The sequence below is a fragment of the Theropithecus gelada genome, chromosome 1 (assembly GCF_003255815.1).
Source record: "Theropithecus gelada isolate Dixy chromosome 1, Tgel_1.0, whole genome shotgun sequence".
Lineage (NCBI taxonomy): Eukaryota > Metazoa > Chordata > Mammalia > Primates > Cercopithecidae > Theropithecus > Theropithecus gelada.
The window spans coordinates 40,862,426-40,932,066 of NC_037668.1; the positions used below are offsets into that span (position 1 = coordinate 40,862,426).

Here is a 69,641-nt window from a genome sequence, read left to right on the forward strand (position 1 = left end):
AATTAAGGGAAATAGAGGGGACCAAGAGCAAGTCCCCCTACCCTTGGGTATCATACGGTCCAGCAGTGTGAGAGCTGCATGCTGAGAAGAGCCCCTTGCCTATGGAGAAGCCACCAAACCAGGTTTGAACCCACTGTACCCTGTACTTGCTGGATAAGCACACCATAAAGCTTGCCCCCCACCCGGTGCAAGACAAAGTGTGTAAGTCATCTTTCCATAACCGCTAGTATCACAATTACTAAGAGAGGCGAGGGCCATGTAAGCGACTAATACCGGAGTGAGTGTTATGCTAACAGTCTGTAGACATACCATGTTATCCTGCCCAGCTTGGTGGGGTGTGGTCAAGGGCGGTTTCACAAAAGAGCGGGAGTGGGGCTGTGACTGGAAGGACAAGTAGGTGATCACCAAACAAACACAGAGGAAAAGGCACCCCAGGCAGAGGAACCTGCATGGACAAAGGCATGGAGGTGGGAACTCAGGGTTGCCCCGGATGCCCAGGGAGTTAGCGTGTGGAGCTGGGGTTCGTGGTGGGGCTCTTCCTGGTGGGCCAGCTGGGCCAGGACATGAAGGCCTCCAGCATCTTGTGGACGAGGCTGAAATCAGTTCTAAAGGCCATGGGGAGCCATGGGCTAGGTTACTTCTCAACCTTGGCATTCTGGATGTTTTGGGAGGGATGATTCTCTGTGATGAGGCTGTCCTGAGGGTTGTGGGATGTTCGGCAGAATCCTGGCCTCTACCTACGAGATGCCAGCAGCACCTTCCCCTGCCCCCTGCAGCTGTGACCACCCAAAATGTCTCCAGACATTGCCAAATGTACTGGGGTGGGAGAGGGGGTAAAATGACCTCGGGGTTGAGAAGCCCTGGGCTAGGAGAGTGGCATGAGTGGATTATGCTTTGCAGGGCTGGGTCTGACCACTCCATGGAGAGGCAGATTTAGGGACACAGCCTGAAGGCCAGAGCCTCATCGGGAAGCCCCGAGCACCATGGGTGGGAGATAGAGCCAGGGCTGGGCTGTGGGGCAGAAGGAGAGAGTCCAGGCCCTCCACACTGCCTCTGCTATCACTGAGTTTTACCAGATTCCCCAGTGGCAGGTACAATATGGTGAGTGTCAAGATCAATCCCCCCCCAGGAAGAGAAAGTCCCGGACCACGTATGCAGGTCATGTGGAGAGACAAACTGACTCAGCCAGAACTGGCCATCGTCACCCCCAGCCGAAACAAGATGTGGGGTTGGAGAAGCCAAGAGAGAAGATTTTGGGGAAGGAGTCGCCATGGTGCTGAGTGCCCCCTGCTGCCCTTTGGAGAGGAGAGGGCACTTCCTCTTATCCTGCGCCAAGCAGGAGGGGATGCAAGGGACCCAGCTGGGAGCTTCATATCCTAGGAGTTTAAGGACATAACACAGATGGGAGATTCTTGTTTATTTTGTCCACTGCTGAGTCCCCAACGCTCCAGGGCTGGCACACAGCAAGTGCTTAATAAAGGAGCCTGTGGCTGGAGGGGCCTGAGCTGGCATTGTTGGAGGGAGCCTGGGTACACGGAGAGTGAGCTGGGCTGCTATAGGTGCGCAGCAAAGGGCAAGGCAACCATGGACCCCAGCGAGGAGGCCAGTCTGGCCATCTCCATCCCACAGTGCTTCCTAGTAGGGGAGGCGGCCTCAGCAGGAGAAGCCAGGAGGACACTACCCTGTAGGAGCCGAAGGGGAGGTGGTGAATCGTGGCCAGCAGGAGGTGCAGGCATTTCTGGTGCTGGGGAGCTGTGGCCAGTGGAGTCAGTAAGAAGGTCTCCAAGAAACCTGCATAAGAACCCCAGAGAGAATGAGCTGGAAACTGTCCCCAAAGGCCCCAATGCCAGATGGGTAACAACTTTGGCTGCCATGGAACACTGTGCCCTTTCCTTCCCAAACCCTCACCCCTGGGCCTGAACCTGGGGGAGTCAAGAACTGCACTTGGCAGAGTCCAGAGAGAAGTCACCTGCTCTTAAGCAGCCTGGGTCGGCCTGGAGAAGGGGAGAAGCCTCATGTTGCATAGAGATTAGAACTTGAATTCGCTCTCAGGATGGGACCTAAGCCTGGGGGGATCCCTGCCTTCAGGAGGTGATGGTGCCATTCACTGGGATAGGGAAACTGGCAGGGGGAGCCAGTTGTTGGGTTGGGGGAGGGTGTGCGGAGAGTCTGTGGGACCCATTGGTCTTGAGGTGTGTGGGGGACAACTGGAGAGAACTATTGTCCCCTGCTTCCACTGGGTGACATCTCCCTCCTGCCTTCGGCTCTATTTTAGGGATCAGGGAGTCCTTGGAGCTGCTCCCAGGCAATTCTCTTAAGGGCCAGAAGAGCTCTGCATGCCTGTCCAGTGGCTGAGCCTCTCTGCAGAGTTAAGGCTGTGGGTCACACCAGCCACACCCTCAGCGTGGCCCATATCACAGAAACATGTGGAAACCAGGTGATTTCCCAGCCTCCTGGTTAGGAGGTGGGGTTTTCCATCCCCCAGGAGTCACTTCCCAGTTTTTCACTCAGCACCTAGAAGCACCATCCTTGCAGGCTCCGCTGTGGGGCTGGTGGCCCAGAGCAAGGGTCTCTGTATCTTTAGGCGGCCTGCAGTGAGGAAACTGGGAAGAGAATCACCTCCTGCCACCCAGTCCACCCCCAACCCTTAGAAATGCCCTATGTGCTGGGGGCTAGGATCCCCGTAATCCAGGGCTGGAGGAATGTGCTCTGGCCCTGCAGGGCTGGACTTGTATTAGGGCTGGCACGCAAAGTGGGGATCGGGGGACAGATCACAGCTGGAATGGGTGCTCAGTCATGATGTAAATCCTGGGGGAAGCCAGCTCTCCTGGGCCTGGCCTTAGCAGCCCCTCCGGGCCCCACAGCTTCCCAGGTGACATTCTCTCCCAGCCTCTGTTCATCTGCCCACTGCCTGGGCAGCAGACTTGAACAGGGAAGTGCAGAGTCTTCTCACTGTGAGAAGGGCTGGATGCATGTTTACGGATAAATGAACACATGAAGAGTAGTAACAACAGCCAAGATTTATAAATGCCTATTGTTATATATGTAGATACTTAAGTATATATAAAGTACAGACTGCATTATGCATATTACATATCTTTAAATTTTTAGAATAGTCCCATGAGGTGAGTTCAGAGATCCAGATCCAGGTGATCTGGCTCTAGAGTCTAAACAGGCCAGGTGCAGTGGCTTACACCTATAATCCCAGCACCTTGGGAGGCCACAGGTGGGAAGATCACTTGAGGGTGGGAAGAGCACTTGAGCTCAGGAGTTCGAGACCAGCCTGGGCAACATGGCGAAACTCCGTCTGTACAAAAAAATCAGCCCAGCATGGTGGCCCGAGCCTGTAGTCCCAGCTACTCTGGAGGCTGAGGTGGGAGGATCGCTTGAGCCCAGGAGTTGGAGGCTGCAGTGAGCTATGGGTGACAGAGTGAGACCTTGTCTCTAAAAAAACTAAAAAATAAGAATTAAATATACTTAAAATAGAGTCTAAATGAGCGAATGATCTAGAATTCTCTTGGTTCCCCTAAAGCAGGTGTCAGCTTTGGGGGATGTTGTTCCAAATTAGTGCCTCACCCTCACGGGACAGGGAAACCTGTGGGAGCTGGGAGGGCAGGTGGAGGCCGGGCAGGTGGAGATGGTGACTCGAAGAGGAGGGGACGATAGGAGGAGGTTGAAGGGTCACTGAGTGCTGGGAGTGACGCTGGAGGTATCGGCCTGGCGATGCTGGGGTGGTCGGATCGGAGGCCCAGCAGAGGCAGGGGAGGGGCGTGGAGGAGGCGTGTCCAAGGCCGGCTGGCCCCGCCCCACCCCGCCTCGCCCCGCCCCGCCGCTTGGCCTCTGGCCCGCTGCGGCGCGGGCTTTCGCTTTCAGTCGCCGCCGGCTGGCGAGCACAGCGGAGCCTGGGAAGAAGGCGCTGCGCTGCGAGGGCGCGAGGGCGCGAGGGCGCGAGGGCAGGGGGCAACCGGATCCCGCCCGCACCCATGGCGTCCGCCGCTGTCTGGGCCGCGCTGGCCGTCGGACTGGAGCTCTGGGCCGCGGGGCACGCTTTGCCCGCCCAGGTGGGTGACTCGCGCGGCCCACGGGGGACAGCCGCCCCGCATGCCCACCCGGCTGGTGCGCAGCCTTCGGGTGCCCGGGCCGCGCTCTCCCGGGGCGCTGTCACGGGCTGGGAGGCTGGAAGTCCGAGTCGCCGCCCCCCATCCGCGTCAGACACGCGCCGCACACCTCTAGGGACCCGCCGGGGACCCCGGGCCCGTACACGTGCGCTCGGGGGGCAACTCCGGCCCCCGAAACCCCTCTTACCCGCGTCGTGACAGGAGCGCACCCTGGTTCCTCCGCGAGCGCAGGCCGGGGCGTTTGGGGCTGAGCAGCGAGCCCTGGGCAGACCCTCGCTAGACCCGGGACCCCTTTTCCCTCACCCCGGTGACTGCCGCGACAGCCCTTCCCTCCCACGCGGTGGAGAAGGGGCTGTGCCGGGGCGCTGCCCCACTGCCCACGCCGGGCACCCTCTTCAGAAGACTTCCTCTTCCTCTGGGCGACGGTTTTCCGATTTCTTAGAAATACCAGGGTCCTGTGTCTGAAGAGCAGGGCCAGGTGTGTGTCAGGCCCTCTGAGGGCACAACTGGAGGGCGAGCTGCCTGTCTGCTTCCTCCCGAGGCGTCGGGGGCTACTGCAGAGTCTGCTTTCTGTGGCCTCTGGGGGCAGGGGAAGCGCGGGAGGTCTGGGTTGGTAATCGAGCAAGGCAAATGAAGTCTCCAGGGGCCGCAGGAAAATGGAAACAGCAGAAACCCTAGGGCTCCTATGAACATCACTCCCACAATAGCAACAGGCGTACAAGGGACTGTGTACCCTTTGCCTTTTTTTGGCTGTCTCCTGGTTTGGTAACATAGGATTATCCCATTTTTTTGACTGTCTCCGTGGTTTGGTAAGATAAGATAACCCATTTTTTACAGAAGGAAAACTGAGGCTCAGAGAACCTGTATTTCATGGAAGGGCCTGGGAGAACTCTTCCTCCAAAAGGGGTCTCTCCTGCCCTTGGCCCCTGTGCCCTGAGGCTGCAGGGAAGGTGGGCGTTCGTCCTTCTTCAGAGCCGCCCCTGATGGACACGTGGCCCATCTGCCCCCATCTGACATCTTGACCGAGGAGGAAGGTGGGAGGTGGCACTGGCTTCTGTGGTGACTTAAGGTGACTCGTTGATCTGAGGCCAAAGAGTCCAGTTCTTGTGGGTGGAAGATGGGGGCTGCCAGACTAGAACTGACTCACCCACAGTGGGTGTCAGGAGTGGGTCCTGGAGAACTGCCCCAGAGTAAGTCCTGGGTGGCCTTAGGGTCCGGAGAGTCCCCACTCTAGGGCCGAGTGTGAATGGGGATGACTGTGGTCCCCAGCTTGACTTTGGGGTCATGCCATAGACTCTGGCCTCAGAGGGGACGGTCTTCCTGCCACTGAGCTTGGGCTTGCCTGGGTGAACTCTGGGGTCATGCAAGCCCCTGGATGGGAGAGGGATGGCAGGCACAGGGCTCTTCAGGACACCAGGCTGCAGTCCTGGAGTAGCCGGAGCGGGTTCCCTCCCACTTCCTTCCCCTCCTGACCAGCTCCTGTAGCAGCTCAGATTCCCTCCTCCCTCATCCCTGTTCCCCACCACCCCACCCGGACTATTGCCACACCCTTGTAGCTGGTCTCCAGGCTCTGCCCCCTCTCCCGCTGATCCGTGGCAGAGAGACCCTTCTCAAGCATGAGGCACCTCTCCGTTTGCCTGGGGAGCCTCCTGTGGCTCCCAGTGGTCGAGGCAGAAACTCCCCTGGAGATCCCAGGCCAGAGTAAGGTACCTGAGCTCTTCTTCCACCTCCCTGCACATGTGTTCCCCAGCCTCTGTAGAACTGACGATGGTCATCGTGTGTGTCATTGTGCCAAAAGCATTGTCTGTGCCGTCCGCTCTCCAAGGGACACTCCTTACCCCTATCCTTCAAGGCCTTCTGCAAATGCCATTCTCTCCGGGAAAGCCTTTCCTCCTTCTCAGTTGGATTTGATCTTCTCTTCGAACTCCCAGGCCCTTCTGTTCCGTTTGAGGACAGATTGCATTCTGCTTTTTAATCTAGCGTTTTACCCCCTAAGTGGATGGAAGGTGTCTTGAGGGCTGGAACTGTGGGTTCCTCCTCCTTTGCATTAGTAGCATCACCATAGCTCCTGATTTCTGAACACCCACGAAGCACCAGGCACTGGGCTAGGTATTTTGTCACGAAATTTCACCTTACAGCAACTCCCAAGAGGTGGGTGGTGCCGTTTGTCTTTAGAGATGTGGAAACTGAGGCGTTTCCCAGGATCACAGAGCTGGGGGCTGGGGAGCTGGGGGTAGGATTTGAATGCAGGTCTGCCTGATTCCAAAGCTCCTTTCACAGCACCCTCCCAGTGCCCGTATCTGCACCCCTGCTCCCAGCCAAGCCCTCACACACAGTGGGTTCTCAGGATGGAAGTCAACTGAGCTGCAGAAGGAGCTCCAGGAGACCTGAGCTAGCCGTGGACGCAGCTGACTCACTGCCGCAGGGCTTTTGCCCCGTTTAAAAGTCTTATCTGCCAGCTGGTATGGAAAAGATCATTCATTCACTTAGTCATTTATTCATTTGACAAAGAGATCGCAGTAAAGCTGGCAGTAGGTGAGTGCTTGGTGCCTCTGATGGGGATGAGCAGGGCCTGGGCTGTCTGGGGAGAAGGATAAGGGGTCTCTGCCTGATGGGCCTGGCCCACCTCCCCCCTGGAAGTCTTGGTGCTGAGGTGCTGCTGTTTGCCTCCTCATCACCCAGGGCCTGGGGCCAGTTCAGGTTAGGGAGAGGTTGGGGGCTGCCAGGCTGGACATCAGAGAGGAGTTGGGTGATCTGGGGTACCTGCTGGCCCTGGGGGCTCTTCCCTCCTTCCACCACGTCTCTGTCTCTTTGTCCTCTGTCTGAAATCCCAGTGGGGAGCCTGTGTGTTGACTGAGGGTATAGTCTGTTGGTCAGGCACCTCTTTAGAGGGCAATGGGTAGGTGGTCAGGCACCCTGAGGTGGGGCCATTTATTTATTCATTCCTCAAAAATTCATGGACACACCTACTCCAAGCCCAGCCCAGTGCCTGGCTCTGGGGACCTCAAGATCCAGCTCCAACCCTCTAGGAGCTGCACTACCAACAGGTCACAGACCTCACAGGCCTGGGCTCTGTCCCAACTGCCCTTATGACCTTGGCTGAGCTAGTAAGCCTATGTTCTCATCTGTGGATGTGGAAAGTGTTCCCTGCCTGGCCCTTGTCACAGAGCCATGGGTGTGAAAGGCTGAGAGCCTGCCAGTCATTCTTATGTCAGAGGTGACCCTGTCATCCTGGCGCCTGGCACAGTGGCTCCCCGGAGCACTGTCCCTCCCCAGGGCTGGGTGATGCTTTATGGCCCTTACTATGCAATGTTGCCTGGAGGAGTAGCTGGGACAGTTGTGCATGGGAAGGGGAAGAGTTTTGCCAGAGCCATGGCGTGTATGTTACACCCGACTCTACACCAACCTGCTTTTTTTTTGAGATGGAGTCTTGCTCTGTTGCTCAGGCTGGATTGCAGTGGCGACATCTCAGCTCACTGCAGCTTCCATCTGCTTCTTGAGTTCAAGTGATTCTCCTGCCTCAGCCTCCAGAGTAGCTGGAACTACAGGAGTGCACCACCATGCCCAACTAATTTATTTGTATTTTTTGTATTTTGTATTTTTTTTTTTTTTTTTTTTTGAGACGGAGTCTCGCTCTGTCACCCAGGCTGGACTGCAGTGGCCGGATCTCAGCTCACTGCAAGCTCCGCCCCCCGGGTTCCCGCCATTCTCCTGCCTCAGCCTCCCGAGTAGCTGGGACTACAGGCGCCCGCCACCTCGCCCGGCTAGTTTTTTGTATTTCTTAATAGAGACGGGGTTTCACCGTGTTAGCCAGGATGGTCTCGATCTCCTGACCTCGTGATCCGCCCGTCTCGGCCTCCCAAAGTGCTGGGATTACAGGCTTGAGCCACCGCGCCCGGCCTATTTTTTGTATTTTTAGTAGAGTCGAGGTGTCACCATGTTGCCCAGGATGGTCTTGAACCCCTGACCTCAAGTGATCCTCCCACCTCAGCCTCCCAAAGTGCTGGGATTACAAGCACGTGCCACTGTGCCTGGCCCATTCTCACTTCTTCTTCTTCTTTTTATTTTTTTATTTTATTGAGACAGAGTCTTACTCTGTCGCCCAGACTGGAGTGCAGTGGCACAGTCTCTGCTCACTGCAACCTCCACCTCCTGGGTTCAAGCAATTTTCCCACCTCACCCATGTTCACACCCATGGCTCTGTGACAAGGGCCAGCCAGGGAACACCACATCCACAGATGAGAACATAGGCTTACTAGCTCAGCCAAGGTCATAAGGGCATCCCAGCCTCCCAAGTAGCTGGGATTATAGGTGTGTGCAACCACACCTGGCTAATTTTTTTTTTTTTTTTTTTTTTTAAGTAGAGACAGGATTTTGTCATGTTGGCCAGGCTGGTCTCGAACTCCTGAACTCAAGTGATCCACCTGCCTTGGCCTCCCAAAGTGGTGGGATTACAGGTGTGAGCCACCGTGCCTGGCCCCATTCTCGCTTTTGAGCCATGCTTTTCTGTCCTCAGATGTGCTGTGCACACACCTGCCCCAGGGCCTTTGCACTCGCTTCCCCACCTCACCTCCAATACTCCTCCTGCTGATGTCCCTTGGTCTCCTTCCCTCACTTCCTTCTGCTGAAGTAGACAATCCTGCCTGTAAATGCTCCCTGCCAGGTGCTCTCTCTCCCCGACCTGCTTTGTGTTCCTGTATAATGCTCTTGACCTATTCTATTTCTTTCACTTTTATTATGTCCTCCCACAAGATTGTAAGTACCGTGAGGGCAGGGACTCATTCACCACTGTAGACTCTAGCCTAGAATAGGGTTTTTCAATCTCAGCGTCCTCGACATTTAATTCTTTGTTGCGGGGCTGTCCTGTGAGCTGTAGGATATTTAGCAGCATCCCTGGCCTCTACTTACCGGATGGCAGTAGCGCCACCCTCCCTTGTGACAAAAATGTCTCCAGATATTGCTAAGTGTCCTTTGGGGTTGGGGGATTGCCCCTGATTGAGAACCACTGGCCTAGGACAGTGTCTGGCACATAGTAAGTGTTCAAAAAACATTCATCTGACTTTGACCTTAATAATGGCCCTGTTTTACAGATGAGGAGACAGGGGGTTTGAAAAGTCAGTGGTGGCAGGGTGGGGTTCTGTTTGCCTCCATCTCTTAGGATATTTTTCTGGGCTCCCCATCCCATTGAATGGGGTCTGCTGAGGTTAGGGGTCCTCTCCCCAAATTGCTCACCCCCTCGACATCCCTAGTGTAGTGAGGGATGGGGCCACTTACCGACGGTGACTCAGGACCCCAGAATGCGTGTGATTTACCCAGAAGTGGGCAAGGAGGGAAGCTGAGGTTTGAGGTGCCATGGGGTGAACAGGAACAAAGGAGAGGTGCTGTGGCTCCCAGTTCTGGACCCTCATCTGGGCACAGGGAAGCAGCACTGATGACTCTGGGAAAAGGCCCAGGCCTCTGAATCAGATAAACCTCAAGTCATTGCTCTGCTGTTTGACTGGCTGTGTGACCTTGACAAGTCTTTCTATCCCTTGGAGCCTCTGTGTTCTTATCTGTAAAATGGGAGTAATCCTAGCCTTATGGACTGACTGTCAGGATTAAAAGTGCTTTCTCATCCTGGCATTGGCAGCTATTTGAGCCATTGGTGGCTTTGCAGGTCTGACCTGACTCTCTGGGCCGTGGGGTGGTGCTTAGGCCTAGGTGGGGACCCCTGTGGAGTCAGACTCTCTGCTCTCAGCCCCGGGGCCCGGAAGCTTGGTTGGCAGCCCTGCAGTTGCCCAGAGTTCCTGTCTAAGTGGCTTTGCTGCCCATCACCTCAGAGAGCAACTTCTTTCCTCCCTGCCTTTTCCTGTCTGTGCTTCTGCCCCAGTGCCCCCTGACGGGGCCTCTCACACCCACTGCTTGGCAGCCTGGTCTTAGGACACCGTATTGTGGCAAAGGCGGCGGGGTCAGGATCTCACCTCCCCTCCCTTCACCACCCCTTTTAGTGAGTAACAGGGGTTGTGTGTTTTGGGGGTGAGTGAGGGGTACCTTTGGTGAAGCACAGAGACAGTGCACTAGGCTTCAGCTTGCAAGATGGGCACGGGAAGATTCCAGGCGCTCTCCAAAACCTCCTTCATCTCCAGCCTCTGTGCTGCTGAAGGTTCTGGTTACTTGTGACCCTGAGAAGGGGATGCCCTGTGGGGGCTCTTCTGAGGTCATGCTGTCCATTTTCTGCCTCCAGGTGACTTCTAAGGCAGCATGGCTCCGAGGAAGGAGCACTGACCCGGGTGTTGGGAGATCACAGTTCCCATCTGAGCACTGTCACTGGCTCGCTGTGCTACCTTGCTTGGGTTACTTAACCTCTCTGGGGCTAAGCATCCCTACCTGTGAAACCTAACAGCCCTGGTTCCAATGCTTTCGTAGAATATTGGGGAAGTGTCAGCTTTAAGTATACTTGACAAAGGCCACGGGTTGGGGGTGGGGTATCTAAAAGTCCCCAGGAGGGAGAGCCCAGGACTCCCCACTGTCAATATCTTGGTTCCCCAGATTCTCTTCTGCTTGCTGACCTCAATCTCACTTGCTTTGGGTGGAATGATTTCCTGACTCAGGCCCCAGGGCCATCGAGAATTCACGGCTGCCTGTCAGCCTTCATGAAGGACATGATGGAGCTCCTTAGGCAGAGCTGGGGTTTGCCTCTCTGCCCCTTGGTACCTAGGTGGCACCTTTTCAAGTTCAAGAGCTAGATCCTTTCCCCTTCCCCACACTATGGGAAAGTCCTCGCTGTAGGCAGGCACTGCAGAGCCTGCTGTCTGGGAACCCGCAGGTTCAAGGAAGCCTTGAGCAGGGAGGGCGTTTTCCTCGAAGAAGCTCTTTGTCACCGGTAATGGGTGCAGGTGCTCTGCCCTGGTTCTGAGTCCTGCCCCCTTCCCTTAGGGCTTTGAGCCTTGATCACCTCTGCTGAGCAGCTGACCGCGGGGCTGGGGCTCTGACGCTCAGGGCCCACCTCCCTGGGACCCACAGTCTTTTTCCACTGTGGCGTGTAGTGATGTCACAGGTGGCAGTGATGTCACTGTGGTTTGAGGTACTTGGCTGTGAGCCCTGGAGGAGGAAGTGTCTGTTTGCTGATGGGGGGGTTGGAAGAGATAATTTACTTCTGCTCCAAGCCTGAGCCCCAAGTGTGCAGGGGGAGTGCAAGGGGAGGGCTGTTGGCGGTGCATCCCAGGCCTCCGGCTCTGCCCTTGCATCTAGCCTCTTTCCTGTGGACTGTGACAAGCCACCCTGCATCTGAGACTCCATTTCTTCTTCTTTTTTTGAGACGGAGTCTCGCTCTGTCGCCCAGGCTGGAGTGCAGTGGTGCGAGTAGCTGGGACTACAGGCACCCACCACCATGCCTGGCTAATTTTTTTGTATTTTTAGTAGAGACAGGGTTTCACCGTGTTAGCCAGGATGGTCTTGATCTCCTGACCTCGTGATCCGCCTGTCTCGGCCTCTCAGAGTGCTGGGATTACAGGCGTGAGCCACTGCGCCCGACTTTTTTTTTTTTTTTTTTAGATGGAGTCTGGCTCTGTTGCCCAGGCTGGAGTGCAATGGCATGATCTCGGCTCGCTGCAGCCTTTGCCTCTCAGGTTCAAGCTATTCTCCAGCCTCAACCTCCCGAGTAACTGGGATTATAGGCGTGCGTCACCACACCCGGTTAGTTTCTGTATTTTCAGTAGAGATGGGGTTTCACCATGTTGGCCAGGCTGGTCACGAACTCCTGACCTCAAGTGATCTGCCCGCCTTGGCCTCCCAAAGTGCTGGAATTACAGGCATGAGCCACTGCACCCAGCCTCTATTTCTTCTTTGCAGGGGGAGGAGGGGTTGGAATTGTCACCCTGGAGGTTCATGGTTGCCAGATTATTGATTCTGTTGCTGGATTCAGGAGACCTGTTAGCTAGTTCACAGCAAGCGTTGGGTGTTTGGAGAGGGCTGCAGAGCCCCTTCTCAGGACCCAGGAGGGCCAGCTGCCCTCCCTCTCCCCTCTTTGGACACTAGTGGGCATGTGCTGTTGGGAAAACAGACAGTGTAACCTGACTTCGAGGGCCGCAGGGTGAATCTCTTTCAGGCGTACTGGCTCCTTGAGAGGCCTAGTAGATCTCTCCTCCGTGGGTCCCTTTTGGAGCTGGGGCTCGGGTTTGACCCAGCCACTCTGACTGGAGACAGTACAGAAATCCCCAGGGGGTTGGTTTGTTTTCCTTTGCTGTCCAGACAGTGGCCCACTGTCTGCTTCAGGCTGAGCGTGGCCCTGCACTAGTGAGATTGATGTGGCCACAGGTTCAGAGAATCAGTGTGCCTGAGTGGGAGAGCAGAGCGGGAGGGGATTTGGAGGCAGGCAGGCTGTGGACAGGGAGGAGCTGTCAGCGGGAGGCCTTCTTGAAGGCCTTTCAGGAGCAAGGCCAGAGGCCATGGGAATGGGTGGGGCCTGGGGCCGGGAGTCAGGGGTCTGAGGCCTCATCTTGGCCCAGCCTCTGCTTCCGGGAGAACTTGGCCAGTTCCCTTCTCCTTTCTGAACCTCGGCGGCCCCAACTGTCACTTGAGATTAGCAAGGACCTCCCTGGCCCCAGCTGGAGTAAGTGGCTTTGGGCAGGGGGTGGAGTGCAGATTGCACCACCACGTCACCCAGCTCAGAAGGCCCAGGTGTGGTCCGGCTGTGGCCCAGCTGTGGACTTGATTGTGAACCCCTGGGGAAGGGCTCTGGCCCTTTGCCTTAGTTAGCAGGACACCCACCAGTGCCCTGGGTGCCCCTGCTGGCCCCTCCTCCCGCTGACCCCAGCCCCAGTTTCTGGCTGCAGCTCACAGAGGCCCCAGGCTTCTGTGGCCCCATCGCCAGCAGCTCCTGCTGTCATTTCCTGAGCCTTGCAAGCCTCTAATCCTGCTCCTTCCTGTCCTGCCCCCTAGCTCCCTCAAGCCCCGCTCCTGCATCCCGTTCTCCCTAGACATCACCCCTCCACCCCTTGGCTCAGCGTCCTTCCTGTTGTGACTTGGTTCTTTGGTCATTGCCCTGGTCTTTTCTTGTCCCCTTCCTGATTCTGCCCTTCTCCAGGCCCACACAGGGGACCTCCTAACCGCTGAGCCCCGAAAGGTAGGCGGGTTTAGGATGAGTGGCTACAGGGAGAAGAATGGTGTGGGGAGGGAGGTATGGAGGAAAGAATATTAGGGTACAGGCCGGGCGAGGTGGCTCACGCCTGTAATCCCAGCACTTTGGGAGGCCACTTGAGGTCAGGAGTTTGAGACCACCCTGGCCAACATGGTGAAACCCTGTCTCTACTTTAAAAAAAAAAAAAAAAAATTAGCCAGGCGTGGTGGTGTGCACCTGTAGTCCCAGCTACTTGGGAGGCTGAGGTATAAGAATCACCTGAACCCCGGAGGCGGAGGTTGCAGTGAGCCAAGATTGCACCACTGCACTCGTCTGGGTGACAGAATGAGACCCTGTCTCAAACAAAACAAAACAAAACAAAAACCGAATATTAGAGGACAATGTTAGACTGTCCCAGCTGTCCTAGCTGGAGCCAAAGGTTTGTTGGGGACAGTGACAGCAGCACACAAGGCTGTAAGTTTAGGGCCAGTTTATGGAGGTAGTAATAGCAATTACATTGAGAAAACTGTAGCAACTATAATTTGGGAGGAATTTTCTAAACACTTTTACATGTGTTATTGAATCTTCCCATCAGCGCCAGGAGGTATGTGCATTTATCAGTCCCATTCTACAGATGAAAAGACTGAGGCCTACGAACTCCTTTATTTAAAAACGAAACAAAACACCTTCAAGGCTGCCTGCTAAGAGGGGAAGGAGTATGGATTCAAGCCAGCATCCTTATTCCAGTGTCCATGCTCTCAGCCACCACACACACTCCTCCTATCAGGAGTTGAGGCACTGGGGAGCCATTATAATTTTTGAGCAAGAGAGTGACAGGGCAGAGATCACTGTGGCCTCAGTGTGAAGCACAGATGAGATGGAGAGACTGGAGGCAGGGAGGCCCATGAGGAGGCTGTCACCATGGTTCAGGTGACAGCTCTGGGTTGGTGAAGAAGCAGAGAACAGGAAGGAAGGGGCGATAGACTTCAGGGAGGAGGAGGAAGCCTTTAGACTGGGCCATGGATGTAGGGTGGGGACATAGGAGGTGAGGAGCATGCTCTCTCCACCCGCTTTTTGCAACATGAGGCCCCTCTGGCCTTAGCTCTGCCTGGCCTGAGCCTGAGCCCAATGGACCAATTCTGTTTTTTTTTTGTTTTTTTTGTTTTTTTTGTTTTTTTAAAGTTGGAGTCTTGCTCTTGTTGCCTAGGTTGGAGTGCAGTGGCATGATCTCGGCTTCGGCTCACTGCAGCCTCTGCCTCCTGAGTTCAAGGGATTCTCCCACCTCAGCCTCCCAAGTAGCTGGGACTACAGACGTGCACCACCACACCTGGCTAATTTTTTGTATTTTTTTTTTTTAGTAGAGATGGTGTTTTGCCATGTTGGCCCTGCTGGTCTTGAACTCCTGACCTCAAGTGATCCACCCGCCTCGGACTCCCAAAGTGCTGGGATTACAGGCGTGAGCCACCGTGCCTGGCCCCAGTGGACTGATTCTGGTCAGTGTCAGCCCCATTTGTCCCTGGAGCTTTTGCAGTCAGTCACAGGGCCAGCCTGGTCCTAGCCACTGCTGGCTGGTTACCCCGGCTGGGTTGGGCAGGGGACTGGGCAGGGCTGGTTGCTCATCTCAGGTATGAAATGGGCTGCACCTCCACTGGTCTGGGGGTCAGGATTCCAGGGCCTGCCTGGCGCTGCTGCCCCTGTGCCCCCAGACCCCTCGAGCTCCTCCCTGACCTTTGGCTTCCTTGACTGTGAGGTGGAAACAAAAGGGCTGCTCTCTGTCACTTCCCTTAGGGGCGGGCAGTTGCTGGCAGGGCACAGAGCCCAGGGCTAAGAGCTGACATTTAGCTTGGCGCGGTGGCTCAGGCCTGTAATCCCAGCACTTTGGGAGGCTGAGGCAGGCGGATCACAAGGTCAGGAGTTCGAGACCAGCCTGGCCAACATGGTGAAACCCTGTCTCTACTAAAGATACAAAAATTAGCCGGGTGTGGTGGCGTGTCCCTGTAATCCCAGCTACTCAGGAGGCTGAGGCAGGAGAATTGCTTGAACCTGGGAGGCGGAGGTTGCAGCGAACCGAGATCGCACCATTGCACTCCAGCCTGGGTGACAGGGTGAGACTCTGTCTCAAAAGAAAAAAAGAAAAAAAAGAGCTGACATTTAGCAGGTGCTTCTTAGGTGCGAGGCAAGAGACCGATGCATTAAATGCACAGAGTGCCCTTCCCTGTCACAGCCACCTGGGGGCAGGGGAACATTATCCCCATTTTACAGAAGACGCCTTTGAGGCACAAAGGTTAAACGACGTACTTAAGGTTTTGCAGCTCACTAGAGACAGAGCCAAGACTCCACCCCAGGTGGCCAGGCTCCTGAGCGCTGTGCCTACATCACCCTCCAGTGAGGTGGTGGTGGAGGAGACCGTGAGTCGCTGTCATCTGAACATGGGCGCGCTCAGTCTGCTGCTCTGAGGACGCCGCCCCCTCTCTTTGTACGTCCATTTCCTGCCCGGTTCTCATGCTAGCTCCAGCTCATTTCAACTAATTGAAAATTAAAACTTTGCTTGTGTTGAGCAATTCGGCATCTATGAGAGGCCAGCTGTGGGCTGTGTGCTGGCTGTGTAGGGCGATGAGTAGCAGACACACGGGTGACACTGAGCTCTTTCCACTGCCAGGCACAGCGCCGAGCACGCCACGCATACTGACTTCATGAATCATAAAGCCCTGTGAAGGGGGCACTGTTTCTGTCGTCATTTGATAGATGACAAAGTGGAGGTGGGGGAATGGCAGACCTGGATCAAAGCCCACGTGTCTGGCTCAGCGCCCATACAAGGTTGTCAAGGTTGGGGGGAGGCACGAGGGAACCAATAATTAGCCAAAAACTGGTCGGATGTGGGCAGTATAGGGATGCACCCAGGTTGTCACAGGAGCCCCTAGGAGGGACCTCTGACCCCCCGATATGATGGCAGAGGGAACTCTTGAAAGAAGCTGAGAAGTCAGCCCTGCCAGGTGTGGGGTGGCGGGTGAGGACGTTTGGGCAGAGGCAGCAGCAGTACAGGTGTGGAGAAGGGGGCGGAGGAGCCAGGCGCCGCTTTGTGTTGTGATGGCAACAGGTGAGTGATGAATACAGGTGGGAGATGCTGGCAGGGGTTAAGGAGGTTGTGCAGGCGGTGGCAGCTGCTGGAAGCTTTTAAGGAGAGCCAGGCTTGATTGTAGGAAGGGGGCTTAGGTCCATCTGAAAGGGAAAGAAGGCTGGGAACCAAGACCAAGGAGCCTGTAGCTGGCAGGCGATGCTGAGGGTGGCGAGGAGGAGGGGTTGTGGGAGATGGAGCAGGCGACATCAGCAGGCCCCTTGGAGGGTGACAGTGGGAGAGGCTGGGACGTCTCTCACTAGACTCAGCGTTCCTTGCAGGCAGGGACCATGCCCAGCGTCTTTGTACCCTGGCATTTAGCACAAAGCCTGGCTCCAAGAACCGGATACCAGCCCAGTCTTCCTGTCTGCCCCCAGCTCATTTCTAAAGCAACATCACAGGCAGCGAGTCAGGAGTGGGATGTGTCACCCCCGGGCTGCCTGCCTGTGATGTGGTCGGTCCTTCCTAACGCGGGCGCCATTCCTCTCCGTGACGGCAGACGGGCCTCCGCTGTCACTGGCCCTGGCGTCGCTGTGACGACCTGGCCTGATGTAGCTGCACCCTGCAGTCCAGGGGGCTCCTGTGAACCCCCAAGGTCGAGACCCAAATGCCTCTGCTGCCTCCCACCACGCCCTAGGGGCCCCGCGACCCACCATGCAAATGATGTGGTTTCCGCATTGCTTGAAGAGGGTTTCCGCTGTGTGGGGGTCCCTGGGTCCTTGGGCAGATACCTCTGCCCCTCCCCACAGCTTTGGCACCTGCCCTAAGACCCTGGAGACCCTTTTGCTGGAGAGTCACTGAACCACCCTCCCCTGCTCACAGTGTGTTCATAGAAGAGTCACTCCCCTCTGTGGGCTTCTTGTCTGTAAAATGAGGGAGTGGGACAAGATCACAGGGTACAACACTGTCAGGGGGCACAGAGGCTGATGTCGCTGCCATCAGCTCCTGGGGTGCTGCCCACTGGCTGCATGACCTTGGACAATTTGCACGAAATCTCCCAAGCCTCAATTTCTGCATCTGTAAAATGGGGTCATCCTGACCTCATTGCGTTAGTGCTAGGATAAAATGAAGAGAAGGCATATTAATGTGTCTAGTACTGTGCCTGCACACAGTAGGTACTTTTCCTGGTACTTTCCTGAACAGTCTCTGTTCTTCCAGCTCTGTGTAAAGGGTTGGTCTCGACCCCTAAAGCCTGAAGCTTCTCCTTGTGGCCACCTCCCCACCGTATCATCTTCCGTTCTAAGTGGGTGGATCCCTGCCCGGGGGGGCTCCCTGGGGAAGGCTGGGAGCATGACCTCTTCCCAAGGGTACTGGCATCTAAAAGGGATCTCCGGAACATTGAAAAGCCATGAAGGCCGGGCACAGTGGCTCACGCCTGTAATCCTGGCACTTTGGGAGGCCGAGGGAGGAGGATCGCTTAAGGCCAGGAGTTCAAGACCAGTCTGGACAACACAGGAAGACCCGATCTCTTTCTGTAAATTACAAAATAACAATAAACCCATGCAGACCCCCAAAGAAGGCTGTGCTAAAGGCGGCCGGAAGAGCAGAGGGCACTGCAGATGTGGTGCTTTCAGCGTTTTCCTTCTCCCCCAGGCCTCCCTTCTTTCCTTCCTCTCTTGCTGTCTATTTATAAATAGGAGAAGGGACTGAGGGCCCCCACCTCGGGTACTCGCAGGGCCTTGGCCTGGGAACAGGACAAGCAGCAAGTCAGTTGGCCCAGGGTTGCTCAATTTCCCAACAGCTGACGCAGACTCCAGAATCAGACCTGCCTGGCCACCTGGCCCTGCCCCTTACCAGCTAACGGCTCCACCAGAGTCCTAGTCTTGAGCGAATCTTATACCTGCAGCCCTGTCCACCAGCTGTGCTTCTGGAGTCCTCCAGGGTGAGGGGGATGGGGTGAGAAGAGAGGGGACAGCGTGCAGGGAGGGTGGAACCTGCGGGGTCCTGTCTTCCTGGAGCTTGGCCCTCAGTAGCTCTCAGAGCCTCACTTTCTTGCAGGGTGTCACAGCCACATCGTCCTCTGGCCGGGCTGCTCACAGAACCCGGCCTCTGGGTTTTGGCCACTCACCCAGACTCATATCACCCTTCCAGTGTTCCTCTGAGCAAAGTCCCTTTGAGCCAGCCCAAGGTCCCTATCAAGGAGGACCACATCTGGCCTGTTGCACCCTTCTTCCTCTGCCCCACCGAGGCCTCGGTCACACCATCACAGCAGCGGCCCTGCCATGGTCTCCTGATGTAAGGCTTCCTGAGGAACGGGCCTGGTGCCAGCCTGGGGGTGAACTCCCAGCCCCAGGAGTCACAGGTCAGCTTCCCCACACTTGCCCTTGAGGCAGGTTGGAGGCCCCCTCCTTTGCAAGGCCCACACAGGCCACCTAGCACCCTACTAAAGCCGGGCAGTTCGCTGCCCTGGGGTGCATTCTTGCCTTGCCAGTTCTTGGCTAAAACCAAGGCAGGAAGAGCCCAGTTCTCATGTTCTGTAACATGGGTCTATGACCAGGGCCTTTGCATGCCCCCTGCAGCACCACCATGGAGCCCCTAGGAATCTGGGAGATCATGAACCCAAGTGAAGACCTCCTTGCCTTTGCTCCTCACAAGAACCCCTGGAGGAGACAGGGCAAGGAGTACGACTCCCATTTTACAGGTGACAGTGTGGAGGCTCAGAGAAAGTCCATGACACTCCCAGATCCCCCGGACCTGCTACCCTGACCTCCTGGCGGTGCACAGAGCATGCCAGGCACCTCTCCATAGGCACGTAGACCCTCTAACCTAAGTCAGCGCCCCTCCTACAAGGCTGGGTGTCCAGCACACCTGGGAAAGGGGACATTTCTGGCCCTTTCCTCTCAGAAGTCGCGTGCTCGGGCTGCCCTCCCTGGGGGAAAGGGGATGGGGGCAGAAGCTGAGCATGGAAGCCCCCCCGATCCACCCTCCGCCCTTCCCAGAGGCCCAGGACCAGCCCAACTCTGCCCCACATCCCAGCCCCCACCTCTCAGCTGGTGCTGTTTCTCCACCTCTCATGCGGATGAGCCACACACCATCCAGCACCCCTGAGGTCTCACGAGGGACTGAGCCTTTGACACCCATCCTTAAGAACCCAGAGCTGGTCCTTTTGCTTAGAGCATCAACCAGGCCCACACTGTCATTTTACAGGCAGAGAAACTGAGGCACAGAGAACCTGGTTACTGCCCACAGCAGAGGGGACACTTGAGTGAGGACACAGAGGATCTTTGGGGTAGGGGCAGGCCTGGGGGTTGAAACCCAGTCTTCCTGGCCAGGGAGAAGATGCAGGGCTGGAGGTGAGGAGGCCTCTTTGAGGCTGTTTCTTCATCTGTAACTTGGGAATAATAATAGGACTGGCCTCAGGGGGACCAGGGAAGGATTCAGAGAGGCCATGATGCTGGGACAGCCCTTCCGATGACTGTCATGAAGTAGGCTTCTAGTAGATGCTCTGCTGCTGCTTTCATCCTCACCCTCACCCACTCGCTCTGGGCCCACTGCCCTGACCTCCTGGCCATGCACTGAGTGTGCCAAGGGCATCTCCCCGTCGCCCCGGCCCCGCACCTCGTGTCACCCTTTTCCTTAGCTCTTATCACCACCTTGAATTCTCTATTGAATGTGCATGTGTCTCCCCAGCTAAGATGGCAGCTTCCCCAGGGGCAGGGATTTGATTTGTTCAATGCTACTGTTTACCCAGCACCTACAACCCTGGGTGCTCAGCACGTCTGTTGAATGAATGAATGAATGAATGAATCACTGCTTTCACCTTTGCCCCTGACTTTCTCCATGGACCATGGACAAGTGACTTGATCTCCCTGAGCTGTGAAATGGGCCCCTGCACACCTGCTTTTTAGGGTGGAACTGGGATTTTATATAGTGCCTGCCATCTGGCCTGGCACATAGTAGGTGCTTAACAAATATCCCGTTGTTTTCCTTCCTCCCCAGAGGGCCAAAGCCGAGACCTGGAGGAGCAACAGGGTGGGAGTCTAACCCCTGGGTGACAGAGACAGCTCCCATCTGGGATGGAGGCTGCATGGTGGGAGGAGCTGCTGAGGTTGGGCCGTTCAGCTCTGGGGCCCTTGGAGTCTTGGGTCTGTGTCTATGTTGAGGGGGAAGGGAAGCTCTCTGGGCCCCAAGAGAAGGGAGGCAGGACTGGGGGTGGCAAGGATTGCAGCTCTCCTGCCATAGCCTCGGGCACGCTGCTTTGTCTCCCTGAGCACCTGTGAATGTCAGTGAGAAGACCAGACAGTGGGTCTAACACGCAGAGTTGCCCGGAACCGATGAGCTACTGCTAACTGCAGGTTCTACCTGTCTTAGAGGAGGGAGCCCAATCTGGAGGAGGGGAAATGGGAGCTGTGGACCCAGATGGGAGATGGTTCAGAGCCTGTGGGTGGGCCCTGACAAGCTTCTTATCCATAGTCCTCTCTCCGCTTGCCACCATCCTGGCCCTGGCATGACCCAAAGTCTCTGGGAGACCAGGGGAGGTGGCTTTGCCTTTTTCCATCTCTGTTGTCTCATCTGTGCAATGGGCACAGTCAGACCTGCCTCACCAATTGGATGTTAGATTTAGGTGCAGTTTTCTTTTTTCCTTCCTTTTATCTATTCTCTCTCTCTCTCTCTGTCTCTGTCTGTCTCTCTCTCCTATTTATCTTGTATTTACTTTCTATTATCTCTATCATCTATCTAATCTATCTGTCTGTTTTATCTGTCTATCTTATCTGTCTATTTTATCTGTCTATTCTATCTCTTATCTATTTTATCTATCTACCTATCTCTTATCTGTCTATTTTATCTATCTGTCTACCTATCTCTTATCTGTCTATTTTATCTGTCTATCTCTTATCTATTTTATCTATCTATCCATCCATCCATCCATCCATCCATCCATCCTCTCCAATTCCCTCACCACTGGGTCTCAGATTTCCTGCCTGTTAAATAAATGGCCAGTTAACCCTCATCAGTGATTTTCAGGTTTTCACTCGAGCCCCCCATATTTTGGACGATTGTAGTTTGCTAAACACGCTGACTGAATCAAGTACTATCCAACTTATTTCCTCATTTTAACATGTTGAAGATCCCCTGTGGGGTGAGTGGGGTGTGAATGGAGCCTCCCCAACCCAAAGCAAAGGAACTGGAAGCTTCCATAGCCCCGCATTTCCTAGAGAATGCTTGCCATGTTTTGGGGACCTCCAAGGGGGCCCCTGTGTTGACCAGAGGCCGGCTCCCAGGGCTGTGGTTTGGGCCCAGCCCCCTGCTTCTGGGGACTGCTGCTGTGGAGGGAGTGACCTTTTGTTCTGCTTTGCCAAGGGGCTTTCTGTTCCTCATTGTTTAGCCATGACAAGGCTGTGGGTTTTTTTTTTGTTTTTTTTTTTTTTTCTGTCCAAGAGGATAAACAGGCCTGAGATTGCTCAAGGGAGCTGACCCCTTCTGCCAGCTATGGGGGGCTGGAGCCTCACAGAGCCGGGAAGGAAGTCCTGCGCCCTCTGCCAGCTATGGGGGGCTGGAGCCACACAGAGCCAGGGAGGAAGTCCAGGGACGGTCACTCACAGCAAAGCCTCAGACAAGAGAGGAACCTGGAGGGGAGGAGGTGGGAGGTCACCACTCAGCCAGCTGGGGGGCCATGGGAGTCCAGCTGCCTATCGTTAGTGGCCAGAAGCCCTTGTCCGTGGCAGCTCTCAAGAGCCCAAACTTGGCCACCGCAGGGCTCTTTCCCATCAGGCCCTTTGAGCCCTGACAGGAAACCCTTCCCCAGCCAGGGTGGGATTTCTTGCTGCTGCCTGGAGCCGCCCTGGCCATGTGGTTCTCAGGCCCTGAAGGAGTGAGGGGCTCCCCTGGTTACCCCAAGGACACTCGTGGGGATGAAGCCAGCCTGCGGGATGCAGGATTCCCACGAGACCTGTGCTGGCCACTGTGCGGGGTGGGGGGCTGCCAGGGAAGAGGTGCAGCCCCTCCGTGCCTGGGGGATGTGATCTGAGGGAAGAGGCAGCTGCGTCTGGGAGGCCATTCAGTCAGAGGGCGGAGGCATAGCCCCTGCCCTTGGGGAAGTGCCCAGCAATAGCCTTCAGGGAAGGCAGTTTGGGGGTTTGCTGAGGGCCAGGCAGACCCTCTGCCACAGTTAGTATTCGATGGAATGGCTTGTGCAGAGGGAGCTGCAGAAGCTGCCATTTCTCTGGGTTAGGGGCTCCCAGAGCCTTTGGATGCCGGATCTTGGCCATGAGCCCCTCCGCCACCCCTCCCCCAGGTCACCTTGCTCAATCCAGGGGGCCACATAATCAGAGCATGTTCTGCAAAGGAGCATGAGAATCACCGGGGAGATTTCCTTTTTCTTTTTCTTTTTTTTAATGGTATAGTTTCCTGGGCCCACCCCTGAGATTCTGCACTTGTTTGGGGAGTGGGGGTTGGCATTCATGACAGGCACCCCTGGGTGCTTTGGACACAGGCAGTGAGCTCCCCCATACACTGTGGGAACACCTGAGGAGGCTTCTCCTTTTGTCTCGGGTGCCTGGGAGTCTCCTCCAGCAGCAAACCAGGTGGGGAGGAGTCCTGGGACCGAGTGTATGGCAGCACCGTGCCCAGGCAAACTGAGGCTCCAGATGGGGGCTGAAGTTACTTCTTCAGACCCCATTATGCAGCATGGTTCCCACTGCCCGTGCCCAGAATTCACCAGAGCTGATGGGCCTGGAGTGGGCCTCCGGGGCAGGCCAGGGTGGAAAGTGCATCTGTGTTTGAGCTTTGCGGCCCTGGCGCTGGAGTTAGATCCCTCCTGGAAAGGACATTGTAACCCCGCCCACAGTTTGGACTAGCAGCTGCTGAGCACCTACCCCGTGCTAGGCTATGGGGCAACAGCAAAGGGTAACCCCCAGCCTGCAGCCTCAGGGGGGCTTCCCATCTAGCAGGGGGTACAGGTGGGTAACCTCACAGCAGTGCTGTCAGCTGAGAGCCGTGAGGGAGGAAGGTGGGGACTGTGGGCCTGAGTGACTTATTCAGGGTGGGGTGCAGGCAGGAAGCCTTCAGGAGGGAGGCTGCTGCCTGAGCAGGGCTCCTAAGGGACACATGGAATTTGTTATAGGAAGCACCAGACCATTCCAGGCACAGAAGTCAGCTGGGGCAAAGGCCTGGGGGTCAGAAGAATGGCAGATTGCTCCGCGCAGGAAGCCCCAGCTCCTCTGGGTTGTTCCCGCCGAGGGGTTCCAGCTGTTGGCACCGAGGGGTGCAGCCAGGGTAGGCTGGCGCTGCCTGCCAGGCCGGGGTGGGAGACAGCTGGGTTTCTAGGCCTGCTTGTCACTCGCTACAGGCGCAGCCAAGGGCTCAGCAGCCCCTGAGTCCGGATGGTCCTGACTCCCAGGCAGTGCTGGGAGGAAGGGGAGGAAGAGGCACACTGAACCCACCTGCCACCTTGGCTGGTAGAAATTTGGCCAGGTCTGCACTGGCCCAGTGGTGCTGGGTGTCCCAGCTGCTGTCTGCTCTGACTGGCCTACTGACAGCTGAAGTCCAGGATAGGTCCGTGCCCACGTTGTGCTGGTTCGTGAAATATTTTTAGTATCTCCTCTGCTCCTCTATGTTAGGTACTGGAGTCCAGAGAGGTTAAGGCACTTGCCTAAGGCCACACAGCCACTAAGTGGTGGAGTGAGGATTTGAAACCAGTTTTTTCTGACTCCCTGTGTCCTTATCTATGGAGAGGCCCCATCACTCGTTCACTAAAGGTTATGGATCTCGATCTTGTACTGGCCACATGACTGCCCTTGGCAATACAGTGGGGAAGGCGCCAGCCCTGGCTCTGACCTCCTAGAACTGCCCTTTGGTCACTTCCAGGTGACGCATCTGTGGGGGCCCCTGAAGGACTTGGGGCGTGTGTGTACACCCTCTGTGCTTGTACAGATGTGTTCACACCCACGTTTGCCTACACGTGACTGTCTCCATTCTGAGCTTGCTCTCAGCCTGGTAGAGGTGGCTAATTAGTGCTTGTCCCTGAAAACCCGGACTGCCAACCTCAATCTTTCAGGAGAGAGGGCAGCACTCAGGGGCTTGCTCCCAGGGGTCCTGGGAAGGCACAGTGGTGACAGTGCCGCAGTTCTGCACTCCTGGAGGGTCACTCAGAGACCTGACGGAGGAGGGCTCTGTGTCTGTCCCTCTGTCCAGGGCTGCAGCTTCTCTGGGTGGCTTTGCTTTTCTCTTTTCTCCCCTCTTTTTTTTTTTTGAGGTGGAGTTTTGCTTTGTCAACTAGCCTCAGCCTCCAGAGGAGCTGGGATTACAGGCACGTGCCACCACACTGGGATCATTTTGTATTTTTAGTAGAGACAGGGTTTTGCCATGTTGACCAGGCTGGTCGCGAACTCCTGACCTCAAGTGATCCGCGTGCTTTGGCCTCACACCCAGCCCCCTCTCTTTTTCCATTCATTACATTGTTCATCTCTTCCTGGAGGCATCCAGCTCAGTGGTTGAGATTGTGAGCTGTGAAGTCAGATGGGACCCAGGTCCAAACCCTTCTCTGTCACCTACTGGGTCTGGGACCTTGGGCAGGTGACCTGCCCTCTCAGGCCTCGGTTTCCTGTTCTATAACATGGCTGCAGTAGGGAAACTGTCTCCGTCTTCACTGGGTGGTTGGGAAGTCTTGTTGAGACCACACACCTGTCTCAGGTAGGCTCTTCTAGAAGCAGAGCTTGAGGCAGGGATCTTTGTGAAAGTGATTTACTAGGGAGGGCTCCCAGGAGAAGCAGGCAGGACAGGGCAGGGGAGGGGGCCTAGCAGGGACGAGTTCACCGGCTTCAGCCTGACACCACGGAGGTGGCTCGGGACCATGAATTGTACCAGGGTGGGTCCCGCCTTGAGGCTGTGGGGCATTCATTATCAGCCAACACCCACGGCAGCTGGGGGAGAGGTGCCCTGCTGGCAGCAGGGGTCTGAGTGGGGTACAACAGCACCCACCAACTCGAGCAGTGAAAACGCTTAGAACAGTGCCTGGTACCCAGGCGGTGCTTCAGAAATGGCAACGATTGTCATGGTCATCAACCAACATTCGGCTGATGAGTACTGGCTCTGCGGTGGGTCCCATGTGAGAGATTGAGGGTCTAGAGATGACAAGGCTGCCACCTCTGCTGTCTGCATGACATGAGTGTGTGTGTGTACACAGGTGTGGGCATACATACCCACAGTGGGCGGAAGGACAAGCAAGTAACCATTCCAGAACAATGAGATGACTGTTTTTTTTTTTTTTTTTTTTTTTTTTTTTGAGACAGAGTCTCGCTCTGTCACCCAGGCTGGAGTGCAGTGGCGCCATCTCAGCTCACTGCAAGCTCCGCCTCCTGGGTTCACGCCATTCTCCTGCCTCAGCCTCCCGAGTAGCTGGGACTACAGGCGCCAGCCACCTCGCCCGGCTAGTTTTTTGTATTTTTCAGTAGAGACGGGGTTTCACCGTGTTAGCCAGGATGGTCTTGATCTCCTGACCTCGTGATCCGCCCGTCTCGGCCTCCCAAAGTGCTGGGATTACAGGCTTGAGCCACCGTGCCCGGCCGAGATGACTGTTAAGAGGGGTCATATTCCATGTTTAGAGAGAGCCCGGAGGAGGAGGAGGAGCTTGAATTAACCTCCGGGAGTCAGGAAGGGCTTCTCGGAGGAGGCAGCACGCATCTTGAAAGACCAAGGGATGTTTCCAGTGCAGGAGGGAAGGAGAGGTATCCTTGGTGGAGGGCAGCTTTGTGCTGAGAACCCTGGTTCTCTGTGACCAAGGCCACCATCTTCTGGATATCTGTCCCAGGTAGAGTTAGGGGTCACCCAGCACTGGAGAAGGCCTAAAGGCAGCCCTGCCCTCTGGCCAGCAGACTCCGTGCTTCTGCCTGCAGACAGTAGGATACACCGAGGTGGGGAGGCAGGAGAGGTAAAAGAAGGCACGAGCTCCCCTTCCTGCACCGTGCTCCAGGGGGAGGAACCTCCCCATCCATCATCAGTGCCGCCGGGCAGGGGGAGGGCCAAACATTTGCAGGGTCGAGACCTGGGCATCAGGCATGGCAGAACCCAGGGCGGCCCTGTTGATGGCAGTTTTCCCTTCTTCCTTCCAGGTGACATTTACACCCTACGCCCCGGAGCCCGGGGGCACATGCCGGCTCAGAGAATACTATGACCAGACAGCTCAGATGTGCTGCAGCAAGTGTCCGCCGGGTGAGGGCAGCCGCGAGGGCTCGGGGCCCATGCCCTGGGGGAGCGTGTGTGTGCAGGGGCTGGGGTGCAGGGGCATGGCCCTTGATTCTTACTGAACTCCTGGTTCTATGCACCGGCCCATGCTCCCTGTTGCTTCTGGGCCTGTGAACATGCTGTTCCTTCTTCCTGCCACACTTCCCAACTCCCTTTCCCTGATTAACTCTGACTTGCCCTTTAGACCTCAGCTGAAGATATCCCCTCTTCCAGGAAGCCTGTCTGCCCCACACTGCCCAGCCGGAGGAGGAGGGGGAGGAGGAGCCTAAATTAGCTCCTGGGGGAGTCAGGGAGGGCTCCCTGGAGGAGGCAGCACTCAGCTTGAAAGACAAGTGCTGCCTCCTTTGAGCTCTCACTGGCCCCTGATGTTCCCATGGCAGCTCTTTCCTCGCTGTGTGATTAGAGCCCGATCCCTCTTCTTGTTGCTTCCACTGTGTGCTCCTCCAAGGCAGGGACTGGGGCTTGTTTTCTGCTGAATCCCCAGCACATGGCACAATGCCATGTAGGCACTCAGTGCATATTTGACTGACTCTGTGAATGCTTACCCATTTCACAGATGGTAGACCTGAGGCCCAGCCACAGTTGGTGGAGCCAGGTAGCCTGACTCCCGGTGCCCTCCATCTATTCATTTGTGTCTGTATTCATTCATGTCATGTTTATAAGGTACCTGCTGTGTGTTCTAAGTGCTGCGAATACACAGAGAGCAGGGCAGACAAAATCCTTGCCCTCGTGGAGTCTGCATTTTAATGTGATGCAGACAGATAAATTAGGAGACGTGTGGTCCTGTCTAAGTGCTGTAGAAAGACAAGGTCAGGTAAGCTGGGGGAGACAGAGCAGGACATCCTGTTCTACACAGGGTGGTCTGGGAAGGTCTCTCTGTGGAGGTGACATTTGGGCAGAGGCCTGCAGGAGGTGAGGGAGCAGATCACGCGCGTGTACAGGGAACAGTGTGCCAGGAGGAAGCAACAGCACGTGCGAAGGCTTGAAGTCGGAGCCTGTTTGGTGAGCTGAAGGAATAGTAGGGCCAGTGTGTGTGGCCCAGGATGAGCGAAGGCGAGTACGGTTGGGAAGGAGGAGGAAGGAGTGAGCAGGGACCATGGTAAGGAGTTTAGATTTTATTCTGTCTGGGAGCCAGTGGAGGGCTTTGAGCCGTTACCTTGAGATGTAGGTGGGCATATGAGTACCTGTCACCATCCCTAGCCATTTTAAGACACCCCAGGGAAAGTGACTCTCTTCTTTCTTTTATTAACTGGAAGGATCTCTTTAAGAAGTTACTAGAGAGGCCTAGGTGTGTGGATCACCTGAGGCTAGGAATTTAAGACCAGCCTGGCCAACATGGTGAAACCCCATCTCTACTAAAAATACAAAAAATAGCTGGGCATAGTGGCAGGCGCCAGTAATCTCAGCTACTTGAGAGGCTAAGGCATGAGAATTGCTTGAACCTGAGAGGCAGAGGTTGCAGTGAGCCGAGATTGTGCCACTGCACTCTAGCCTGGGCCACAGAGTGAGATTCTGTCTCAAAAAAAGTTACTGAGTCAACCTTTTTTTAAAGGTTTCCATCGGTGTTCCCCGTCCCTGGCATACCTGCTCTCCAGGCCCATGCCCTTGTCCTTGATAGGATACCAGGGACTACATTCTTACTACCTGTTCCCTCTGTCATTCATGCCCCTAGCTGGAGAATGTTAGCCATCTATCAAGAAGGAAGAAACTGGCAGGCTAGTTCTTACTAAAGTGTGATTGACTGATAATAGGTCTCCAGAGGTCTTTCAAGCATCTGGAAAGAGCAGAGAGGAATCTATTTTTGAGCAGAAGGGGTTCAGAAATGGCGTGATAGCTGGTACAATACTAGATGGGAGATGATTCTGAGGAATTGGAACTCCACAGAATAGCCTTCCCACCTGGGCTTTAGAACTCTGGACTTTGTGGGAACAGTGGATGAGCCCAGGGTCCTGGCAGAAGCCCCGCCCGGCTGAGACCTCTGGCCCTTGCTTCCTCAGGCCAACATGCAAAAGTCTTCTGTACCAAGACCTCAGACACCGTGTGTGACTCCTGTGAGGCCAGCACATACACCCAGCTCTGGAACTGGGTTCCCGAGTGCTTGAGTTGCGGCTCCCGCTGTAGCTCTGGTGAGTAGGTTCAGAGAAAGGGGGGGCCCTCACACCCCTGCCTCCAACATCCCCCCGCTACGCCAGCCTCGTTGGCTTCCAGCTGTCTGGAGTTACCCCAGGCTGGTTGTTGGAAGTGGCACAGGTGCAACTGTTTACCCTTAGTACTGGCATTTTCCTCCTCTGTCTCACCAAAGCCTCTTCACAGCCCTACGGGGCAGGCGGTGGGAGAACTGTGCCCACGTGAGGGTTGAGGAGGTGGTGTGTGGGAGAGTGGCGCGCATGCTCGTGCTGCGAGGAGCAGGACTGCTGGAAGGAGGGAAACTGCGGGGAGGAGCGGGACTTCAGGGAGGAGCGGGATTGCGAGGGAGGAGCGGGATTGCGGGGGAGGAGCGGGATTGCGGGACTGCGGGGGAGGAGCGGGACTGCGGGGGAGGAGCGGGACTGCGGGGGAGGAGCGGGACTGCAGGACTGCGGGGGAGGAGCGGGACTGCGGGGAAGGAGCGAGACTGCGGGGAGTAGCGGGACTGCGGGGAGTAGCGGGACTGCAGGTCCTGCTCCGGGACTCTACCCAGTGTTGTGTGTACCCCATGCTGAGGCGGTCCATCAGCCTCCTGGAGATCAGAGCTGTCTGGGAGTGCTGGGCTGGCTGGGAGGGCAGTGTGGGTGTGGCGGAGTCAGGCGTGACCGTGTGCTGCCCTCTCGCTGCTCTAGACCAGGTGGAAACTCAAGCCTGTACTCGGGAACAGAACCGCATCTGCACCTGCAGGCCCGGCTGGTACTGCGCGCTGAGCAAGCAGGAGGGGTGCCGGCTGTGCGCGCAGCTGCGCAAGTGCCGTCCGGGCTTCGGCGTAGCCAGACCAGGTATGGGGTGGGGCTCAGGTCCTTGGGGACGCCCTTGGGCCTCTCCTTTGTAGACATCCCTGCAGTGTCACGGGCATTAACCCATTAAGTAGTCCAGCTGGGAACACCGTTAGTGGTGGCCAGGTGCTTGCTACCCATCCATCTGTCCACCTGTCCACCTTTTATTCTTCCTGCCGGCACTCCTTATTAGGCACGTCTTATGTACTGGAACCAGAGGACCCAGAGATGGATCAGACCGAGCCCTAAGCTAGGAAAGTTATGTGATGGTACAAGAAGATGAACTCACATAACTCTACAGCCCAATCGTGTGCATGTGTGTACAGGCATCTGTGTGTGTATGTGTGTGTTTGAGGGATGGAGGTACAGACAGAGGTTCTTGGGCCCCTCAGACTACTCCTAGGGATCTAGTGCCAAGGCCCAGCTGTCCCACAGAGTGTTTGAGTGGTTGACAAGTTCGGATTGTTCCCTGAAGGGACTGAAACATCTGACGTGGTGTGCAAGCCTTGCGCCCCGGGGACATTCTCCAACACGACTTCATCCACGGATATTTGCAGGCCCCACCAGATGTGAGTAGCTGAGTTCTTTGGTTCTGGAGGAGCAGGGAGGGGCTGTCCCTGGGTGACTGTGGGTCCAGGACACAGAGTAGCTCACCAGCCACCACTGTCCAGATTGTTTTATCTGAGGGTGGGTCCCAGGATAAATAGCATGGTGGGCAGGACCTTGCCCTGGAAGGCAGGACTGGGTGGGTGCACGGGGAGGTGGGGGACGGACAGGAGGGGGTGGTCCTCAGGGCACACATCGTCACTCTCCTATCCTGCCTCCTGGGACCCGTGAATGATCCCAACCACCACAGCCACTCTGTCCTCTGCTGCCTACTGACCAAGCGTCCTCCTCCTCCAGCTGTAACGTGGTGGCCATCCCTGGGAATGCAAGCATGGATGCAGTCTGCACGTCCACGTCCCCCACCCGGAGCATGGCCCCAGGGGCAGTACACTTACCCCAGCCAGTGTCCACACGATCCCAGCACACGCAGCCAACTCCAGCACCCAGCACCGCTCCTGGCACCTCCTTCCTGCTCCCGGTGGGCCCCAGCCCCCCAGCTGAAGGGAGCACTGGCGACATCGTTCTTCCAGTCGGTAAGTCACAAGAAGGCTCATTCATTCACTCCTTCTGTCTGCCTGTCTTTCTTTCTGTCTTTCTCCCGCTCCCATAGTTTTACTGAGAGCCCACGGTGGGCCGGACCCTGTGCCTGTCCTGGGATACAGGTGGCAGTGGGACTGCTTTCTCCCCACACCTGGTGCTATCAATCAAAAGCCCTAAGTGGGTGGGCTGGATGCAGGGGCTCACGCCTGTAATCCCAGTGCTTCGGGAGGCCAAGGAGGCAGGAGGATTGCTTGAGGCTAAGAGTTCGAGATCAGCCTGGGTAACATAGTGAGACTCCATCTCTATAAACAAATTAAACAATTAGTTGGGTGGGATGGTGCCTGTTGTCCCAGCTACTCAGGAGGCTGAGGCGGGAGGATCACATGAGCCCTGGAATTTGAGGCTGCATTGAGCTATGATCATGCCACTGCACTCCAGCCTGGGCGATGAGTGAGGCCCTATCTCAAAACAAAACAAAATCCCTGGATAGGGGAGAGATGGGGTCAGCAATTCACCTGAATATGCAGGTGGTCTCCTTGCTGCTGTTTCTGATGAGCCCATTAGGCTGAGAAGACAGTGGGCTGGGCCAGATCACCTCTGGGGCTTCCGTTCTGGGGCTAGAACTGCATCAGGCCAGAGGTCTCAAACTGGTGGCCCTTAGGCTGAATGAGGCCCACAGACGTGATTGCTTTATAATTGGATTTGAGAACCTCCGGCCTAGACTCGCCCCTCACTTGCAATGACCCGAAGCACCTTGGGTCCCTGGCTTGCCTGGCTGGCCCTTGGTACATTTGAGTTTGTTTTCTGTGGCTGTCTGAGCTTCTCTTTTCTTTCTAGGACTGATTGTGGGCGTGACAGCCTTGGGTCTACTAATAATAGGAGTGGTGAACTGTGTCATCATGACCCAGGTGAAAAGTAAGAGTCTATCCTTCCTTCCTTCATCCACTTGTTCAGGAAGCTTTTGTGGGGTGCCTCCTGTGAGTCCAGCACCGGGCACAGCCTTAGGGGTCAGACAGAACTGGATATGGGGGTCCTTGTTCCGTAGGAGCTTAGGACCTGGGGCGGAAGGCACCTCTGCTAACTTAATTACTAAACGGCAAGAGGTGATCAGGGTTTTCCAAAGGGTAGGAGTTCAGGATTCCTATCCAGGAAGCCTGGGGGATTTGGGCTTCCTGCAGCAGCTGGTCTCTGAGGTGGGTAAGATCTCGATGGGTGGAGTCTGTGCAGGGAAGGACGCGCATCCTCAGTGGAGGCGTGGATGGCACAGATGGGGGACTGGAGAATGGTTGGGGTGGTGGCAGGTAGAGTTGGGTGGGGCTTCTGTGGACCTTGTCTGGTAGGCAATTGCTCCCTGCAGGCTGGGCCTCTCTGCTGTTTCTATTGGGCCCCACACTGCCCTCCTACTTAGGACAGATGTGCCTGAGGAAGTCACTCTCCCTTACTTGTCCCCTCTCTTCTTTATAGAGAAGCCCTTGTGCCTGCAGAGAGAAGCCAAGGTGGTGAGTGTCTCCACTGCCCTCTCCCCCTCTTCCCTGGGTCTCCTTCCTGGCGGGCTGGGCTGTCACAGAGGAAGCAGTGAATTCTGTCGTCGTCTGTCCAGTGTCAGGAGGTGTGCAGAGCTCTGGGAGGTGGAGGAAAGGCCGGGGAGTCAGGCAACCCTCCATGGGCTAACAGAGGCTGTGAGTGTGAAATGCCCCGGCAGAGAGCAGAGGCCTTCGTGGCGTTCATGGCAGGCACGTGGTCGTGGACCCACAGCGCAACCTTGGGCAGATGTGAAATTTCTCTATGGCCACTTCCTTACTATGAAATGGGGGTTGTGTCTGCTCGATCCAGCTTGCAGGGTGGTGCCATTCGGTCAGCTGACAATGATGTTTCTCATTGCCTCCATTGTGTTTACAGAGCACTTTCTCAGAGAGCAGTGGTTTTCTTTTTCTTTTTTTTTTTTTTTGAGGCGGAGTCTCGCTCTGTCACTCAGACAGGAGTGCAGTGGCAAGATCTCCACTCACTGCAAGCTCCGCCTCCTGGGCTCACGCCATTCTCCTGTCTCAGCCTCCCAAGTAGCTGAGACTACAGGCTCCCGCCACCACGCCCAGCTAATTTTTTTGTATTTTTAGTACAGACAGGGTTTCACCATGTTTGCCAGGATGGTCTCGATCTCCTGACCTCGTGATCCACCCACCTCGGCCTCCAAAGTGCTGGGATTACAGGCGTGAGCCACCGCACCCGGCCCTAGAGAGCAGTGGTTTTCAGACTGAATTCTGGGGTAGCCCGGTGTCCCACAGAGGGCCCTTGGGCGTGGGGGAAGTGGTCATCTCTCAGGTTTGAGGTAGAGGTTGTGGGGCTGGGCCCTGGGTCCTCCCAAAGCAACTCACCTTTGATCTGTTTTATAAAGTAGGGCCTGTGAAGGCTTTCTGTTAGAGACAGACCAACAGTGTCATATCATAGTATTTCATTCATTCTCTATCAGGAAGGCATTTGGCTGCAAGTAACCCAAACCTACAGGTGACTTTAGGAAAAAGGGCTTTATTTTTCTTGCATTGTAAGAAGTCAAAGGGTTGGTGTCTGCTGGAATGGCCTGCACTGTCCCCTTGCATGGTGCCAGCAGGACCCTCTGTCATCTTTAGTGTGTTGACTTTTGTTCTCTTGTTTGTGGCCTCATGTCATAAGATGGTGATTATCACTTCACATGTCACCTCTAAGTTTGAGGTAGGAAGAAGGGGCAGGTGGCCAGGCCAGCTATGGCACGCTTATCAGTAAATCAGAACCTTCCCAGAAGCCCTGGGTAGACTTCTTTCATCTCACTGACCAGACTGTGTCACATGACCACCCATAGCTGCAAGGGAAGCTGGGGAAGAGGGTGCTTTGCTTTTCCAGTCTCTATGGAGGAGGAGGACAAGGGACGGGAGTCGGAAGTGGGTATGGGGTGAGCCAGAACATGGGTCTGTCACAGCCTTGCACCTGGTAGGCAGGGCAGGTTTTTTACCTAATTTAACAGATGAGAAAACAGAGTCCGATGAGTTTTCTGGACCTCAGGGGCAGGTAGAGAAAGAGTTTCTCAACCTCATGGATATTTGAGACAACATCTTACTTAAGGGAGGCCAAGGTGGGAGGATTGCTTGAGTCCAGGAGTTCAAGACCAGCCTGGGAAACACAGTGAGACCCTATCCCTAAACAACATAAAATAAAATAAATATTTTTTTAAAAGATCTTGGCTGGGCATGGTGACTCATGCCTGTAATCCCAGCACTTTGGGAGGCCGAGGTGGATGGATCACTTGAGGTCAGGAGTTTAAGACCAGTCTGGCCACCATGGTAAAACCCCATCTCTACTAAAAACACAAAAATCAGTCGGGCGTGGTGGTGTGTGCCTGTAGTCTCAGCTACTTGGGAGGCTGAGGCAGGAGAGTCCCTTAAACCTGGGAGGCGAAGGTTGCAATGAGCTGAGATCATGCCATTGCCCTCAAGCCTGGGCAATAGAGCAAGACTCTATCTCAAAAAAAAAAATTAAATTAAAATAAATAAAATATCTTATTTGTGGGGGCTGTCCCGTGCTACTCAGCAGCATCTTTGGCCTTTATTTACTTACATGCCAGCCACATTCCCACTCCGGTGGTGACAACTGAAAGTTCTCCAGACATTGCCAGGTGTCCCCTGGGGGGCAAAATCACCCCCAGTGGAGAACTACTGCTCGAGGGAACAGCTCAGCCCTGGGGCGCCCAATGCCTGAAGTTTATACCAGGTGTTCGGAATCAGATAGACTGATTTCATCCCCTGATTTTGGTGACAAGAAAAGAGATACAGGGAGGAAAACTGAGTTACTCAAGGTCGCACTGCAATGTGTCGTCTCTGGACTCCCATCTCAGTGCTCTTTGCCCTGCCCTACAGTATTTCAGTGGGGAGGAAACTTTCTCATTCCCCGGCGAGTGAGTTTCACTGCTCCCTTTCTCCAGCTTCAATTCAGTGACACTGACGGTTGCCACCTGGTGGCATGTGTAGAGCAGGTGTCTCCCCCAAGCTCTTCCATAGCAGCCCAACTGTCGCCTTCCCTTTCCTCACCAAGCGTTTCCCAATCCTCTGTGCCCTGAAGATGTCCTGGGTGTGGCCCAGCAGCCTCTGCTTCCCTTTTCCTTTTCTTTTCTTTTCGTTTCGTTTCTCTTCTCTTCTCTCTTTTCTTTTCTTTCTTTCCTTTTCTTTCTTTCTTTCTTTTTTTTTTTTCAGCTATGTCGCCCAGGCTGGAGTGCAGTGGCACCCTCTTGGCTCACTGCAGCCTCTGCCTCCTGGGTTCGAGTGGTCATCCCACCTCAGCCTCCTGAGTAGCTGGGACTATGGGTGTGCGCCACCACGCCTGGCTATTTTTTATATTTTTAGTAGAGACAGGGTTTTGCCATGTTAACCAGGCTGGTCTTGAACTCCTGAAATCAAGTGATCTGTGCACTTCGGTCTCCCAAAGTGCTGGGCTGATAGGTGTGAGCCACTGCGCTCCGCCCCTTTCCTTTCACTGTTGCTTTCAGTGTTCACTGAATGTGAGTGACTCAAGTATTTGTTGAGTACCCCGGTGGTGTGTCTAGCAGGGAAAAAAAACCCCAAACCCTGATTTGTGGTGTTTGCTAATTTCTGTGGTATAAACACTCCCACTGTAGCCAATTTCAAACTCCCAAGACCTTCCTGAATATGGAGTTGGGAAGAAATCTGCACAGGCCTGAGCTTGTCCCAGCACAGCCCTGGCTGAGCCCTGCCAGGCTCTTTGTGACTGAGTCCCCACACATCCCTGTGGGGCAGGGAGCATCATCAGCCCCATTTTACAGAGGAGGAAACTGAGACTCAGGGAGGTTCCATTTCTCCTGTAGGATTAGATCATTAGGTGAGTGGCATAGCCCAGGTTTCAATCAGGTTTATGGCCGTGTCCCACGCTACTCCTCAACCAGCAGCTACTCCTGCTAAGAGGCCAGTGGAGAGTCCTCTTGAGCTGGGCTGCTGGGCTTAGAGTGTAGACTCAGCACCCACCTGCTCCTCCTACCACAGAAAGAACGCCCAGGGCATGGGAGACATTGTCGTCCCTTTGTTTAGAAAACACCAACTTGTGGCCGGGCGCGGTGGCTCACGCCTGTAATCCCAGCACTTTGGGAGGCCGAGGCGGGCAGATCACGAGGTCGGGAGATTGAGACCATCCTGGATGACACAGTGAAACCCCATCTCTACTAAAAATACAAAAAGTTAGCCAGACATGGTGGCAGGCGCCTGTAGTCCCAGCTACTCGGGAGGCTGAGGCAGGAGAAGGGCGTGAACCTGGGAGGTGGAGCTTGCAGTGAGCCGAGATCGCGCCACTGCACTCCAGCCTGGACAACAGAGCGAGACTCCATCTCAAAAACAAAACAAAGCAAAACAAAACACCAACATGTGAGCTTACCCACAATCACCCCCACGGACACACACTCATGCACGGGCCCGCATCTGATAACAGGCACGAACATTTATCAGGTGTTGAATGGATGCCAGGCACTGTGCCCAGCGTTCTTTATTCTCACAGCCATGCTGCCACACGCAGGCAGTATGATTCTTGCCCCCCATTATATGGCCCAGGAATCGTGGGCCCAGAGAAGTGAGTAACTTTCCCAGTGTGGCATAGCTAATGAGAGCAGCCTGGAACACGAACCTAGGAGTGTCTCTCCTCGCTGCCCCAGCACACACACTTACTACCTCACTCACAGATATGCACACATGTCCCCAACATAGACACACGTGTGCACGCTTCAGACCCTCATGCCTGTAGATACAGGTGTGTGAGCCTTGTGAACACACAAACAGACGGACCCAGCAGGAACCTGGAGGACCTGGCCTGTGGCTCTGCTGGGTCTGTGCTTCTGCCCAGCGGGGCTGGGCCAGGAGGGGCTGGGAGCTGAGGGTGCTGGCTGACTGGCTGGCTGGTTGGGATCCTGTGTGTGTGTGTGTGTGTGTGTGTGTGTGTGTGTTTGAGACAGATTCTCGCTCTGTCGCCCAGACTGGAGTGCAGTGGCGTAATCGTGGCTCACTGCAAGCTCTGCCTCCCATGTTCACGCCATTCTCCTGCCTCAGCCTCCCTAGTAGCTGGGACTACAGGCACCCACCACCTCGCCCGGCTAATTTTTTGTATTTTTAGTAGAGACGGGGTTTCACCGTGGTAGCCAGGATGGTCTCGATCTCCTGACCTCGTGATTTGCCTGCCTCAGCCTTCCAGAGTGCTGGGATTACAGGCGTGAGCCACCGCGCCCGGCCCCGGGATCCTGTGTTTTGAATGAGGCTTCTCAGTACTCGGCCCTATTGGGGTCCCAGCCCAAGGAACAGGACTCAGCCTGCTTCTACACCACCTGGGGCTGCTTGAACTTTGCGACTTGTGGCTTGGGAGGAGGGAGGTGGCCGTGACCTTTGGGGGTTTTTGTTCTGCGTGGCTGTAGCCGCCAGCAGAGGGGGTGGGGCACAGGCCAGAAAAACCCCTTCTGTGGGGTTTTGTGAGGAGTGACACTCGATTGCTTCTCCTCCCCTTCCAGGCTCAGAGCAGGGCTGGGGGGTGGTCGTGGGCAGTGACCAGCGTCAGACCACCTGGGCGGAGGTTCAGCATGAACTTGCAATGCCCTCCGTTTCTCCAAAACTGGGGGACCCAGCCCAGGGAGGGTACGGGGGTTCCTGGGAAAGCTGGTCTGGGCTTGTCCTGCTTCTGCCACGGGCCAGCTGTGTGATGCTGAGCACAGGACGCACTCTCTCTGGGCCTCCGTGGCCTCTTGGGGATGGCTTGCACAGGATCCCTCCAGTCCTGAGTGGGAGGCTGTGGGCTGGCCTCGGGGAATTGAGGGTGCAGGTGGCACTCAGGTGTCCGAGAAGCCATGGGAGCCGGGGGCTGCAGTGACTGGACAGCGAGGTACTCGCAGCTATTCTCAGACCACATCTGGAATTGTAGCTCCCTCTGGAGGGAGGCAGGAGGTCTCAGCCTTTCCTGGGGGGGCTGTGGCACCTGCGCTGCTCGCTCCACCCCTGCTCTCACCTCCCGCTGCAGTGCTGGCGAGCTCCATCAGCCCTTCACGCATCTCTACCCTCCTTCTGCCTGGGACCCTTGTTTTCATCCTAGGCAGGCCAGGGGGCCAGGGCAGCTGTTAGGAACGTGGTCCCTGCCATCTCCTTTTTTTTCTGCGATCAGCAATCGCCCAGAACTCCAAGGCAGGGACGTGAGTGCTGGCCAGTCAGTGAGAACAGACAGCAGCCTGGGAGACGAATTTCCTGCCTTACTCCAGTGTGGGTTTCTGGAAATGGGGACCTTGCCTTGAGCCTCCAGAGCTGAAACCCCAGACACCCAGGGAAGGCACTATGGGATTTAGCCCAGCCATAGTATGTCCTAACCGTGACCTTGGGCAGGTAACTCAACCTCTCTGTGCTTCAGTTTCCACAAAGCAAGGATAACACTGGGCTGGGCCGGGCGCGGTGGCTCAAGCCTGTAATCCCAGCACTTTGGGAGGCCGAGATGGGCGGATCACGAGGTCAGGAGATCGAGACCATCCTGGCTAACACGGTGAAACCCCGTCTCTACTAAGAAATACAAAAAAATAGCCGGGCGAGGTGGCGGGCGCCTGTGGTCCCAGCTACTCGGGAGGCTGAGGCCGGAGAATGGCGTGAACCCGGGAGGCGGAGCTTGCAGTGAGCTGAGATCCGGCCACTGCACTCCAGCCTGGGCTACAGAGTGAGACTCCGTCTCAAAAAAAAAAAAAAAAAAAAAAAAAAAAAAACACTGGGCTGTTGGAAGAATCAATATAGATAGTGCCGGGAGGGACTTAGGTAGAGTGCATGGCATTGGGTGGTACTCAAATGTCAGCTAATATTATTATTATTATTCTATGGAAAGAAGACACCAGGGGAAGTTGCAGAGCAGCCTGTGGGCGGACTCTGGAACAAGAGGCCGAGGCAGTGCAGCAGAGGGTCTCAGATGTGAGTGCTCTCTGCCCCGGAGTGCTCGACTGAGCACGAGGGTCTGCACTTTTGCTCTGTAAAGGGCCAGATGTAGGAATTTCAGGCTTTGTGGACTGTATGGTTTCAGTGACAGCTACTCAAACCTGCCTCTGTGACAGGAAAGCAGCTACCTGCATAGACAGCACCCACCCAACTGAGAGTGGTGTATTCTGATCTAATTGTGCTACTGGATACCCAAACTTGAACTTCTTGAACTTCCCATCATTCCATGTGTCGCAAATTACTCTCTTTTTGTGAGATGGAGTTTCATTCTTGTTGCCCAGCCTGGAGTGCAATGGCTCGATCTTGCCTTACCACAACCTTTGCCTCCCAGGTTCAAGCGATTCTCCTGCCTCAGCCTCCTGAGTAGCTGGGATTACAGGCATGCACCACCACGCCTGGCTAATTTTGTATTTTTAGTAGAGATGGGGTTTCGCCATGTTGGTCAGGCTGGTCTCCAACTCCCAACCTCAGGTGATCTGCCTGCCTCGGCCTCCCAAAGTGCTGGGATTACAGGCGTGAGCCACCACGCCTGGCCACAAATTATTCTTAAACATGTTTTTTCAACCATTTAAAACATGAAAACCACTGGGGTGTGGTGGTGCACGCCTGTTATCCCAGCACTTGGGGAGGCCAAGGTAGGAGGTTGGCTTGAGCCCAGGAGTATAAGACCAGCCTGGGCAACATAGCACAACCCTGTCTCTACAAACAATCAACAACAAAAAAATTAGCCAGGGGAAGTGGCACGTGCCTGTGGTCTCAGCTACTCAGGAGGTTGAGGCCAGAGGATCACTTAAGCCTGGAAAATTGAGGGCTATAGTTAGCTATGATTGTGCCACTGCACTCCTGCCTGAGCAACAGGGTAAGACCCGGTCTCAAAAAAATAAAAGTGAAAACTGTTCTTAGCGGCAGGCTGGACTGGGTCCCTGGGCAGTCATTTGCCTACTTCTGATTTAACAATCTCTTGTATGGAGTTTACTGTGTAATAGGCATTGTTTTAAGCACTTTACAAATATTCAGCCATCTAATCCTCACAACAACCTTTTGAGGTAGGTTATTATTCTCCCTTTATAGATTAAACAAACAAACAAAAAAGAGGCACAGAGAGGTTAAGTAACTTGTCCAAGGTCACACAGCAAGTGAGTGGTAGAGTCATGATTTGCACTGCGTGGTCTGGGTTTAGTCCACACTCTTGGTTGCTAGGCTGGGCCACGTCTCCCTGTGCAGATGGGGTGAATTCCTTCTATTCTCTTATGCAAAATAAGGATGAAAATCCTGCCCCACCTCTAAGACTATTTGGTGAACAGGGCCAGGTGGTCTCTGCCCTCATAGGACACTCGCTCTAATAGAGCAGCTGGGTGCAAATAACAGAAACACAGAAACCACGGAGAATCACACCTCCCAAAAAGTGCCGTGTGTGCAAAGAACGTGCAAGGGTGGGCAGAAGCGTCATGTAAACTGAGAAGTGCTGATGGCAAGAGGTGCGGATGGCAGTGGGAAGGAGGAGGGGAAGAAGGGGCTGGCTGGTAGGCTGACTGCTCTCCCTTGCCACCTCCCGCCCATCCAGCCTCACTTGCCTGCTGATAAGGCCCGGGGTGCACAGGGCCCCGAGCAACAGCACCTGCTGACCACAGTGCCGAGCTCCAGCAGCAGCTCCCTGGAGAGCTCGGCCAGCGCGTTGGACAGAAGGGCGCCCACTCGGAACCAGCCACAGGCACCAGGCGCGGAGAAGGCCAGTGGGGCTGGGGAGGCCCGGGCCAGCACCGGGAGCTCAGGTAAGAGGTGGGAGCACACCTGGCTTCATCCCGAGCCTCCCTGGTCTTTCTCACCTGGTTTCTGTCTTAGCCATCTCCTCCTGAGCCTCCCCGCAGAGTGGGACGAGGCCTGAGCCACAGGAAACCCTTTGGTTTGCTGAACCCAAGTTCCCTCCCGACTTTGCCCGTGCTGGGCCTATCACCTGAACATCCTTCCTTCTGTGGGACAACCCCAGCTTGTCCAAGTCCCCAGTATCTGGGAGAGGAGTTTTCCCGAAACCCCATCCCCACCACCACCCCCAGCTGGACCGGCTGCTCTTTCGGGCTCACCACGCCCTGGCCTCCCTTTGACAGGACTGTCAGGCTGCGTGTACACTGTCTTTTCCTCCTGTCTCCCTCACCAGTCTGTGGGACACCTGGTGAGCCTGGATCACCTCGTTCATCCCTGTATCCGCAGGCCCAACATGGCCCAGCTACTAATAACTAATCACGACAATCGCTTCTACTTACGGAAGGCTACAGTACAGCAGGCGCTATACTGGGCACTTTACATGCATCAAATTGACCTGCACGTCAACGCTGAGAGACAGTTATTGTTGTTATCCCATTTTACAGATGAGGAAACTGAGCCCCAGAGAGGTTAAACAGCTTCTTCAAAGGCTCACGGCTAGTAAACAGAAGAGCCAGACTCACCACTAGGCTGTCAGGCTCCAGAGCCCTGGGGTTGGCAGAGGAATGGGCTCCACTCACTGCAGCTTGTTGCTGGGTCTCTTTGGGTCTGAGATGCTGGGACTGTGGGGCTCGTGTCCCATTAATGCAGGCTGCATTTTGCCCTGGACCTGGTCTATGACAGATGTCACTCCTGGTTGGCGTCTCTAGGGCCCACACTGGAGGGGCCCCTGTACGGGGTCTGCTGGCCTGTGCCTCTCTCCCTCTTACCTGGCAGCTCCAGCCAGTGAGAATTCAGGGAATGACCATGAACTTGGGTCAGTCTCAGATCCCTGCCCGGCCACTCTGGTGACATAAGAATTTGGGCGGGATGCTTAACTCTGCCAAGCCTTGGTTTTTTCACCTAGAGATGAGCTATGGCGCCTCCTTGCCAGGGCTGGTGAGAGATGAGTGACATTGTGCTCAGCTGGGCACCAGACCAGGATCAGGCTGCCTCTGGGCCGCCCCCAGGTGGGACTGATGGCTGCAGTCCCCACCACACAGCCTCACTCACCCCCGGCTCTCCCCAGCTTGCTGCGCCCCTGCCTCTTGCCTGCGCTCATGCCACCCCTGCCTGCAACACCTGTTCCTACCTGTCCCCAGCTGCCCACAGGAGCTGACTTGCCCATTTCGTTTGCCCCATCATAGCCCCCAGCGTCCTCGGTGGGACGTCCCGTCAGTGCCCCTCACTCCAGCCTGAGAACTCCCTGTGGGAGGACCTGGGTCAGTGCCCGAAAGAGAGCAGGGGCCCTAAACATTGTTGAATGAGTGTGCTCTGATGATAAACTCTGAGTCTTGCCCAGTTCTTGGATTCGTCTTTCTTATTTTATTTATTTTTTTTTTTTGAGGCGGAGTCTCGCTCTGTCGCCCAGGCTGGAGTACAGTGGCGCAGTCTCGGCTCACTGCAAGCTCCGCCTCCCGGGTTCACGCCATTCTCCTGCCTCAGCCTCCCAAGTAGCTGGGACTACAGGCGCCCGCCACCATACCCGGCTAATTTTTTGTGTTTTTAGTAGAGATGGGGTTTCACCGTATTAGCCAGGATGGTCTCGATCTCCTGACCTCATGATCCACCCGCCTCCGCCTCTGCCTCCCAAAGTGCTGGGATTACAGGCGTGAGCCACCGCGCCAGGCCTCTGATTTTTTTTTTTTTTAAATGGAGTCTCGCTCTGTCACCCAGGCTGGAGTTAAGTGGCGCAGTCTTGGCTTACTTCTCTGCTCACTGCAGCCTCCGCCTCCCAGGTTCAAGTGATCCTCCCACCTCAGCCTCCTGAGTAGCTGGGATTACAGGCATGTGCCATCACGCCTGGCTAATTTTTGTACTTTTAGTAGAGATGGGATTTCACCATGTTGGCCAGACTGGTCTTGAAATCCTGACCTGAGGTGATCCATCTGCCTCGGCCTCCCAAAGGGCTGGGATTACAGGCGTGAACCAACACACTCGACCCCTCTTTCGGATTTCTTTGCTATACCTGGTGTGGCTCCCTCCTTGGCCCAGAGTGGAGCGCTGACCATGTCTGCCCTCCCTTCTCACCTCTGCCCCTTCTGCTCTGTGCTCCTTCTCCCGAGTCCCCCAACCCATTTCCCTGGCCTCTGCCCTCTACATCTCTCCCTCCCACCCCTAACACCTCCCTCCACTGTGGGAACCTGTAAACCCCAGGGTTGTGCCCCTTCGTGGTCCCCCATCCACCCCCGCAATGTCTCATGCTCGATGTGCAAAGGCCATGGTGACTTTGGGTGACATTTGGGTGCTGTGGAGGCTCAGGGTGGAAATTTCCTTCCGGCCCTGTGATTTCAGCCCTCCTCCCCCACCATCTGCTCGGAGGCTGTTTTGAGCACAGCAGGTTGCCAGCTCCATCCGCCTCCCGGCTGCCCTAGTAGTTGGAGTTAGGGGGAACCAGGCTGTGGTGAGGGCACTCAGCAGGCCTCTGCAGCAACAGTAGCAGCAATGTTCATTTTCTGAGGGGGCTGCTGTATGCCAGTCCCCTCACATTCATCTCAGCAAACCCACCATCCTGTGTCTCCCCAACCAGTTAGAAAACTCAGCCGCCAGCAGAGGTTGGGCAGGAAGGTGAGGCAAACCTTGGGCTCGCCTTGTCCGAATCTCCTGCATCTGGCCCCCAAGGGAAGCCATAAATCCAGATTTTTAAATGTAAATGCCTGAATTTTAAATGTTGGTAATCAAATTCACTTAAAAACATCACCACTACCACCACCACCAACAAAAAACCCCGTAGACTTGTCCCTGTTACAGGCACTAGGAACACAGCAGGGAACGATCAAAAAGTTCCTGGTCTGGCCAGGCAAGGTGGCTCATGCCTGTAATCTCAGTACTTCAGGAGGCCAAGGCAGGAGGATCACTTGAGCCCAGGAGTTCAAGACTAGCCTGGGCAACATAGCAAGACCCCTGTCTCTATTTAAAAAAAAAAAAAAAAAAGTCCCTACCCTCCAGGGCTGAGAGTCTGGTTGGGGACCCCAGGAGCTGGGGGCCCTGGAGATCACAGAAATGGGGAGGGACCCAGAGAGTGGTGGATAGAATGGGAAGTAAATGTCTCTAGAGAGGGAGGCCAGGGGCCGGGGGGCGCTTCGTGGAGGACGTGGCCTTTGAGCTAAGACCTGAGCACTAGAGAAGGGCTCTCTAGGCTGAGGGAGCAGACTGTGCAAAAGCCCAGGGGACCTGAAGGGCTCAAGGGGCTGTAGCAGCGGGGAGTGTGGCTGGAAGGAGCCCCATCAAGGTCTTGGAGCCGCAGGAGAGGGGGCGGGAAAAGGCAGGTTCCGGATCAGACAGGGCCTGGTAGGCTGTGGTGAGGACTGTGGGTTTTTGAGCCCCCAAGGAGGTGATCTGCCAAGTTCAAGGGCCAGCTCTGGCTGCTGATGGGAATCAGATTTCAGGGAGGTGGGGTCGAAGCCTGTTCACAGCCATCCAGATGGGAGCGGGTGGAGGCTTCCATAGCTCACTGCACCATGCAGCAGCAGGGCCGGTGACCCTTGCAGAAGTCATCTTTTGTTTTTGTTTTTGAGATGGAGTTTTGCTCTTTCGCCCAGGCTGCAGTGAAGTAGCGTGATTTTGGCTCATGCAACCTCCACACCCTGGGTTCAAGTGATTCTCCTGCCTCAGCCTCCCGACTAGCTGGGATTATAGGCACTGGCCACCATACCCGGCTAATTTTTTTTTTTTTGTATTTTGAGTAGAGACGGGGTTTCACCATGTTGGCCAGGCTGGTCTAAAACTCCTGACCTCAGGTGATCCACCTGCCTCGGCCTCCCAAAGTGCTGGGATTACAGGCGTGAGCCACCGTGCCTGGCCCAGATGTCATCTTTTGAAGGGAGACAAGGCAGGAATGACGGATGGGTGTGTGATATGGGAGAAAGACGGGTCCGAGGCTCTGGGCCCAAGCAGCTGGGTGGATGGCAGCGATGAGAACTGTGATGAGGAGGAGCAGGTTGGATGGGAGATGGGAGTAGAATCAAGAGTTAAGTTTGAGGCCGAGCACGGTGGCTCACACCTGTAATCCCAGCACTTTGGGAGGCCAAGGCAGGCAGATTCCTTGAGGTCAGGTGTTCGAGACCAACCCAGGCAACCTGGCAAAACCCCGTCCCTACAAAAAAATTAGCAGGGTGCGGTGGCCTGTAGTCCCAACTATTCAGGAGGCTGAGATGGGAGGATCACTTGAGGCCTGGAGGCAGAGGTCACAGTGAGTTGAGAGAGTGACACCACACTCTTTTGAGACCCTGTCTCAAAAAAAAAAAAAAAAAAAAAGAAGAGACAGGGTCTCACTATGTTGCCCAGTCTGGTCTTGAACTCCTGGGCTCAAGCGATCCTACAAACTTGGCCTCCCAAGTAGACATCTGTTTTATATCATTGGCTCCTCCCATCTCTGGGGTGATTGGGGCTGGGTAGGTGGTGATGCTACTCTTATTCAGCAGAAAATGAGGCACATGCAGGTTAAGTAACTTGCTCAAGGTCACACAGCAGAGCTGGGCTAGAATCTCGGTCTCTTGGCTCCTGGCCCAGTGCTCTTTCCCATGTGTCTGAATCTGCATCTTGGGCAGGGGTCTCAGGGCCCCACTCCCGGACCCCTGGACTGATCCCCACCCCATCTTGTGCTTAGCAGATTCTTCCCCTGGTGGCCATGGGACCCAGGTCAATGTCACCTGCATCGTGAATGTCTGTAGCAGCTCTGACCACAGCTCACAGTGCTCCTCTCAAGCCAGCTCCACGATGGGGGACACAGATGCCAGCCCCTCGGGTTCCCCGAAGGACGAGCAGGTCCCCTTCTCCAAGGAGGAATGCGCCTTTCGGTCACAGCTGGAGACGCCAGAGACCCTGCTGGGGAGCACTGAAGAGAAGCCCCTGCCCCTTGGCGTGCCCGATGCTGGGATGAAGCCCAGTTAACCAGGCTGGCATGGGCTGTGTCGTAGCCAAGGCGGGCTGAGCCCTGGCAGTATGACCCTGCGAAGGGGCCCTGGTCCTTCCAGGTCCCCACCGCTAGGACTCTATGGCTCTTTCTGGGCCAAGTTCCTTTAGTGCCCTCCACAGCTGCAGCCTCCCTCTGACTTGCAGACCGAGAGCAGAGGCAGTGAGTTGTGGAAAGCCTGTGCTGCCACGGTGTGTCCCTCTCGGAAGGCTAGCTGGGCATGGACGTTCGGGGCATGCCGGGGCAAGTCCCTGACTCACTGTGGCCTGCCCCGCCCAGCTGGGCCTGCGAGCTTTGGCTTCTGGAGCCCTCAGGTTTTTTGTTTGTTTGTTTATGTCTCCCCTGGGCTCTGACCCAGCTCTGGCTTCCAGAAAATCCCAGCATCCTTCTCTGCAGAGGAGCTTTCAGGAGGGATGCTGCCTGAGTCACCCATGAAGACAGGACAGTGCTTCAGCCTGAGGCTGAGACTGCGGGACAGTCCCAGGGCTCTGTGCAGGGAGGAGGTGGCAGCCCTGTAGGCTGTAGGGGTCCTTCAGGTTAGCTCAGGAGGCTTGGAAAGCATCACCTCAGGCCAGGTACAGTGGCTCACACCTATGATCCCAGCACTTTGGGAGGCCGAGGTGGGTGGATCACCTGAGGTTAGGAGTTCAAGACCAGCCTGGCCAACATGGTAAAACCCCATCTCTACTAAAAATACAGAAATTCGCCGGGCGTGGTGGCAGGCACCTATAGCCCCAGCTACTCAGAAGGCTGAGGCAGGAAAATCGCTTGAACCCTGGAGGCGGAGGTTACAGGGAGCTGAGATCATGTCACCGTACTCCAGCCTGGGCGACAGAGCGAGTCTGTCTCAAAAAAAAAAAAAAAAAGAGAAAGCACCACCTCCAAATGCTAACTTGTCCTTTTGTACCATGGTGTGAAAGTCAGATGCCCAGAGGGCCCAGGCAGGCCACCGTATTCAGTGCTGTGGCCTGGGCAAGATAATGCACTTCTAACTGGAAATCCGCCAATTTTCTAAAACGGTAAGTACCACGCCGGCCAACAAGCCAATGACAAACAAAGCCAAACTCTGCCAGCCACATCCAACCCCCCACCTCCCATCTGCACCCTCCACCTTCACTCCGGTGTGCCTGCAGCCCCGCCCCTCCTTTCTTGCTGCCTGGTGTGGTGTCCTAGGCCACACCGTCTCCTTTCAGGGAATTTCAGGAGCTAGAGATGACTGAGTCCTCGTAGCCATCTCTCTCCTCCTACCTCAGCCTAGACCCTCCTCCTCCCTCCTGAGGGGTGGGTTCTTCTTCCCCACTCCCCACCCTCAATTCCCTGGCCCCAAGCGGGCTGCCTCGCCACTTTGGTACATGGCCAGTGTGATCCCAAGTGCCAGTCTTGTGTCTGTGTCTGTGTTGCATGTTGTGGGTGTGTGTAACCAAGGTCGGCAAGTTGAATGGCCTGCCTTGAAGCCGCTGAAGCTGGGATTCCTCCCCGTTAGAGTCAGCCTTCCCCCTCCCCTCCCCAAAACATGCCCAAGGCCCTGCAGAGGGGGAACCCGTGTAGCCTTGCCCGGATTCTGGGAGTAAGCAGGTTGAGGGGCTCCTGGAAAGGCTGACTCAGTCTCAGGTGCATGGGGATAAAGGAGAAGGCATGAACTTATCTAGAAGAGTGGGGGCAGGGTGATAAATTGTTGATAAATTCCACTGGACTTGAGCTTGGCAGCTGAACTATTGGAGGGTGGGAGAGTCCAGCCATTACCATGGAGACAAGAAGGGTTTTCCACCTTGGAATCAAGATGTCAGACTGGCTGGCTGCAGTGACGTACACCTGTAATCCCAGCTAATCCGGAGGCTGAGGGGAGGATCACTGGAGCCCAGAAGTTTGAGGCTGCAGTGAGCTATGATCGCGCCACTACACTCCGGCTTGGGCAACAGAGTGAGACCCTGTCTCTTAAAAAAGAAAGTCAGACTGCCGAGGCTGGCCAGGTTTCTGCCCACATTGGACCCACATGAGGACATGATGGAGTGCACCTGCCCCCTGGTGGACAGTCCTGGGAGAACCTCGGGCTTCCTTGGCATCACTGGGCAGAGCCAGGAAGCGATGAATCTGGAGACTGTGGAGCCTCAGTTCCCTTGCGTGTGTTGATCCTGAGACAATGAGAGTTTGCACTGTATGCTGGACAGCATTCCCGCTTATCAATAAACCTGTTTGTTTTACATGTCGACCCCTGGCTCTACCTGGGGTCTGGGCTTGGGTTTGTCTGTGGTCCTGCTCGTCTGCCACCCCTGTGTAAGGGGAGATGGCATCATGGTCCCTGGGGTCTGGCCAGACCCTGTTGTGACTGGACCACAGAGGGTCCCCTGTTACAGCTGCCCCCTCAAGCCTGTGAACAATAAGAGAACCTCCTGCTCAGGACCACACAGCTGGCTGGGTTCCAAGTGTGTCCTGGTCTCATGCCCTCGTCCCCCGGGTCTCCTGGGCCTCCTCTCAGGACTGGGGTGGGGTCTCTGCAGATCCCTAGCAGCCTAGGCAGCCAGGCTCTGCCCTCCTGGGGACCCCACTTGGGGAGAGTGGGTGCCCCTGGGATGCTCAGACCAGTACAGGGCTTTGGGGGCACAGAGACCATCCCTGGGTCCAGGTAGGAGGTCAGAACAGGGTTCTAGAGATGACCTCTGACCTCCTCCTGAGGGATGAGCAGCAGTTTTCTAGAACAAAGGATTGCAGGGAACTGTCAGGCCAAAGGAGTTCTGAGTTTAAAGGCCTTAGCCTGGCCAACATGGTGAAACCCTACCTCTACTAAAAATACAAAAAATTAGCCGTGCATGATGGTATGCGCCTATAATCCTAGCTAGTCAGGAGGCTGAGGCATGAGAATCACTTGAATTGAGGAGACAGAGGTTGCAGTGAGCTGAGATCGGACCACTGCACTCCGGCCTGGGTGACAGAGTGAGAGTCCGTCTCCAAATAAATAAATAAAATTAATTAATTAAAATAAAGCCTTGGAGGGGAGAGAGACCTTGGCCTGTGTATTGGTTCCACTGATCCCCTGGGTCACCATCGTCACTCCAGCTCCTGTGACTCCCTCAGTGGGACCATTTTCGTTCTTGGTGATTGCAGGATCTGTGATTGATGGAACGCCCTGCCTCCTGGCTCCTCGCCCTCTTCTCCTCCGTAGTCCTGTCCTCCAGCCTGTCTCAGTCACTCAACCCTTGACCAGGGCTCCCCACACTTATTCCATAAAGAGCCAGGGAGCAAATGTAATTTTTTGAGACAAGGTCTCACTCTGTCACCCAAGCTGAAATATGATCGTGGCTCACTGCAGCCCTGACTTCCTGTCTCAGCATCTTGAGTAGCTGGGACTACAGGCATGGACCACCATGCCCAGCTAAATTATTTATTTATTTTTATTTTTTTGGCGGGGAGGGGGTTTCCCTGTGTTGCCCAGGCTTGTCTCGAACTCCAGGGCTCAAGTGATCCACCGGCCTTGGCCTCCTAAAGTGCTGGGATTGCAGGCATGAGCCATTGTGCCTGACCAGAATAAATATTTTATACTTGGCAGGTCTTACAGTTTCTGCAACAACCACTCAACTCTGCTGTTGTAGTGTGAAAACAGCTGTGCACAGGACGTAAAAGAATGGGCAGGAGGCGGATGTGGCCTTCGGGATGTAGCCAGGCCAATGCCTTAGACCCTGGTATTATTGATAACTGCACCCTAATGTCAATTTCAAGCATCCCACTTTCCCCCACCCCTACTTCCTCCTGTCTGTCTTCCTCACTGGCACCTGCAGCTGTTGGTTACATTTTCTCCCTTGTGCGCACCTACAACACTTGCTCCTGGTTTGTTGTTCTCTCTCTGGTTGAACCCAGCACTCTGTTTGTACCACACCTGCACCTCTGCACCTGGATGGGGCACGATGATGGCATTCCACCATGCTGGCTGGTCGCATTTTCATTTCATGATCATTAGACGTGGCCGGGCACGGTGGCTTACGCCTGTAATCTCAGCACTTTAGGAGGCTGAGGTGGGTGGATTGCTTGAGCTCAGGAGTTCAAGACTGGCCTGGGCAACATGGTGAAACCTCATCTCCATGAAAAATATACAGAAACTAGCTGGGTGTGGTGGCATGCACCTAGAGTCCCAACTACCCATGAGGCTTAAGTGGGAGGATTGCTTGAGCCCAGGAGGCGGAGGTTGCTGTGAGCTGAGATCTCGCCACTGCACTCCAGCCTGGAGGACGGAAAAAAAAGAATAAATTTTATGGGGGTCCTTGGTGCCACCCAGCAGTGACAACAGGTCCCCTACCCGATATATTAGTTCCTATTGCTGCTATAACAAACCACACAAACTCAGTGACTTAAAACAATACAATTGCATTCTCCTACAGCTCTAGGAGTCAGAAGTATAAAAGCAAGGTGTCGCCAGGCCTGCTAGGCTCAAATGGGGAATTTGTTTTTGGAGGCTTTAGGGGAGAATCTGGTTCCTTGCCTTCAGCTTCTAGTGGCACCTGCATTCCTTGGCTTATGGCCCCTTTGTCCATCTTCAGAGATAGCGATGGAGTCTCTTCAGTAGTCAGATCTCCCTCTGCCTCCCAATTATAGGGACACCTGTAATCACAACGGACCACCCAGATAATCCAGGACACTCTCCTTGTCTCAGCATTTTGGCCAGGTTGCAGGAATTCAGACATCAATGTCTTTGCAGGGGCAAAGACAACCATTGGTTATCCAGCCTACCAGCTCCCATTCATTCAGTCTCCCACTCTTTCTATTTATCTTTTAATTTTATTTATTTATTTATTTATTTTGAGATGGAGTCTTGCTCTGTCACCCAGGCTGAAGTGCAGTGGTGCGATCTCGGCTCACCGCAAGCTCTGCCTCCCGGGTTCAAGCAATTCTCCTGCCTCAGCCTCCCAAGCAGCTGGGATTATAGGTGCATGCCACCATGCCTAGCTAATTTTTGTATTTTTAGTAGAGAAGGGGTTTCGCCTTGTTGGCCAAGCTGGTCTCGAACTCCTGACAGGTGATGCACCCACCTCGGCCTCCCAAAGTGCTGGGATTACAGGCCTGAGTCACTGCACCCAGCCTATTTTATCTTTTAAATAAAAGGATTAATTGAGGTTTTTGTTTGAGACTGAGTATCACTCAGTGACCCAGGCTGGAGGGCAGTAGCACAATCACAGCTCACTGCAGCCTGAAACTCCTGGGCTTAAGTGATCCTTCCACCTTGGCTTCCCAAAGTGCTGAGATTATAGGGATGAGCCACCATGCCTTACCTTGCTCTTCTAGATGGACTATTTCATGTGTTCTCCTTTATCCCCAGGCCTCTGTCCTCACCCCACCCTTACCTTCAGTTGGTTACCTTGCTGTCTATTTCACTGAGAAAATAAAACAAACATAAGAGAATGCTTCATGCTTGCCTCACCACATCTCCCCTCTTACCCTGTGTCTGTGCCCACAACCCTGGCCTTTGCCGTGACTGGGTCTGAGGATGGTTCCTCCTCCGCACGGGATCTTAGCATCTCTCCTGGCTCAAGGACGTTGCTTCACCGAGTCTCCTGTCTCTTTCCTTCAGCCTCCATTTCTGTGGCTCCTGGATCTTTCCTGTTTGCATATAGACACATGGAGGCTCCTCCCATTTGCTGAACAACCTCACGCCCGTTAGGACGACTGCTATCAAAAACCCAGAAATTAGTGTTGGTGAAAATGTGGAGAGATGGAAAACCTTGTGCGTCGCTGAGGAGAGTGCACAAGGGTCCAGCTGCTACGGGATAAAGCGTGACAGTGACTCAAAACATGGAACATAGAATTACCATCTGATCCAGCAACTCCACTTGTGGGTGTCTCCCCCAAAGAATTGAAAACAGAAAAACAGAGTCTCAAACGGATATTTGTACAGCTGTGTTCCTTGTTCATAATAGCCAAAAGCGGAAACAATCTAGGTGTCCAAAACGTGGAATGGATAAGCAAAATGTGGTCTACAGCCTGGGCGCAGTGGCTCACACCTATAATCCCAGCACTTTGCGGGGCTGAGGTGGGTGGATCACCTGAGGTCAGGAGTTCGAGACCAGCCTGGCCAACATGGTGAAACCCTGTCTCTACTAAAAATACAAAAATTAGCCTGGAGTGGTGGCACATGCCTGTAGTCCCACCTACTCAGGAGGCTGAGACAGGAGAATCGCTTGAACCCGGGAGGCAGAGGTTGCAGTGAGCCGAGGTCGCGCCACTGCGCTCCAGCCTGGGTGACAGAGCGAGACTTCATCTCAAAAAACAAAAAACACAAACAAAAACAAAAAAAAAACCAGTGGTCTCCAGTGGAATATTCAACTTTTAAAAGGAAGGAAATTCTGACAGGTGCTGCAACCTGGATGATCCTTGAGGACAAAGATCCCTTGTCTCTTAAACTAAGTGAAATAAGCCAGTCACAAAAGGACAAATTCTGTGTGTTTCCTGTACATGAGGTACCTAGAGTAGTAGGATTCATAGAGATGGAAAGTAGGGTGTTGGTTGCCAGAAGCTAGGAGAAGAGGGAATGGGGAGTCAGTGTTTAATGGGTGCAGCGTTTCAGTTTTTTGAAATGAAGAGTTCTAGGCCAGGCATGACGGCTCACGCCTGTAATCCCAAAACTTTGGGAAGCCAAGGTGCGTGGATCGCTTGAGCTCAGGAGTTCGAGACTAGCCTGGGCAACATAGTGAGACCCCGTCTCTATGAAAATGAGCTTGGCGTGGTGGCATGCACCTGTGGTCCCAGCTACTCAGGAGGCTGAGGCGGGAAGATTGCGTGAGTCCAGAAATTCGAGGCTGCAGTGAGCCATGACCTGTGCCACTGCACTCCAGCCCAGGTGACAGAGTGAGACCCTGTCCAAAAAAAAAAAAAAAAAAAAGGTTCTGCAGATGGATGGTGGTGATGGTTGTACAACAATGTGAAATTACTTAATGCCACTGAACTACACAGTTAATAATGGTCAAGATGAGAATTTTTAAACAAAAACCAAAAAAGAGCAACAACTACAAAAAGATGATAAAAATTTTGTGGGAGGCTGAGGTGGGTGGGTCACCTGAGGTCAGGAGTTCGAGATCAGCCTGGCCAACATGGCGAAACCCCGTCTCTACTAAAAATACAAAAATTAGCCGGGTGTGGTGGCAGGCACCTGTAATCCCAGCTACTCAGTAGGCTGAGGCAGGAGAATTGTTTGAACCTGGGAGGCAGAGGTTGCAGTGAGCTGAGATTGCACCATTGCACTCTAGCCTGGGAGAGAAGAGTGAAACTCCATCTCAAAAAAAAAAAAAAAAAAAAAAAAAAAGTTATGTGTATTTCACCACAATTAACAACGACAGAAACCTTGCTCACAATTCTTCCTCCAGGCGCTGTCAGATTTCTCAGCTACTCTTACAGCAAAAACACCTGGAGAACAGCATATTCAGGTCTCCAATTTGTCTTCTCCCATTTTCTCATGCGCTCACCACTTGTGCCCCCTACTCTACTCAACCTGTCTTTTGACCAGGTCTCTACGAAACTCCATACAGCTAAATTCAGCTTCAGTCCCCATCTCACTTCTACAGGCAGACGGTATTTGACCCGAGTGATCAATCTCTGTCCTTGGAAGTCTTTCCTTGCCTGGCTGTCAGGAGCCCAGACCCCTTGACTCTCCTGCCATCTCAGGGACCCCTTCTGCCTTCTTGCCTGGTTCCTCCTCATCTCATCAACGTCTGACTCATGAGGGGGCCCAGGGCTCAGCCCTTGCACCTCTTCTCCCTCTCCAACTCCCTCGTTGCGGATCCCATCCAGCTTTAAATACCTTAAATATATCCTGATACCTCCTGATGCTTGAAGAAACAAGTAGGTATTGTGCTCTAGTTGCGGGGATGCAGTGGCTACTAAAATGAAGCTTATGTAGTGGGTAGGAAGAAACGAAACAGATAATATCAGACAGGGATGAAGAAAATGAAGCTGGACATGGGGGATCAAGGGATGGAAGTGCCCTTTTTGGATCAGGGAGGGGACTGGGAGAGGTAACCTGGGAGCAGAGGCCTGAGGGACCCAGGGATCAGCCAAGTCTGCCCTTGGCCTGGGGCAGTGAGCAGGAAATGAGGCTGAGGAGTGGCCAGGCCCAAAGGATGGCCACTGTCCTGTGAAGGCAGACAGCAGGACAAAGGACTCGCTGAAGAGGTTTCACTGGTGGGGGGATATGGCCAGATTTGTCTTTTGGAACGATGTCACCAGGTGCTGGGGAGAGAGGAGGTTGGAAACTGCAGTTGTGGGGACTGCTTACCAGGAGGTGGGGGGCTCCTTCTGAAGCCCTCTTGCTTTGGCTACATTGGGGGAATGGCTGGAGAGAGATGGATTAGAAGCAGAGAGACCAGCAATGTGCTGGTTAGTCTCCATCCAGCCCTCCGGTTCCTCTCTCCGGTGCTTTGGGCACTGGGAGGCTGCCTCCTGCACACTCATTCCTGGGCCCTTTTCCCTGAGGCTCCCAGCAGGGTTTGGCCATGAGAGAGCACTAGCAGTGATACAGAATGGTCAGGCTCCTGGTTAAACCCCACCCTTAAGCCTGGAACCTCGGCCATAAGTGAAAACAGCTGATCCTGTTTTTCTGCCCAAATGTTGCCTTTTTGGCCTGCCATGCCCCTATCCTGTGCCCATAAAAAGACTTCAGCTCCGCGGAGCGTCCCACGAAGCGTCACAAACGGCTGACTGGCGGAGATCACAAGCACCCAAGCAGAGAAGCAACTGAGCGTCAGCGATGACGGATAGACAGACGTGATTAACTTCAGATGGCGTGGCTTCAGGGAAAAATCACCTTCTTCCTGCACCATCCCCTTTTCAGCTCCCCTTCCACTGAGAGCCACTTTCACTGCCCAATAAAGTCTTCTGCATTGATCATCTTTCAATCCATCCATGTGACCTGATTCTTCCTGGATGCCAGACAGGAATCTGGGTGCTGAGAAGGCAGGGACTTGGATGCTGCTGTGGGGCCTGCACAGAGCCTGCTCCCACCAGAGAGGAGTGACTGGCCAATCCCAGCATTTGTTCCCTCCAGTCCCCCCAAAATTTGTTTTTGCTTACATGCTTCCTCTCACGAAGAGTGGCCAGCGGTGGGGGTGAGTGAAGTGAGCCACTCCAGTTCCTGCCCATGAAGGCGGCCAAGGGAACGATCCCATCTCATCAGGAGACTGGAGGATGGGAGGAAAGTGAGGCCAGGTGTGTATTCCCTCCTCCCCTTCCCCTTCTGGTAGCTTCTCCGTGCCATCACCATTGTGCCCCATAGCTTCCTGCTGGTGCTTCTCCTTGAGTGCTTCACCAGCTCTTATGGGTTCTTCTAATGCTGGTCTCTCCTTGGCAAAAGTCCCTTCCTTCAACTTGCTTGTGCCCTGTGTTTCCTGCACAGAGGCCGTTGCAGCCCCAGCGGCTCTGGTATTCACTCATGGCGCCATTGCTGGGGATATTCACGTTTACTGAACATCCACTCTGCGGAGGCTGGGGCTACATTGAGCTTGAGTCCCCATCTATATATACAATGGGGATAGTAACAGCACCAACCTGATTGGGATGTTAATGTTTGAAACATGAGCTGAGCCAGCGTGTGGATCATGGAAACTGGAATAAACCCCCCTCGAGAGCAGGGAATTGACTCGGGGCTGGGGGAGGGGGGCAGCTTTGGCTCCTTCCTGTCACAGGCACTGGACATGGGCTGGTGCTGAGCCCGAGGGACCAGATCCAGCGCTGCTGTTTCCCAGAGCTCACCGCCTGTCTGGAGACAGAGGAGGCACCAGATGATTCCGTTTGAGGGGAATGATGATTCCATTTGGAGCAACCAAGGGCAGCCACCTGCCTGATATGGTAACCAGTCAGCATGGGCCAGGCTTGCAGCTCCTCTCGCCCATTTCTTTGCTTTAATCAGGAGAGAACGTGTGGTTTGGCTAAGCTAGGACGAGCCTGGGAAGAGAAGGAATGTCTTTTTGCGTTCTCTTTATTTGATCTCATTCATTCATTATCATTATAGAACACTCTGATGAACAAGCACGGAACCCAAAATTGTGGGTCCAGCCCGGCGCGGTGCCTCAAGCCTGTAATCCCAGCACTGTGGGAGGCGGAGGTGGGAGAATTGCTTGAGCCCAGGAGGTTGAGGCTGCAGTGAACCGTGATCGAGTCACTGTACTGCAGCCTGGGTGGCAGAGTGAGACTCTGTCTAAAAACAAAACAAAACAAAACAAAAACAGTTGTAGGGCCTTGAAGACTACCTGCCCAGGTGTGAATCCTGGATGCGACATTTCCTGTTGCTGTGACTTCAGTCAAGTGAATGAATGTCTCAGATGTCCCTGTGCCTTACTCGCCTTATCTGTAAAATGGGATTAAAATAGTATCTCCCTCAGATTGTGGGATTACATGAGTTACTATCTGAAATGTTTAGAACTGTGCCTGGCACATTGTCAGGGCTCCATACATGTTAGTTGCTTGTTTTTTTTTTTTTTTTTTAAATGTATAGGTACTGGGAATGCCGCAGATAGCAGCACAGACAAGGTCCCTGTCCACCTGGAGCTGACATGCTAGCAGGGACTATGTAAAAACAGACATGTAGGCTATGCTTGTGGCAGTAAGTGCTAAGAAGAAAAATAAAGCAAAGTAAGGGGACAGATAGGGTTTGGGGTGCTGCCAGCTTGCAAGGTGGGTTGAGGAAGGCTTCTCTGAGGTGCTGTAGTTTGAGCAGACACCTTGGTGAGGGGAGGGCAGGACAGCCATGGCACTATGGGGGGTGGGATGGGATATGGGGTTGGGAGAGTGGCCTGAAGTCGCCTAGGCTGGAGTGCGGTGGTGTGATCTTGGCTCACTGCAACCTGGGTTCAAGTGATTCTCCTGCCTCAGGCTCCCAAGTAGCTGGGATTATAGGTGCCTGCCACTATACCTGGCTAATTTTTGTATTTTTAGTAGAAACAGGGTTTCACCATGTTGGCCAGGCTGGGCTTGAACTCCTAACCTCAGGTGATCTGCTTGCCTCAGCCTCCCGAAGTGCTGGGATTACAGGCATGAGCCACCGCACCCGGCCACCTTTTCTCTTTTTTCCCTATGGGGTGACAGTACCACCTCTCCCTGGGCTGCTTGCACTTTCACAAGAGATTCTGGATCTGTGCTTCCAAATAGAATAGCTACCAGGCACAGATGCTTCTGAGTACTTGAAACATGGCTAGTTCAGGCTGAGATGTATAAAATACATCTCAATACAAAATACCAAATATAGAAGACTCACTATGAAAAACTATATATACAGTATCTTGTTAGTAATTTTACATTGATTTACACATTGAAATGGTCTTATTTTGGATATAGTAGGTTAAATACAATATTAACTTCATTTTACCTGTTTCTTTTCACTCTGTGATTTGGCTACTAGAAAATTTTAAAGTTATTTATATGGCGTGCATTCTATTTCTATTGGACAGCGCTGCCTTACAAAGTTAAAAGCCTTCAAGATTTAATTAAATTAATTCATAATTAAAATTGCAACTCCCTCAACTCTGGGATCCCCCTACCCCTCACAGGGCTCTTACAGTACTTATCACCTTCTCAAATACTGTATAATTTACATATCTGTTATGTTGATTTCTTATTGTCTACACCTCCTGCTAGAATATAAACTCTAGGATGGCAGAGCTTTATTTTGCTCAGTCATGGGATTAGAACAGTCCCAGGCAGCCAGGCTCGGTGGCCGGTGGCTCACTCCTATAATTCCAGCCCTTTGGCAGGCTGAGACAGGTGGATTGTTTGAGCCCAGGAGTTTGAGACCAACCTACAGAACATAGTGAGAGCCCCCACACCCATCTCTACAAAAAATCAAAAAATTAGCCAGGGCTGGGCGCAGTGGATCACACCTATTATACCAGCATTTTGAGAGTCTGAGGTGGGTGGATCACTTGAAACCAGGAGTTCACAAACAGCCTGGCCAACATGGCGAAACCCTGTCTCTACTAAAAATACAAAAATTAGCCAGGCATGGTGATGCGTGCCTGTAGTCCCAGCTACTCCAGAGACTGACGCAGGAGAATCGCTTGAACCTGGAGGCAGAGGTTGCAGTGAGCTGAGATTGCGCCACTGCACTCCAGCCTGGGTGACAGAGCGAGTCTCAAAAAAAAAAAAAAAAAAAAAAAAAAAAAAAAATTAGTTCAGTGTGCACACCTGTGGTCTTAGTTACTTGGGACGCTGAGGTGGGAGGATCACTTGAGCTCAGAAGATTGAGGCTGCAGTGAGCCATGATTGTGCCACTGCATTCCAGTCTGGGCAACAGAGTGAGACCCGGTCCAGCCCTCTCACCGTAAAAGAACAGTGCCAGGCACATAGTAGGTGTTCACTTGACAGTCAATGATTGGATGAATGTAGGCAAAGAGGCATTCAGTTTTTGGTTTTGTTTTGTTTTTTTGGGTGGACAGGAAGTAGGATATTTAATGGTGGGCATAATTTATTGAGGGCAGCACAGTGAAAGCCCTCATGAGTACAAGGCTTGCCACTTCTCCAGGGGGCCATGACTGGGGATGGATTTGACCCCACGGTCATCTGGGATGAGCTGTTTCTCAGCCACCACATCTTCAAATTCATCTGCATTGAACTTGGTAAAGCCCCACTTCTTTGAGATGTGGATCTTCTGGTGGCCAGGGAACTTGAACGTGGCCCCTACGTAGGGCCCCAATCACATGCTCCTTGTTCTGCAGCTTGGTGTGGATGAACATGATGACTTGGCCAATGCGAACCCTGGCTATGGTGCCCTGGGGCTTTCCAAAGGCACCTTGCATGCCTGTCTGAAGCCTATGCTGGGAACAGTGCTAAGGTCGAAGACATTGGAAAGGGCTGTCTCCACAGTCCCTTAGAGCAAAAATCAGGCTGTCCATGCAACAAAGGATGCTGTTTGCAGCCATTACACATGGGACCCTCAGCAGTTTCCATAGTGGCCAAATCTTCAGTTTTTCTAGAGATGTTCTAAATATAGATTTTCATGTGTAATCTCCAGATTTTTCTATGTTTTCAGTAATTCAAATGACCTTAGAGCATTGTGTGTGCCAAAAGAAACATTTCTGCAGGAGTTTTGGCTACCTGTCTGCATCGCCTGTGATCCAGATGATTCCAGAAACTGATATAGGAGGCCAGGTGGGGAGGAACCTGATGTGGGGAGAGTGTGGAGCTGGATTCTACAAATCTGCCTGTCCCAGAAAACTTACCCCTTCTGGGCCAACATGCATCTAAGTGGATGGTAATTAAGGAATGACCCCCATCTCCTGCATACCGTCCTCTGGTATGTCTACAACTAAAAAAGAAAGCGAGGTGTCTGTATTAGTCCATTTTCACACTGCTATGAAGAAATACCTGAGACTGGGTAATTTATAAGGAAAAAGAGGTTTAATAGACTCACAGTTCCATATGGCTGAGGAGGCCTCGCAATCATGGCAAAAGGCAAAGGAGGAGCAAAGGCATGTCTTACATGGTAGCAGGCTAGAGAGTGTGTGCAGGGGAACTGCACTTTATAAAACCACCAGATCTCATGAGACTTATTCACTATCATCAGAACAGTATGGGAAAAAACCCACCTCTATGATTTAATTACCTCCCACCAGGTCTCTCCCACAACACGTGGGGATTATGGGAGCTATAATTCAAGATGAGATTTGGGTGGGGACACTGCCAAACCATATCATTCTGCCCCTGGCCCCTCCAAAATCTCATGTCCTCATATTTCAAAACCAATCATGCCTTTTCAACAGTCCTCCAAAGTCTTAACTCCTTTCGGCATTAACTCAAAAGTCCACAGTCCAAAGTCTCATCTGAGACAAGGCAAGTCACTTCCGCCTATGAGCCTGTAAAATCAGAAGCAAGTTAGTTACTTCCCAGATACAACAGGGCATTGGGTGAATACGCTTGTTCCGAATGGGAGAAATTGGCCAAAATGAATGGGCTATAGGCCCCATGCAAGTCTGAAATCCAGTGGGGCAGTCAAATCTTAAAACTCCACAATGATCTCCTTTGATTCTATGTCTCACATCCAGGTCAAGAGGTGGGTTCCCATGGTCTTGGGCAGCTCCCCCTCCTGTGGCTTTGCAGGGTACAGTCCCCCTCCAGGCTACTTTCATTGGCTGGCATTGAGTGTCTGCAGCTTTTGCACGTGCACAGTGCAAGCTGTCCTACTATTCTGGGGTCTGGAGGATGGTGGCCCTCTTCTCACAGCTCCACTAGCCAGTGCCCCAGTGGGGACTCTGTGTGGGGGCTCCTATCGCACATTTCCCTTCTGTACTGCCCTAGCAGAAGTTCTCCATGAGGGCTTCACCCTGCAGCACAACTCTGGCCTAATGTTTCCATATATCCTCTGAAATCTAGGCAGAGAGGTTCCCAAACCTCCATTCCTGACTTGCGTGCACCTGCAGGCGTAACACCATGTGTAAGCTGCCAAGGCTTAGGGCTTGCACCCTCTGAAGCAATGACCTGAGGTGTATGTTGGCCCCTTTTAGCCATGGCTGGGACACAGGGACCAAGTCTCAAGACTGCACAAAGCAGCAAGGCCCTGGGCCTGGCCCACAAAACCATTTTTTTTCTCCTAGGCCTTGAGGCCTGTGATGGGAGGGACTGCCATGAAGACCTCTGACATGCCCTCTCTGAAGGGGTGGCCTGCCCCTCCATACTTGTAGGCGTTTCTCGTTAGGTGGAACAAGAGACTTGAGAAAAGAAATGAGACACAGAGACAAAGTATAGAGAAAGAAAAAGTGGGCCCAGGGGACCGGTGCTCAGCATACAGAGGACCCGGGCCGGCACCGGTCTCTGAGTTCCCTCAGTATTTATTGATCATTATCTTTACCATCTCGGAAAAGGGGAAGTGGCAGGACAATAGGAGTAGTAGGGAGAAGGTCAGCAGAAAGACATATGAATAAAGATCTCTGTGACATGAATAAGGTTAAAGAAAAGTTCTGTGCCTTGATATGCATATGCAAACATCTCCATAAACCTTTTTAGTGCATAAAGAGCAGTATTGCTGCTAGCAAGTCCCACCTTCAGCCCTAAGGGGTTTTCTCCTAAGGAGGTTTTCTCGTAAGGAGGTTTTCTCCTATCTCAGTAAATAGAACATACAATCGGGTTTTACACCGTGTTAGCCAGGATGGTCTCGATCTCCTGACCTCGTGATCCATCCGCCTCTGCCTCCCAAAGTGCTGGGATTACAGGTGTGAGCCACCGCGCTCGGCCTCTGTTTTTTTTTTTTTTTTTTTTTTTTAAGATGGAGTCTTGCTCTGTTGCAGGCTGGAGTGCAATGGCGCAATCTTAGCTCACTGCAACCTCTGCCTCCTGAGTTCAAGCAATTCTCCTGCCTCAGCCTCCTGAGTAGCTGGGATTATAGGTGTGTGCCATCACATCCGGCTAATTTTTGTATTTTTAGTAGAGACAGGGTTTCACCATGTTGGTCAGGCTGGTCTCAAACTCCTGACCTCGTGATCGGCCTCCCAAAATGCTGGGACTACAGGCATGAGCCACCATGCCTGGCCACTTTACTTTCATTTACAGTTTATTATAAAGGATGCAACTAATGGAAAAATGCATAGGCTAAGGTATTGGAGATGCAGTGGGGCTCGGAACTTCCACGCCCTCTCAGGGTGAACCACTCTCCCAGCACTCCCTGGAAACACTCTGAACCTTTAGTTCTTTTTTTTTGTTTTTTTGTTTTTTTTTTTTTGAGATGGAGTCTTTCTCTGTTGCCCAGGCTGGAGTGCAGTGGCCCGATCTCGGCTCACTGCAAGCTCCGCCTCCCAGGTTCACGCCACTCTCCTGCCTCAGCCTCCCGAGTAACTAAGACCATGCCACCACACCTGGCGAGTTTTTTGGTATTTTTATTAGAGACAGGGTTTCGCCGGGTAAGCCAGGATGGTCTCGATCTCCTGACCTTGTGATCTGCCCGCCTGTGCCTCCCAAAGTGCTGGGATTACAGGCATGAACCATCGCGCCCGGCCACCTTTAGGGTTTTTACGTGGGCATGATTGACGAAATCATTGGCCATTGGTGACTGAACTTAATCTCCAATCCTCCCGGAGGCCGGAGGCGGGTCGAAGAGTGTGTGTGTTTTTGCGTGAGATAGGCCCACCCTCTCTCTAATAACACGGTTGCTCCCTCTGGCAACCAGCCGCATTCTGAAGCTATCGAGGGGCTTTCAGCCACCAGTCATCTCAGGAACCTATGAAAAGACACTCTTCTCTCTCTGGAGATTCTGGGAGTCCCAGAAACTCTTGCGTTGGGAACTTGGGGCTGTCTACCAAAGAGTATACAGCTTCGGCCAGGCGCGGTGGCTCACGCCTGTAATCCCAGCACTTTGGGAGGCCGAGGCGGGTGGATTACTTGAGGCTAGGAGTTTGAGACCAGCCTGGCCAACATGATGAAACACCATCTCTACTAAAAATACAAAAATTAGCCAGGAGTGGTGGTACATATCTGTAATCTCAACTACTTGGGAGGCTGAGACAGGAGAATCGCTTGAACCCAGGAGGCAGAGGTTGCAGTGAGCTGAGATCGTGCCACTGCACTCCAGCCTGGGCAACTGGGTGACAGAGACTCTGTCTCAAAAAAAAAGAGTATAAAGTTTCAGTTAGACAAGAGAAAGAAGCTATAGTGATCTATTGCTCAGAATGGTGACTATAAGAAATAATACATTGCATATTTCAGAATTGCTAAAAGAGTAGGTTTTAAGGGTTTTCAGCCGGGCACGGTGGCTCAAGCCTGTAATCCCAGCACTTTGGGAGGCCGAGGCGGGTGGATCACGAGGTCAGGAGATCGAGACTATCCTGGCTAACATGGTGAAACCCCGTCTCTACTAAAAATACAAAAAAACTAGCCGGGCGTGGTGGCGGGCGCCTGTAGTCTCAGCTACTTGGGAGGCTGAGGCGGGAGAATGGCGTGAACCCGGGAGGCGGAGCTTGCAGTGAGGAGATCACGCCACTGCACTCCAGCCTGGGAGACACAGCGAGACTCCGTCTCAAAAAAAAAAAAAAAAAAAAAAAAAGTGTTTTCATCCACAAAAAAATATGTTAGCTGATGAATTTGTTCATTAGCTTGATTTAATCATTCCACATTATAAATAGATATCCAAACAGTGCACTGTACCCCATAAATATATACAATTATTTGTCAAAGCAATGTCTCATGCCTGTAATCCCAGCACTTCGGGAGGCCAAGGTGGGAGGAATGCTTGAGCTCAGGGATTCGAGACCAGCCTGGACAATATGGCAAAACCCTGTCTCTACTGAAAATACAAAAATTAGCTGGGCGTGGTGGTGCATGTCAGGAATCCCAGCTCCTCGGGAGGCTGAGGCATGAGAATTGCTTGAACTTGGGAGGCAGAGGCTGCAGTGAGCCAAGATGGTGTCACTGCACTCCAGCCTGGGCAACAGAGTAAGACTCTGTCTCAAAAAAACACAAATTAGCCGGGTGTGGTAGTGCACAGGTACTGTAGCCTACAGTCCCTCTGACAGTTTTGTCTTTTCTGGAATTTTGTAGAAATGAAATCATTATGGTATGTGGGCTTTGTGGTCTTTTTCCACAAAGCTAATACTTTTGAGGTTCCTCCAGATCGTCCTTGCGTCAGTAGTTTGTTCCTTTTTATTGCTGAGTAGTGCTCCATTGTATGAGTATATTGCAATTTGTTTATCCACTCTCCTATTGATGGACATGTTGTTTTTTTTTGGCTTTTATGAATAAAGCTGCTATGAGCATTCATGTATAAGTCTTGGTGTGGGCATATGTTTTAATATCTCTTGGGTAATATCTAGCAGTGGGATTGCGGTATGGTAAATGTATATTTAAACATTTACGGGAAACTGAGGGTACCAAGATTTTCAGTCATACTGGTGAAATGAATGGTGCCCAGGAATTTGTGTTTTTTATTTTTTGAGACAGGGTCTCTGTTGCCCAGGTTGGAGCACACAGGCATGATCATTGCTCACTGTAACCTTGAACTCATGGGCTCAAGCAATCCTCCTGCTTCCTGCTCCCAGTAGTTGGGAGTACAGGCAGGCGTCACCATGCCCAGCTAATTTTTTCATTTTTAAGTTTTTGTAGAGATTGGGGTCTCCTTAGGTTGCACAGGCTGGTCTTGAATTCCTGGTCTCAAGCAATCCCCACCACCTCCTCGGCCTCCCTAAGTGCTAGGATTACAGGTGTGAGCCACGGTGCAGGGCCCTGTGCAGGTTATTTATTTATTTATTTTTGGATTTTTTTTTTTTTGAGATGGAGTCTCTCTCTGTTGCCCAGGCTGGAGTGCAATGGTGAGATCTCGGCTCACTGCAACCTCTGCCTCCCGGGTTCAAGCAATTCTCCTGCCTTAGCCTCCTGAGTAGCTGGGATTACAGGCACCTGCCACCATGCCTGGCTAATTTTTGTATTTTTAGTAGAGACGGGGTTTCGCCATGTTGGCCAGGCTGGTCTTGAATTCCTGACCTCAGGTGATCTGCCTGCCTTGGCCTCCCAAAGTGCTGGGATTACAGGCGTGAGCCACGGCGACTGGCCATATGCTTATTTATTTTTTTATTTTGAGACAGAGTCTTGCTCTATTGCCCAGGCGGGAGTGAAATAGCGCAATCTCAGCTCACAGTAACCTCCACCTCCTAGGTTCAAGCAATTCTCCTGCCTCAGCCTCCTGAGTAGCTGGGATTACAGGCACCCACCACCATGTCCAGCTAATTTTATACTTTTAGTAGAGACAGGGTTTCTCCATGTTGGTCAGGCTGGTCTTGAACTCCTGACCTCAGGTTATCCACCCAAATCTGCCTCTCAAAGTGCTGAGATTACAGGCTGAGCCACTGTGCCTGACCTGGGCCATGTGCATTTCTAACAAGCTTCCCAGGTACAGCCAGGTGTCTGTGCTAGGTGATCTGGACTTCAACGTCCTTCACCTCTGAAGGACGGCCTTCCTTCCCCCTTCTGTCTGTGAAGTTCCAGGTTTTACTCCCTAACCTCAGCCCCAGAGGAGACCCAGCATCCAGATTCTGAGAGGCTGATCCCACCATACAGAAACCCTGGTCTGGCTCAGGAGTGAGTCAGTCCATATGCACCCTCATTAGCTTAGCATCATGAGGGGTGGTAATTATTATGGTAAATACATGATTGTAAGCTTGCCGTCCTGCTTCCTGCATCTTCTGACTTTATATGAGCCTGAGGTCTCCCTCTTGCCCTTCTTGTGATAATGCAAGGAGGAAGTGTTTAGTTGTTCATTCATACACACTTATTGAGTCTTTTCTGTGCTAGGTAATGTTTAGGTGTTGAAGAAACACTGTGAAAGGGATAAAATCTCTGTTTTCAAGGTACTAGGGAATGAACAACGTATGTATAAACAACTAAGATAATCTCAGGGAGTATTAGGTTCCATGAAGAAAATACAACAGGGTAATGGAGAATGGAACTTTATTTTTATTTGTTTTTGAGAGGGAGTCTCGCTCTCTCTGGAGAGCAGAGGGGTGATCTCGGCTCATTGCAACCTCGGCCTCCCAGGTTCAAGGGATTCTCCTGTCTCAGCTTCCCCAGTAGCTGGGACTACAGGTGTGCACCACCACGCCCGGCTAATTTGTGTAGTTTTAGTAGAGATGGGGTTTCACTATGTGGGCCAGGCTGGTCTCAGACTCCTGACCTCAAGTGATCTGCCCGCCTCAGCCTCCTGAAGTGCTGGGATTACAGGCGTGAGTCACCCTGCCCAGCTCATAATGGAACTGTAGATAGGCAAAAGTCTTCTCTGAGTGCAACATCTGAAGCCAGAGGGAGTCAGCTATATTAATATCCAGAGCTATTCTGTAGCTCTGGATTGGCCACACGAGGCTTTTGAGCACTGGAATTGTGGCTAGTTGGTACTGAGATGTGCAGTAAATATAAAATATACCCGAATTTCAAAAACTTATTATAAAAAAATTAACATATTGTATTAGTGATTTTTTCTTTTGGCTACATGTTGAGATGATCATATTTTGAACATATTAGATTAAATATATTAAAATGAAGTTCATTTTCTTCTTTTTCGTTTTTAAAAAATGTACCAACTAGTAAATGTAAATTGCCTATGTGGCTGGCATTGTATTTCTATTGGTCTGGGGAGAAGGGTCCTAGGTAGAGAGAACGGCAAATGTACAGTTCCAGGGGCAGAAACTGAAGGATGCAGGGGCAAGAGCGGCCGGGGAAAAAGTGGCTGAAATGGGAAGGGACCAGATCTAGTGGGACCTTGGTGGCAGCTCTGTAAGGAGGTGGGTTTTAATTGAAGTACGGTTGGGACGCCATTTTAAGCAGGGAAGGGCAGGGTCTGAATTCACAGGCCCCTGTGGCTGCGAAGTTGGGAACGGACTGCGGGGGAGTGGCCCAGACGGACGGCCGATTGCACCTTTCGCGTGGATGGAAGGCAGGGTGGTTGTAGGTGGGAAGAATCCTAGGTTCCCATGCTGTCTGAACCAAAGTCATTTGTGGCCCTGCCCTCCCTTGGGACTCAGTTTCCCCACCTATAAAATACGCCCCAGTGTTCGCAAACCCTGGAGGGGCCCGCAGCCCTGCAGGAGCGGCCGCCGGCGCCAGGGGGCGCCTCCTCGATAACTCGGCGCTCGGCTGGCCAGGCACCGGCGCGTCGGCCGCTCGATTGGTCGCGTCGAGGCCGGCTGAGCGCCGCGGGCCTGCGCCATTGAGGAGCGGCGGGGAGGAAGCGCCGCGCAGCGCCGGGCTGGGGCGGGCGGCCCGGGACACCGACAGGTAGGGGCCGAGCGGCGCCGCGCCGGGCGGGGCCGGGGCCGGGAACTGCAGGGCCGGCGCGGATCCACGGGCCGCCGCTAGAGCTCCGCCTAGACCTGGGGGCCCGGGCCCACCCTAGGGAGAGCGATGCTGGGAGCCTGGGGGCCTCGTCGTCCGGCCTCGGTCTGAGCCCCTCGGGGTAACCCTGGGGCGTGTGCTCCCCCGAAGGCCCCGAGCCCGCCACCTCCGGGGACCCCTGCGTCCGAGTCCCCGCGAGCACCCCAGGCACAGGCTCGGAGTTGGCTGAACCTCTGGGAACCCCGACGTCCGTGTCCTGGGGAGCCCGAGCCCCTGCTGGACGCCGGCACACTTTCTGGGGTCCCAGCAGCCTGACGCCCTGGAATTGGGAGGTGTCAGTCCGCGCCTGTCCGCCTGAGCCGTAGTCTCAATGCAGGACCCTAGTGTGCGAGTTCCCCACATTACGCCCAGGAGTGGGGTGTCAGTTCCCTAGAATGCCTTAGTCTTAATCAGCCACCCGAGGTCACACTCTGGGGCGGAGATATCAGGCCTAAAACTTCTCTTTACCTTTTGCCCCCCAGGGTCACGCCCTGGCACAGCCACTCCTCCTAGGTGTGGGATCCCGGCGCCGTTCCCTCCAGGTTTTACCTGGGTGGTTGTGTCTCTGTTCCCTGGAGGGGGCTGAGGGTTCCGAGAGCTGGGGGCGGGAAGGTTGTGGGAGCGTCGCCTTCCGGGCAGTGCCGTCCCTGTGGGGTCACCGGTCGGACAGCCGCCCCCGCCCCGGTTTTGGAGCTCCCTGGCGCTGGCAGCGCTCAGTACCGGCCGCCTCGGGGAGGGACGCCCAGGTCCGGTTGCCAGTCCTTCCTATTCCCGGTCTGGCCGCTCCTCAGGGGAGGGGCCTGGCTCAAGGTCATGCCCGGCTGTCTGCCCGCCCGTGGGCTCAGCACTGATCCCTACTGTCACCCGCCCCACTGGGTAGGGGAGCCCAGGTGGGGGTTAGTGTCAGGCAGCTGCCTAGAAGCCCTGATGGACCGGAGTGTAAACACTTTGGGATTCTGACCAGTCTGGCGGCCCTTGCTGACACTGAATTCCTCAAGGGAATCCTTGAAGTGGCCTCAAGCTGGGTCTAGATACTTAGCAGAGCAAATCATGGGTGCTTTCTGGTTTGGGCCTCAATTTTACCGACCAGGGCGCCTTACAGTGCTAACCGCTCATGCTTTTAAAATCTGTGCTTTGCATTCTTTTCCATTTAGGGCAAGTAGGGTAGAGCCTGAACTTGTTTACAAACTGACAGTTGTTTCCCTTGATTTGGAGATAATTGGTAGTTGGCACTCAGAGAGAGTTGGCATTTGGGGCCGAAATTAATGGCAATAACTACAAAAATAAAGAGTACTCTGACCTTGGCTTCTTAAGTTTGTTTGGAGTCCCCATAGTGAGATTAGTCAGTTTCACATTTGGTTTTCACAAATTTACTCCTTTAAAGTTACAGTAGTGGCAAGGCACGGTGGCTCACGCTTGTAATCCCAGCACTTTGGGAGGCCAAAGTGGGCAGATCACTTGAGGTCGGGAGTTCAGACCAGCCTGGCCAACATAATGAAACCCTGTCTCTACTAAAAATACAAAAATTAGCTGGGGATGGTGGCAGGTGCCTGTAATCCCAGCTACTCAGGAGGCTGAGGTGGGAGAATCGCTTGAACCCAGGAGATGGAGGTTGCAGTGAGCCGAGATCCCATCACTGCTCTCCAGCCTGGGCGAGGGAGCAACACTCTGTCTCCAGAAAAAAAAAAAGTTACAATAGAGAAATGTTTCTTTTACTTAGACTGTTGATCATTGGTTTTTAAAAAATTGTTCTTATAACCCTTTTTAAACAAATGTAGCCAATAATTAGTTTTATATAACTCTACCCTTAAAAAGTATCTTTATATTCCATTCGCGGAAAAAAAGAAATCTTTGGAAAGAAATTGGGCAAATATTTTACCAAATGCTGTTTTTTTCCTTCTTTCCTTTTTTTTTTTTTTTGAGACAGAGTCTCGCTCTGTCTCCCAGGTTGGAGTGCAGTGGCAAGATCTTGACTCACTGCAAGCTCCGACTCCTGGGTTCATGCCATTCTCCTGCCTCAGCCTCCCGAGTAGCTGGGACTACAGGCGCCCGCCACCACGCCCGGCTAATTTTTTGTAGTTTTAGTAGAGACGGGGTTTCACCGTGTTAGCCAGGATGGTCTTGATCTCCCGACCTTGTGATCCGCCCGCCTCAGCCTCCCAAAGTGCTGGGATTACAGGTGTGAACCACTGCGCCTGGCCTGTTTTTTTCTTTTTACTGTCACTGTTGACAACAAAAGTGAATCTTCTCTGGAAGTACAAGATATTGTTGACAAACGAAAGCCAGTTTTTCTAGGAGACTGAGTTCCTTCTGATGGAGGCCTTGTGCTTCAGGTAGTTGTTGGATGGCAGCCTCTCAGTTGGGACAGGTGTGTCTTCTGGCACTAAGATGAATCACTAGAGGTGGGGCAGCGTGCTTGGAAAGGATCCTGAAAGTAGGCTGGCTCCAGTGGGATGTGTGCCATGGCAAATCTGTAGTGCCTGGCAGGGTGGCTGATGACTGACATGGTGGATCAGAGCAAGATTTGAGGCTCACAGTTTCCACTGGGATCTTCTAGCTGAGCAATCTGAGAACCCAGTTAAACTTTTGTGTCGCAGTTTCCCTCATGTTGACTTTTTGTAATACTAAAATTACTTTTTTTTTTTTTTTTTTTTGCTAATACTGGTAAACACCAGTTATTATAATGGGCAGTAGTACCTACCACATCTAAATACTGTGGCTGGAGTCAGAGGCTTTCTGGAGTTTGGTTTGTAATAATTGACTAAGATTGTTCATTATATCAGCGTCATCTGGTGCCCAGGTACCGGTAATGCAGTTCCAGGACATTTAAGAACAGTGGTAAAGCACTGTTGTGTCTCTCCCATGTATATGATTGTATAAGTGATCCTCGTGAACAAATTTGAGACATTTAATTTGGGTGGCCTAAATGAGGATCATTAAAGAATGTGAATTCTCCCCCCACCCCCAACTTTATTCAGGTTTCTTTCATCAATTTCTTTTTCTTTTTTTTTTGTTTTCTTTGAGATGGAGTCTCACTCTGTTACCCAGGCTGGAATGTAGTGGTATGATCTTGGCTAACTGCAACCTCCGCCTCCCGGGTTCAAGGGATTCTCCTGCCTCAGCCTCCCGAGTAGCTGGGATTACAGGTGCCTGCCACCATGCCTGGCTAAGTTTTGTATTTTTGGTAGAGACAGGGTTTCACCATGTTGGCCAGGTTGGTTTTGAACTCCTGACCTCAGGTGATCCACCTGCTTCGGCCTCCCAAAGTGCTGGGATTCCAGGCGTGAGCCACCACCCCCGGCCTCTTTCATGAATTTCATTTGGACAATCTCCTAGGGCATTTTCTCTCTTAATCTAGGATA

At 53.6% G+C, this 69,641-nt stretch overlaps 2 protein-coding genes and 1 pseudogene across 3 annotated transcripts in view; 2 read left to right on the forward strand and 1 right to left on the reverse strand.

The window, feature by feature from the left end:
- Positions 1-3,871: 3,871 nt before the first annotated feature.
- On the forward strand, positions 3,872-47,673 carry TNFRSF1B (TNF receptor superfamily member 1B). The gene is made up of 10 exons (XM_025361228.1): positions 3,872-4,061; positions 26,380-26,479; positions 28,510-28,638; positions 29,332-29,481; positions 29,954-30,047; positions 30,382-30,617; positions 31,462-31,539; positions 32,089-32,123; positions 40,162-40,369; positions 45,169-47,673. Exons 1-10 carry the CDS (start codon positions 3,984-3,986, stop codon positions 45,447-45,449), a joined length of 1,389 nt encoding a protein of 462 aa, XP_025217013.1. The 5' UTR covers positions 3,872-3,983; the 3' UTR covers positions 45,450-47,673.
- Positions 47,674-58,288: 10,615 nt separating this feature from the next.
- LOC112615946 lies at positions 58,289-58,403 on the reverse strand (annotated as a pseudogene).
- A 7,689-nt stretch (positions 58,404-66,092) lies between these two features.
- VPS13D (vacuolar protein sorting 13 homolog D) overlaps positions 66,093-69,641 on the forward strand; it is a 285,687-nt gene continuing 282,138 nt past the window's right edge. The window contains exon 1 of one of the 2 annotated variants that reach the window (XM_025382385.1): positions 66,093-66,183. The gene's annotated coding sequence lies outside the window, so the exon portion shown is untranslated. The remainder of the gene's footprint in view (positions 66,184-69,641) is intronic. The other variant, XM_025382394.1, reaches the window with a different exon arrangement.

Coding starts and splice junctions, on each gene's coding strand:
- TNFRSF1B (XM_025361228.1), top strand. CDS start 3,984: ATGGCGTCCGCCGCTGTCTGGGCCGCGCTGGCCGTCGGACTGGAGCTC. Junction 28,639..29,331: donor CGGCTCCCGCTGTAGCTCTG/GTGAGTAGGTTC, acceptor TCGCTGCTCTAG/ACCAGGTGGAAACTCAAGCC. Junction 32,124..40,161: donor TGCAGAGAGAAGCCAAGGTG/GTGAGTGTCTCC, acceptor CCGCCCATCCAG/CCTCACTTGCCTGCTGATAA.